Genomic DNA, 72,089 nt, shown 5'->3' with positions numbered 1-72,089 from the left:
ATTAAAGATGAACTTTTGGCTGCAGCTCCAATGTTAAAGTGTTTCACTCAGATAAGCAGTAAAAATAGGTTTTAGATTGACGGGACATAATTCTGCAAAACTTGAAATTTTAACTAAACAATGTCCAGTTCAAGCCCCTCACTCAATGTAAAACTCAAAAAAGTTGCATTTCCATTTTTTCTGGAGAGTGGAGTTGGCAATTGACTTGATGCAGAGGCACAGAATGAAACCTATTTAGAACAGATGTTAGTATTTTTTAAAAAGTCACGTGAAATGAGCAGATGTTCAGACTGTGCAGAGACTCACTGAGCAGTGCAGTACTCTGCAGAGAGAGCTCGGAGCTGCTTTGCTTTCACACACACGCTCATTGTGAAGCTGCAGTCCTGGTTGGAGATGATCTGAAGTGTTGTGTTAATTGCCGTGGATTATTAGAGGGTTCCCTCCTGACAATAACACATATCTGGATGACGGCTGACACTTTTAAAAGGTATGGTTTAGAGAAAAGGGGGGAGAAAGGGCGAGAATTCATGACGATCGTGAAGGATGTTGCTTTGGTGTTTGTTTGGCTGGAAGGAAATTAATCTCTTCATCTTTAAGAATCGAAATGGACTGACTGCAGATAAAGGTTTCATACCACTTAGAGTGTACTTAGATGTGTGTATGAGTGTGTTGGGGAAAGGAGAGGGTGAGGAGCGGGGACAAACGGAGGGGACTATCTAAAGAAAGGCTAAGAATTTATCAAACAACTACTTCGCAAAAAAAAAAATGCATGTCTGACTCTGCACTATTGCTGTCAGACATGGAATATGAATTCTCCTTTAATGGCTATTTTTTTTAAAAACTCTTTTACTACCGGGGTTAAAACTCATCCAGTCGTTTTTCCAATAATGCAATTTGATGATGATAAAATTATTATTATTATTATTATTATTATTATTATTGTTATTATTATTATTATTATTGTTGTTGTTGTTGTTATTATTAATATCATTATTATTATTATTATTATTATTATTATTATTAATTGATCTTTTTTTTAATACATTCACAACAATATTTGGATAAAATGTATACCTAATGCGAATTTGTATGTATATATATATATATATATATATATATATATATATATATATATATATATATATATATATATATATATATATATATATGTGTGTGTGTGTGTGTGTGTGTGTGTGTGTGTGTGTGTGTGTGTGTGTGTGTGTGTGTTCTCGGTGTGTAGTTTATTTTAATGCTGAATTTCCTAGCTTAAGGTTTGTGAGGGATGAGGCCACAGTTAGATGGAATACAGCATAAAACCAGAAACTGCATCATCATCTGATCTATAGCTCTGTCGACTCATGGCATTTTTAAGTACATGTTACAACCATTGATCTTTACAACTGCAGAAAAGAAACACTTGCATCTGTTTCCCTTTTTAAATTACAGGAGTCAAGTTATGGATAATACACAAAATATTTCCTTCCTCTATCAATCATTTCCTGAAGTGAATGGAATAGAAATTAATTTTGTTCAAGTAGAGGGCTTAATCTTTGTTTGTTATTTCAAATATTAAAAACTAAAAATTATGATAATGATTATAATATATCTAAAAAATAATGCTATATGTTTGGATCATTTAAATTCTTGTAAGGGTGGGAACTTTGGCTCTCTGTGAAATTTCAGTGAAATGTAAAACTACAGCAAATAGACCTAGAGACAGTTTTATTTCACTTTCTTTAGAAACAGAGGAGTGTATATGACATTAAGTTTATGAAAACCACATTGCTCAACAGAAATCTGAAACAAACAAAAAAAAAAAAAAAAACATGCAAACCTACAAGATAAACTATATCCCACTTAAACTCATATTTTGTTGAACGATGCTTTTAGGCAATCTTTGCAATTGAGTGTTTTCTGAAAGTCCTAATTAGACTTCTGCACCTGTTGACAAGTATTGTAGTCTAACACTATTCTGCAAAGTTGTCAGGACAGTTTAGCTTGTTTGTTTTTTATTATTCTTTTTCACTCCTTTGAATTCAAAAGCAATTTCTTAATTCATAAAACTATAATTTAATGAATTTTTACTATCACCTTTTTTAGTAATTTGATTGATTATGATTAAATATATAATTGCCCTCAAATTTATTCATTAATTGTTTTTTGTTTTTTTATTTATTTATTTGCCATGGATTGTAGTTGACATAGATGACATGATCCTATTTCCAAAGTTAACAACTTATCTCGCTTCCAAACATGACATTTTTTGAAGTGTCTACAAATTTTGATTTAACAACTATAAATAAATAAATAAAAAATATTCAATACTAAACAACATTCTGAACAAGCATACACTGTAGAGAGGAATATCAAAATCAAAAGTGGACTAATTTCTTTCGAGAAAGCAATAATTTGAAAGATACCAAACAAAGTTAATATTCACACAAACCTGAAAGACAAAACCTTGACATTCATGGAGATTAAATCTGCTTGGAGACTGTGTTGAACAACTCAGTGATTTCTGCAGTAAAGATGAATTTATAATAGGTCAGTGTTTCATCACACCAAGATGCATGTTGGTAATAAATAGTGATGCCACGATGCTGGCATGTGATCTGATTGTACCCATGAAGTCCAAATGGGACAGTCCAAGACTGTATACCTTGTATTTAACCTTAGTTGCATGTGATGAGTGCCACCCAGGCTGCAGACAAGACAAGGATCAGTATGCTTTAGGAATATACACAATGATGTCACAGACAAGAAAGGACTGGAAAATGGCTTGGCACTTTCAGGAATTGGCCAGATCCCCTTTGGCTCAGCAGAAATACTGGAATAATAAACAGGCAATCAGAAGGCAGTGTGAGCATACACAAAGGCATTGCAAAACGTCGCAGATAATAAAAGCAGGTTTTTCACTTGAGGGGGAGGATTATTTGTGCTCTTCATTTGTTCATAAATAGCGGGCCCCTTACAGGAAATATAAACATACAGATGAAGTGGAGGGTAGTCATAGTCCAACAGAGTGATTTCAGACATTCCTGTTTATGTTCAATCAAGATCGGGTGTAACTGTAGCTTTAGTTTGGGCATGAAATACAAAGGATAATTTCCTTGGAGAAGAATGGGAAAAAAAACTCATCACAGGATGTGTTTGATAGATTTTACTCATGTTGGAAACTGAGTCACATATCTTGTAAACTCAAAAAGATCAGTCCCCTAAATAAATATACAAAGCCACAATTCAATAAATTTCTATTGATCTTATAAAAATCTATAAAACTCTACTCTTATACCAGGAAACACTGCATGTTGTTGTTGCTGCAAAGTAAAAGCTTTTCACTCCCTCAGATTTGATTAATCTTTCCTTGCATGTGAAATAAGGCAGAGCACAATTTGTCCCACACTGAGGGCCTGAGTGAAAAATGCAGGCCTCGCAGATTGCCCTGGGGTTAACAGGGGCTCTAATGATGCAGCATCTCTGCCCCTGTCCCTAAGGGTGCTAATACTCCCTGGGTATTAATCCCATTTGCCTTCATTAACCTGTTGGCCCACTGGCCCCGGCAATCTTGAATGGCAGGACTCCACTGACATTCTGATAATTGATGCATTGTTACCTAGAGTTACAAAGATCTTTTTATTCCTCCAACACCACCTCACAAACTTTTTTTTCTTTTGGTGAGTTTTCAGCAGGAAGTGAAGACACTGTTTAAATTGTCAGTGCAAACTTTAATCCAGACTTTGCTTGCTGATTTCCAATAAAAATAAAAAGATGAAAATACTCTGAAACAGCTCCTCAAAGTTTATCTGTCACCAATCTGAATCGCAAAGAAAAAATAAAATGTGAAATTAAGGTTTGCAGAGGCTGTTTTCAAGTCATAAACATATACTGCTAGATAATTGACCATTCAAATGTTTCGATTTCTGCATCAGAGGAAGCCGGCCTTTACTTTCTTGATCTTAAATATCAGGCACTGTGCTGATCCTAAGCTCCAGGGGAAATATGACCCCAAATACAAAATTGCTTCGAGGCTGTGTAAAATGTAAATAAAAACAGAATCCAATGATTTTCAAATCTCACATGTCAATGTTTTATTCCTGGTAGAACATAGAAAAACATATCAAATGCTGACTTTCTGGCATCTTACTATTTGTTTGTCTTAAATTTGATGGCAAATCTAAAGAAAAAAAAGTTTGGCAGGTTGACAAACAGCTGAAAAAGTAAGTGAAAGACCCGGAGAAACATATTGCAGCTTCTTTGGCTATCAGGTTCATAACATGCATGGGTATAAAAAAAGACCTTAAAGATGCAGTCTCAGTAATCTGCAAAAGCATTGTGTCTATAAATTGCAGAGCGTTGCCAACACTTTAAGAAGCCAAATTCAGAACAGTCATTTTAAGTAACATTGAGAAGCCAAAATCTGTAATGATGTGCAATACATAACATAATCTAAACTTCAAGAATCTAAAGGCATCTCTGAAGGGATGTTAAATTAATAATAAAATAAATAAATAAAATAAAATAAAATTAATAAATAAAAGGCATGTTAAATTCAATACTGGAAGTCAGTGAAATTCTGGTCCTAAGCGAGCCGTGTATTAATACCAGAGAACGTTTCTACCATTGCATGGCCTCAGAAACTCTTCCAGAAATCATTCTCATCTTCAAATACAGAGCTAAGCTCGACGGACCAAAGCAACATATGCTCCGATTGAAATGCTGAGTGTATTTTAGCAAAACAATGTTTAAATGTGTTTTGTATGTACACTTTATTGTAGAAGAGTCCAGATTCTGGACTCTTTCCAGACCATTCTGAGGTCAAACAAGAATGGGACAGGATTCCTCTCCCAAGGGTGCAGAAACAGCTTTTCTTTGTTCCCAGTAAACATGACCCTGCGCCAGTTTTATCTGAGATGTATGGCTGGCATCAGAAAAAAGATTAGCAAGTATTTCCATGAAGTATTCAAACTTTATTTGTTTAGATATTTTTCACACAAATCACATACATTAAATTTTGATATTCTGGTACTCTGAATTACATAGGTTTTTGAATATTTCATGTCATTGCATTCTGTTTTAATTGCTATTTTATCCCAACATTTATTAAACTAGATTAACTACAACCTATTGTGGTAAAAGTGTCTCTTCCACCTTCTAATATATTTAAATGACCCCTAATAACAGGTGCACATGTATACTCCTTAGATCTAAGATACAAGATTTATGTTTACAACTGTGAAATAATTTTTTTTCTTTATTATGTGGGGTAAAGTCATTTTTTTCATCTGATTTATTGTTCTGCTTTTATTCTCATGTCTTGGTATGTTTTCTTATATTACAGGGGAAGTTTTGCTGCAGGATGCAGTCCCTCCAGTCCACTGATTGAGGACCTACCTGGTCAGGTGACCAAGAAAATGACATGCACAATGGTGAAAAAAACCACTGCATTTGTTACTGACAGAGCATGGTGTGTGCAGTATTTTGCAATATAAACTCGAATTCTCATCCATTGTCATGTTGTGTATCCACTGAGTAGTGTTGACTAAATATTTTAAAGTGTGTTTGAAAGTGATTGTAAGTGAACATCATACCACATATTTAACAAAAGCATGTGCACCTTTGTGATTGTAAAAATATCAAATAAGAAATAAAATGAAGATAATTTGACCCAATATAAGACAACATAAACTTTATCTTTTCTCTGCTATCTCCCTGTCATCAGGGTGCTGCCTTCATCCTCCTCAGTGAATGGCTGGCTGTGTGTGTGTGTGTGTGACCTCAGAGCTAAATCAAGTTCAAAGAAAAGCAGTAGTGTTTGGCATAGTTTTAAATTAGGGCAGAGGCAGAACCATTTGTTTGGTCAACCTCTTGCTCCCTCTTTGATTCGTAGCTATCCGTGACCCCAGGCTGAGCGACACCACTTAAGGCTCTTTATTTCACCACAATAGTAAGATTGATAAGATCTGCATAGTACCTTACTTTACTTAGTCTCTGTTCCCATTCATAACACAGTATTTCGTGCAATGTTTTACATGCATAAGTGGATATCAGAAAAACCCTTGGTCAGACAGGACAACCCCTGCCTGGTAAAATTATAGAAATAAATAAATGTAACAGCAACTATGGGTGACTGGATTCCTCCGAGTCTACAAAATTGAAGCTTTATTAGTCTATATTCAGAGGATACCTTGTGTCTGAATCAGACTTAAATAGTTGGCATATGATTCTTTTGAAGTATAGAGTAGAGGAACTAAAGCTCTAATTCCTAATGCAGTGGGCCAAGTTCTCGTTTGGAAAGAATTTGTTGTGAGTGACTGCATTTCACTCACTTTTCCATTTGAAAAACATGAACAAAACATGACAACCGCAGCATCTTTCTTGTAAAGGTCGGCGTTTGGTCTGGGCCATGTTCTGCTGTTTTTGCACCAAACAGTCTGGTACTGGAGAACATTATCCAAAGAAATACACGTGGTATGTTATGATGAAATCTTGTGATTTTCATCATCTGTTGCATTTGAATAATTTTAAATATAAGAATTTAGAGGAAAGTAAGTATTTGATATAGTGTTAGTTAAAAGGAACTACAAATTATTTTAAAACTGGGCTGAATTAACATAAACTAACATAGAAAGCTGGACTTCCAACTTGGAAACAAATATTTCAGTGAATGATCCAGAAAAGCAATTATAGATTATTGAATGGTTTAGGAAAAGAAACACTTGCCTAAGTATTATTTGTGTTGCAGCGTGTCAACTTTTCCCACACATGCACAACTTTTCTCTCTGGTATTCTTATTTTGCTGCATTTCCCTGACCTTTAACACTTGCCCCAGAGAGATGCAAATGCCCAAAGAACATAATGGCTCTTTTCCTGTGTAAAAACTATGCAGTAAAGGAGGATAATTAGAGTTGTCATGACAACAGGGTCCAGAGGCCGACGGAACCATGTTCGCTTGCAGAACTTCAAACGATATCAAAGCTCCACTGGCAGGAACAAAAGCTCTGGTTTGAATTAGGAACTGACTTCCACCATCTCTCCTCAAATTCGAGATATATATGGAACACCCCCTTCAAAAAATTTCAAAAATGGGCCAAGCTAGTACTGATCCAGACAAACCTAAAGATCTGGATTTCATTAAAGACAATTATCTTATCTGTTTCATCTCAACGCTGCCCCAAGGGTTGGCAGGCAGACCACTGGGTTCTTTGCAGTTTGAGAAAGCCTGCAGCCTGCCAGAGGCCTGTGGATCAGGTCATTAAAACACTCCTGCCCCTGCTGCTAGTGATAAAATATTTTCATGCTTTTGTAAATAGATTTTCTTCTTTCAACCCCACAGGACCGAAAAAACATAACTTTTCTTCTCTGAATATCCCAGGAAAAGGATGTTCTAAATATTGAGAGGAGTCAGCTAAAAATGGTTGGTTTTGCTCTCAGGTGGATGTGCTTGAGTATTTCTGTGCTTTTGTTTGATTTTTTCTGGCCAATGTGTAGCTTTAATTCATCATCAACATGAAGCCTGGATGTTGTACCATCCAGCCCACATGTTAATTCTTTGTGTGAAAACATGCAGCCACGTGTCTAAACAGCACTTAAAGTACAGTCACAGTCTCTTTCTGAAATGAAGCTACAGCCAGGAGAAAATTATGACAAACACTTGAAACAGAATACATAAAATGGGTCTACTTAAAGTAAAAAACACAATTCTGCTTGCAATCACTTCTCTATATCAATTTGCAGTTGCAAATGAGACTCTTCAAGAAAAGATATACAATTTAGTTTCCTGCTACCAAAGTGAAGACAAAGTATTAACAGATGTAATTACAGTGTTATATATCCATGTTATATCAGCACTGGCAGCACTATAAAGAAAGTCAGGCAAGGTATCTTTCAGACTCCAGGTACAACTTAATGACTTCATATTTGACCTGACAAAATCACCAAATGTCTAAACTCCACATTGACTTCAACACCAGTGACTGGTGACTTTATTTCAGCTTCAGACTGTGACGTACACCACGATCATGCAAGAATTATCAAAAGTTTCCCATAAACCAGCTAAATATAATCCCCAGATCCATAATTGCATTTAATCAGTATTTTAAAAAGCATTGATGGTTTGCTGAATCTTTTAAAACTATTAAGTCATATCAGGTAATTGTATTTGGTATTATGACTTGTTAAGACTCCGGGTTTGTCTTTAACTAGAGCTTGATTTGAGATTTAAGTGGAAATATTTGAAACTTGATTGTGACTTGTTGTCATCCCAAATCTTGAAATTTGACATTTTGAAAATTAACTTAGTAGTGGTTAATTACACTCACTAATATTTAAACATATTTTTAATTTTTATCCTGACACAGACAGGAGTAGCTTGTGATTCCCAGTCTGTGTTATAACTGTCCTGCACCTGCCATGTACCCCAACTACGGCCTTGCAACTCCAGTCCACCTTAAAACTGCAGCATATTGTACATTTGAATATAATCTACCTCTAAATGTAAAGCAAACACTTTAAATAAATGTCCTTTCAGGGAAACAGGATTATCATTCCACCTTGTTATACCTTAAACAAATACCTTAAATGATTTTTTAACTAAAATAAGTTGCCTGAATATTTTTTTTCTATGAACTGACAAGCTGTCAGTACAGCTAAAACTTTATTTGAAAATTTGTGTTACATTTGGGTACCCAAGGCAACAGAAACTGCATGATTTTAATTTATGCTGAAAGTGTCCAAAGACGCAAGGCACAACATGTCAATTTAATCACTAATACTTCAACTGAAACCACAATCTTTGTGAAAATGAAGCCTTGTGGTTTAACACAGGGTTATGTGCTGAACTCTGTCTTGGCAGAGAGCAGTGATTTCTTTGCATCACTGCTGTTTGCTTGTGCAATTTTATAGCAACAAGAAGACAACAAGAAATAAACTGAATCCAGCAAAGTCAAGAACCTGCTGCTAGTGAAAACATACAAATTGTATGAATTACTCTCCGTCACTGACATATCAGGTGCTATGAAGTGGATTTTTTCCAATTTTGGAAAGTACTCAATGTTTCCATAATGAATTCCCTGACAATAAAGGCACATCTCTTATCTTTTGTTAACTTTTAGCCAAAAACCAAATGAACACATGTACATTTCCATTAATTTCAAACTTTTCCTTAAAAGGACCACCACTAGCTTAATATGAGAGGCAATGGCACAGTTTATATAATTACACATATTTAACATAGAAAATAATTGCCCATTTAACAGTGGGATGCACTTTGTGGGGATAGAAAGGTGATGGTGGCAAAGAAGCAAAGAGGTTGTGAGGCCCTTTACAGGACCTGGAGCTGAAACTGAGAACCCTCCTCATCAGGGGTTAGGGATCACACGGGCTGAGACTTCCCTTCATCACAGCCATGCCGGGAAATGCAGTGGACAGCATAGGTCAGCTCAGCCAGCCATCAGTGTGCCGTTACCATGGCAAACATCCCAAAGGCTTAAAAAAAACACATGACAAGTACAATAATATAAGGTGTAATCATGAAGGTCAGTAGCCTCCAATACTTTACCTCCCTTCTCCAAAACTGAAATAAAAGACAGAGCACTTCAAGGGAAAATAACTCAGTAATGTAGTCATTTTTCCTCCATGCCTCCAGAAACGAGGAAGCCTTGAGGGGCATGCTCTAGAGACTCTCCATGAGAAGTCATTGAGAGATTCCAGTCCACTTCCATTGCAAGATATTTACTTTCCGGTTCTTTGTACTGGGTGCCCTGCTGATGGAATCTAGCATCCTCTTCAAGGGGAAATTTTATGACTTATTAACTGTCAACAGTTCATACCCTCCAAGGAGCCATTAAACTTTCTTCTGTGGTCACAGCAAAAATGCTAGTGTTTGATTTGGACTGGGAGGAAATTTGAATGTTGGTCCTCTTCTCCACCCAGCATGCAAGTGCAGAAAAATACATCAGCTTCAGAATCAACTCGCTGTGTCAAGATAAGGATAATAATGTTTTTCTTTAAGAAACTACAGAAAGTATGAAGGTGATTTATCATTGAATATAACCGTTTAATCACAACAGAAAGAATAACTGTATGGTGACAATAGTAACCTATAAATATTTGCAGCATTGCATCATCACCAAAACAAATATAACAAGGTCTGTTTTTCTATCACTGCTTTTTTGTTTTCTTCTTCTTCCTTTTCTTCTGTTTTACCTTCAGCTATATCATACCTCTATTTTTACTTGAGACTTGTCTTAGCAGTAAGACTAAATCATTTATCACTGGCCAAAAACAACTAGGATGAATAATTGAGTCCAGATGTAGTTGATTCAAGTGAGATACCAGGGTTCATTTCCTGTCTGTGCTCTGTGAGACAACCTATTACACCTCCCAGACAGCTGCCGGGTACACTGGCCCTGCCTGAATGTCAACACTCCTCAGGTGTCAGCAAAAGAATCACACAACACACAAGAATGCTAGTCTCTTTGGAAAGCGCAAACCTTTAACAGTGGTAAAACTGAGGGACTATATCTTGAAACAGTAATATCTGTCATTAATATATATATATATATATATACTACTCACAAAAAGTTAGGAATATTTGGCTTTCAGGTGAAATTTATGGAAAATGCAATATGTTCATGCTACAGTGATATAATATCATAAAAGTAAGACATTTAAGTAGAAGGATGCACTACTGATTTCCTCATCTCAAAAAATTCATTCAACACAAAAGGTAACAACAATGGTAGTTACACCACAACAAAAAATTCGAACGTCTCAATATCTGGTCATGTGCCCTTGAGCATCAATTACAGCTTGACAACGACGTCTCATGCTGTTCACAAGACAACTTATTGCCTGCTGAGGCATGGCATCCCACTCTTCTTGAAGGGCAGCCCTCGGGTCATTGAGGTTCTGGGGTGCAGGGTCTCGAGCCTCTACACGACGGCTCAGCTGATCCCACAGGTTTTCAATGGGATTCAGGTCTGGAGAGAGTGCAGGCCATTCCATTTGAGGTACACCAGTCTCCAACAGCCGTTCCCTGATGATGCGGCCTCGATGAGCAGGAGCATTGTCGTCCATGAAGATGAAATTAGGCCTGTGCTGTTCATGTAGGGGCACAATCACTGGATTAATGATGTTATTCAGGAAGTATGGGCTTGTCCCTGTACCATTCACAAAGTGTAGGGCAGTTCTGTACCAAGTGGACACCCCTGCCCACACTGTAACACCGCCACCACCAAAAGCTCGCCTGGTGACAACAGTGGCTGATGCATAGCGCTCTCCCTGACGTCTCCAACATCGTTGCCGGCCATCATTTCTGCTCAGTGTGAATCGACTTTCATCAGAGAACAGCACTGAGGCCCACTGGTTCCTCGTCCAGCATAAATGCTCCCTGGCCCATGCAAGACGATGATGCCTGTGCCTGGTGGTGTGGTCAGGTACCCGTGCAGGTCGTCTAGCACGCAGACCACGCTGATGTAAACGGTTTCGAATGGTCTGACGTGACACTTGGGTGCCTCTCACCTCTCTTAAACGTGCCTGGAGTTGAGTGGCATTCATCATCCGGTTTCTCAGGGCAGTGTTCACAATGTAGCGGTCATCAGCACGGGATGTGGCCAAAGGACGTCCACTTCTAGGCCTTTCTGTGACTCTTCCAGTCTCTCCATATCTCTGTTGCAACCTGCTGATGACACTCTGTGACACTCCAAGCTCAGTGGCCACTTCTGTCTGAGAACGTCCTATTTGAAGCATCGCAATGGCAAGGGACTGTTCCATTGTTAGGTGTCGTCTTGGTCTCATGATGTCAAAATGTGAACAGCATGATGAGGACAACTGTTTAAACACCAGCTCTAATTGAACCAGGACATTTATTGGTCAATTCAAGGATCACACATCTGCTGTGATTTTTGCCGTTAAGCTCCTTGTTAGAGAACAGCAACTTGTGCAAAATTTATTGAAACATTTAACAGTTGGACATGTGCATTTAAAAGCTTAGAGAAGATCACATTAAGTTCACCTGTACAGGTTTGAATGCATTTTAGGCTTGTTGTGAAATTTCACCCAAAAGCTGAATATCCCTAACTTTTTGTGAATAGTGTATATATATATATATAGCAAGTAGTGGAATTTATTCATCTGCAGGTTCTGCACTTTAGTTTACATGATGACATTTTAAACTGATTTTTCCATATTAAAGCAGAAATTGTAACGTGTCCATGATAGAGCTGAATGTTGTCAGAAAACACTATGACATGAGAAAATGCAAAGAAAGCAAAGGAACAGGTTGTTGTTGTTTTTTTATATTGATCTTGACATTGCAGAATGTCAATATTTTGCCGTAATAACTTCATTTTCTTTGTTGATATATTTCTCTATTTTTGTATTTTAGCCTGTAGCATTAAAATAAGCTGGAACAGTAAACTCTTTCATGCTTTATAATGAAAGATTTTACTAAAATAATAGATTGTCTTTGTTCTTCATAAAAGAACAAAGACAATCTATTATGGAAGACCCTGTGGCATGAAATGTTTTAAGTGCAATTGTTTGTCTGGTCGTCTGTTTGTCTGTTTGTCTGTCTGTTAGCAATATAACTAAGGAAGGTATGGATGGATTTTGATAAAAAAAAAATTTTCAGGAAGTCTCAGAAATGGAATAAGAAACTAAAGCAGCACTCAGAGAGTGCAAAACCTCAGCCAAGGGCCACAGTTCTCGCCATTTTGTCCAAATGGTGATCCGGATCACCATCAAAATTAAATGCGTTCTAATAACACACCTCAGAAACACATCAAAAGTCTGCACATTAACATAACAGATGTCCTTACCAGCTGCCTCTTCAAAAATCTAGCGAGCACCTGTTGCATACAGTCACACTTTTCATTTGCCCACTGCTCAAAAGAATAAAACTGTAACCACCAGAATATAAAAAAAAATCTTTGCACTGACTCCCATAAAAATAATATAACTTTTCTCTGTTTTAAGTGTTTTAAACTGAAAACTTGTATGAAATCTTCTTTCATCCGGTCCTTTTGGCTTGACTTAAATTGACCTCTGTGCACAGTTTCCACCCGATCAACATGTAAACTGTGTGCTGGACAAAGAGCAGGATCAGCTGGAGGGTCGTACAGGTCTCTGTAGTGTCACTGATTGATGGTTTTCCAGTGGCAAGACTCTCAGAGCCTTCAAAGTCCCAGAGTCCATATAGCTGTTGGCAGGTGTTGGGAATGTGAACAGGAACTTCTGGTAGATGGTTGCTCATCTACATCTGCCTCCTGGCCTTGTGTTCCTCCTTCAATATACTTCAGCATCAACCCTGCATTCATTTAGGGAAACAAGATTAACATGAATGTCCTCAACAATCATAAAACTTTAAAATGCTGCCAGATTTGGTGTGTATTTGTTCAATGTTTCCACTGAGTTAATGTTACCAATCTGTTCTTTCTTTTCACATTCCTAACAACTCCTGAAAATTTAATAAAAGTCTGTCCATAACTTCTGGAGTTATCTTGAACACTAACAGACAAACAGATAAACGTCGGGTAAAACACAACCTCCTTGGCGGATGTGACAAGTGATCAGATTTTGGGGCTGATCTTTTTTATAAAGATTCTTTACTCAAACTCAAAATAATGCCTACAGTCAATGGGAAAAAATGACAATGGCTTGGTGGAGGTCTGTGCTCTCTGAGTACCTTTAGTTACTTGAGAAATTCTCTTCACATTGTCCTAAAGATAAGGACTGCAGGCGGGCCAGTCACTAAGTATTTTTTAAGCTCTTCTTCCTTGGCCATGCTGTTGCATAATGTGCAAAGTGTGGTTTTGGCCTTGTCTCACTGGAAAATATAAGGATTGTCCCAGAAAAAATGTTAGTTTGAAGGCTGCATATGTCCCTGCAATATCTGAATGAACTTTTCTACATTAATGCTGTCATTGCCAAAAATATAAATGAGCTTTGCTAGATACAGCCACATACATCACACAACCTGGCTTTTGGACTTGTTGCTGATTAATACTTGGTGGTCCTTTTCTTCTTTGATGTGGAGCACACAGCTTCCATTTCTCCCATTAAACATCTTGAATACTGTCAGGTCTGACTTCTATATACTGTATTTTCCTCTGTTTGATGGTCAATCTCAGATGCCTTTCAAGCTCAAAACAGTTGACTTTCTTCCAGTCAAGGATGACATAAAGCTTATTTTTTCACTGTTAAGTGATATTTGGGAATACCACTCCATACTGCTTGACAAAGATTTACTATAGACTCCCCGCTTGCTCATGTGCCCTTTCAAATCCTTTGAAAAGGATGTCTGTGGATAAAAAAAACTTGATGTTTATTTTACTGGATTGTATTGGGAAAAAATCAATCTAGCAAGATGTAACTCTAACAACATTAAATCTGTAATGTTTAACAATGAAATCTTGAGTTTGTGACTGTACCAAGTTACTGTACTGAAGTTAAATACTTTGTTCAAATCATATGATACACGATATTCAAGTAAACCCATCCATCTTTCTTTGGTACAGAAGCACAGAAAAAAACAACATTGTTTAATTTACTCTGTTCTGCAGCCACCCTGTGGCACGAACCACTGTTTGAATCTGCTGAGTTCATGAGAGGAAAGCTGCCATTTACTGAATAACAACAGAGCAAGCAAAGTAAAGCAGCTTTTTGATGCTACAAATTCTCCAGTTTTTATGCTACAGAATCAAGAAATACAAGGGTTTTTGTTCAATTTACATATGACAGAAAAGGTCTTACTTAGGGTCACACTTCTCCCAGTTCCAATTTTTTACATTTTTGCAACTGTTGGTTTTATAATGAAGTTTCTCAAGTTCTCGTGTCTTGCCAGTGTAAAGTATCAAGTATAAGACACTTTTATTAAAGTTTATTTATTTGACATTTTACTATAGTTAAAAGGTTCATACTTGTGCATTTCATGTAATTAGTGGCAATGGTGAAATGTCGTTTATTTTGCATGATCTAATTATATTAGTAAACCTTCATGTATTAACTGCATGTACATTGGAAATTGTTTTATATTTATATGATACTTTTAGAAATTGAACTATTAAAAATAAAAGATTTCTGTGATGCTCTGTTTTGTTTTTATTTTCTTCTTTTATGTGGTTGTTTCTTCGACAGCTGTTGTTGCAAATATTTTCATGGTGAACTTTGTTTTAACACCAAATGATGTGAAATAAACTGAAAAATGTGACTGAGATCTTGTAAACAATAGTTATATTCTATCTATATACGCTGAAGTTAAAGGGGTTTATTTCTCTATCTGCGGTGCAATAATAATCATAAGAAGAAGAATACATTTTATTTGGGGGCGGCATTCTAGACACTGAAAGTCACCTTACAAGATAAAACAACAAGAGCAAATCAGAATAAGCTAATATTAGCTAAAGTACTTTATGATTTCAGTAGCTAAACAGTTTCTAAATTTGTGTCAACACACATTTTTGGGCAATGTGTAAGTTTTTTTAAGTGATAATCTTAATCCCATTCAGTTTTGGCATCTATATAAAATAAATTTTGACTGAATATGATATTATGTACCACAGAAGGAGACATGTAAGTCCTTGAATAAAATTCTTTGAAATACTTTGATAAGATATATTATAAAATTTTAAAAAATTGAATATTTTGATAAAAGTGTCTATGGACAATTATGGATATTTGATAAAGTTATTAATGTTAAATGTTACTTGTGTGGTACCACTGGAGGTAATCTAGAGCTACTAAATATCACACTGTATAGGGTCTTGATGGTCTGTCAGTGCAAACTGAGGTGATAAACAGTGGGGGTCAGAATTGGGACTCCGTGTGGTTGGTGAAGACACAAGATGGTCACCGTTGCTGCAGGAACAAGGAGGCCATCAGATGGTTGCCATTGGGATGGAAACCGGGAAACATGTGATTATTTGTCTATGTAGCCGCATGTGTAATTGTTTGCTAGCAGCAACAACACATGTGGTACAATAGAACAAAGAAATTGTGTTCTTGTCTTTGCAGAAAGGCAGCCTGCTTGCATAGTTGTTGGCACCTGCAAGAAGGTTGCTGGTTCAAGTCTCAGTTAGGGGGAGGTTAGATCAGGAGCCTTTCTTTGTGGAGTTTGCGTGTTCTCCCCATCCGTGGAGCCTCTCCACGTACTCCGACTCCACGACTCACCTTTCAGACATGTATGCTAGGTTAATTGCTGTGGTTAATTGATCACTTATCACATCAAAGTCGCTTTGATAAAAGTCTGCCAAATGACTGTATATTCAAGGTCAAATTGTTGTGTGTGTTGGAATTCCAAAAGATGCAATGTTAGACTAAAAAAATGTTAGTTTAGCATGCAAGAGCAATTTTAAAACATCATATAATTTGTCTATAATGATCAATTTGACAACCCAAACTCAAAAAAATCAATGAAAACCACATATTTATCTTCTAAGAATTTAGAGCTAAACTGTCAATGCTTAGCTATGTTACACTAAAGCTAGTGCAGACACAGATGCTAACTGCTAAAGCCTGAGTATGTGTCATTTGTAACAACAGTCCTTGGAAATAACTTATCCTTTAAGAAAGGGGGATCTGGAAAGAACTCCTTTGTCCAGCAGTTGTGTTTAGCTGCCTCTCAATAAGATTGACTGGGGTGTTTCTTGGAAGAAGGAGAGCTGGTCAATTCTCATTTGGGGAGGTTAGTAGTGAGGCTAAGCAAGTGGCTTTCTTGGAGGATTTTTGTTTTACCTTTGTCAAAGCTATTGTCAATTAGTTTAAAGCAACATGTTGTTAAACAATTTATTACTAGCCCTACTAAAGATATAGTTTTGCAGGTGTCTTTTTGCATTGCTGTCAAGAGTGTGATGTGCATTTTGGTGATTTGGCAAAAAGCTTAGGTGTGGGTTTGCAGTGATCACACTGTCGTTGTGTGAGTTGTGAATGGCTTCGATGGGTTAGATGCCTCTTCAGTTTTAATAGACTTTTGAATCCTTAATAAAGCTATCCTTCTTCTTTGAGCCTTGTGATTGTTTAAGAGCTCCAATAGTTAAGGCAAAAATTTCTGCCTGTGGCGAACCTGCGCAAAATGTAAACAATACATTTTTGCATTTTTATTTCCATTACACATTTATCAATTATGTGGGGTTTTGAAACACCATTTATCTCCTTGCAGTTTGATAACAGTAATACCTCTATTTTTGACTATGATTGTCAAACATCCTCTTATTGACTGACATATTTTGGGAGATGTAAAACATTGAAAAATAAAATACAATGAAAACAGTCTTACAAACACAAACTTGCCAGCAGTAGCAGTTTTCTTGTTTATGTTATTATAAAAAGATCTGGGAAGCCATAATTCTCGGTCTGCCTTAAAAGCATTCTCTTCCGGACCTTTGGGCCCATATGGTAATAATTAGGTTCTCTGGGTGTGTTGTGCAGGTGACTGACACTGTGTGACCACTCTTCAGCACCCATGCATGTGCTAATGAAGCAGAGTTTCCTGCTTATCTTTGCTCTTATGAATGATCTGTTCAGTTTTATTTTTAGTTGCCTCCCTGCAGAACCTGTACATTTTCTGAAAACCACCATTAATAATCGAGTGTGTCTGCTGAATGTTTTGGGCAGTTTCAACACAGATTTTCATCTACTCCTTTTTACTTTTCTTTCCTTTTTTTTCCCCCTTTTTGTCTGGAAACCTGGTAATGCTCAGCTGCAGAGTGAAATGAAGTTATGATTAGGTGGGACCAAATCTTCGGCCTTTCAAACTGAGCTATGTTATTTGTGTTGTCATTGAATCTGCATCGATCCGTTTCACCATGAAATGCATGCCAGTTTCAAAACAAATAAATACCAGCCAAGGAGGTTTTTATGGACAAAATCAATCTGTGGAAAGATGTCAGGGTTGTTTGGAAGAAAAGGTAAATAGTGAAGTTGAGTGGCCCACACAATTTAATGCTGTGTTTACACTGTGATTAGTCTTTGCAGAATGAGACTCCTGACAGAGGGTTCTGAGATGGTGTGGCATGATAAAATAAACTCTAAACAGTGCTGTTTCAAGACATCCTCCATGGACTATAAACCAAAGTAGCCTATACAGACCACAACCAACACTCTTTAATTTTCAAAATGGGTGGTCTAAATTTTTTCTCTTTCTTACCGTCTTATTCTGTCCCGCATCCTAAACACACTTCATTTCCCTCTTTTCTTTGCATTTGTGTTGTCTTCCTTCTCCATTTGTTTTTCTTTTTACCTCCCGGTGTTTGTTGCTTGACTTCCTGCCCCCTCCCATCAAGACTGAACTTAGCTGGAGCTTCAACTTCCAGCTCTCTGCAGGCCCCTCCAGACTCTGAGCTGGTGACAGTCTACATAGATGCAGAAGGGGGAACGGCTGAGGCTCATTCAAAACTGTGTCACTGTCCACCTGAGCAAACAGAGTTTTGGAGGAGATGAGGGAGAAAGGGGGAGTAGGTGGGGGGATGGCTGGTAGGGAGACCAGCAACCAATTGGCGAAGGAGGGCTGGCAGAGTGACAGCCAATGTACAATAACATTAGTCTTCTGCTCTGGCCCAAGCGAGTGCTCCTTCTGGACACATCTCTGCCTCTTCATATTATTTTTTTTTCTTCTCTTTTTTTTTTTTTTTTTTGCACGTGAAGCTCCATCCAATGGAAACACATTCCTGTCATGCCTCACTGCTGTTCCCTGTTTAGATTTCTCATTACAAACAGCATTACACGCATGGGCTGTTGCTGGCCTGGACACAAGCAAGGAAGAGGCCAGGGAACTTACAGTCTTCAATACAAAACGAAGGAGAGTGGTCTGTCCCATAGTTGCACAAAACCTCAAATCTCAGATATTACCTTCCTAAATCCATTCTTTTTTCTGGGGGAAAGAAAGACAAAGAAGAGTTATAAAAAAAAATGATATGACAGTAGAAGAAGTGGGGGGTTTTTTATGATTCTTTTTGTATTGACCTTGAGATATTCTGTGGTTGCTTTCTTTTTTAGAAAACTTCCAGGAAATCTAACAGAAACCATGAGAAATATGAAAAAAAAAAAAGAAAGAAAATTTCCTTTTGCATAAAACCATCATGAGAAGGAACAGTCCATTATTTGATTTTGGAACTTCCCTGTTATGTTGGTATATGACAAAACTCCAATTTCCATCTAGACGATTTATGATAATGAAGTCGAGCTGCCTCACAGGATACCAGAACTTTATGGAAAGCAGACCTCTTTCTTTCTCCCTGCACTCTCTCATCTTAATCCAAGTGCATCACCACTGGAATGGATCTGCCATGTCTGACCAGGCTGTCTGGGTATTGTTGACTGACACCTGACTAAGTCTATTAATGCAAGGCAGGGGTTACCCCACATACTACAAAACGTGCAAAAATTATGTTTAAAGAATAGTGTTTAGAAAAGAGAGTTTTCCCATCACAGACAATCAAATTACTGGCTAAATAAAGCATAAATTTCTGTGATACCCCTCCAACAGTGACTGTCCGTTTTTCATTAACACACAGTGCAAATCTTTTGTACCTTGGCATGTTATGACACTGATGTTCACACATATTCACAGACAATATTGTGATGGGTTTCTGTAAACCCATGAGATTAGGTTTGTGAAAAATAAGAACAGTGAGTTGGGTCTCTTGAAGATATAACATGGGAATTCTTTCATAACAGGCTCTTTTCTTTCATGTATACGTGGAATAATTTATAGACAAGACTATTTATGTTCTCATTTTATCTGAACTTTAGCACTGCAAGTTTTATTTCTGAAGCTGTTAATGATGTGCTGAGATGATGAACTACAGTTAAACATCTTTTTTTGTCATTAAGAGCATTTGTCAGTGCAACACACTTTTTTTTTTTCAGTATGTGACTACACACTCATTCTTTCTCTTCCATTGTAGGATAATGTGTTTTATGTTTTGAAAAAAAAAAACAAAAAAAACAGAAAATCTGAAAAAGAAAAAAGGTCTGTTGGAACCCATAAACATATTCCTGACCGAAGACCAAAAATTAATGGGTTTTTTTTTTCTTTGCTCTTGCTCCACCCATTGTTATGATGTTATGATACTCAACATACAATCAAACAAATGGTCCTCATAACAGCTTCTTCCTCTGAGGAAAGATCAAATGTGAATGCAAATTTCCATAGGCAAAGCAAGATTTTAACCAAAAAGCAACAGGTTTCTTGATTAGAAATAACGTGCTTTGTTCAAATGTGCAGATTAAAGACACATTACGTTATTTTCTGATCTTAAAACTCTGCATCCCAGACTTGTTCGATGACGCAGTGACATCCATCATATACATTTCTAGAGCCGCTACTTAGCACCGCCCTGAGGCTGAGCCTCGAAATATATAAACTTTTACATCCGGCATGTGAAGTGACATTGAGTTTTGCTTCATGGTATAATAAGGAACTGACTGTTTTAAACGTGCAACGTTGCTGATTCAGCAAAGAAATGCAAAAAGATTAAGAGAGATGAAGAAACAAAACAAGAGTCATTGTAAGATCATCTTTTGCTGGCTGGACAAAGCTAACAGGTCACGTAGGATGCAAGATAGATGCTAAATTAGCCGTCAATGGGACACGTGACGTGGTAAAAGTTCTTTACTGTGTCTTTAAGTAGCCCTGATATGACTTGTCTGCATGAGTTGATTACTGAAAGCCAGTAAGTTTAAACTTTTTCCCTCATATGTGGCCAGTCCCTAAAACATAACAAGCCACTTAACTTTAAGTCATTTTTTCGAGCAACAGATAACACATCCACAAGTCCAAGGGCTAAAGAGAAGAAAATTATGTTTCTTGTTTTGTTTTGTTTTGGTGTGTGTTTGTTTGTTCTTGCTCAAAGAATTTTATGAATGTTTATTTGTGATTTTGGAAAGAGAAGAAACAATCTAGTAAGCGATAGTTAGCATAATTGAAGATAAAAACTGGACATAAGTTTTTACACAAAGATAATATTTCTGTCTGAAGTTAACTAAATCAACTTAACACTATATTTGAACAGATTAGATAAAATACAATAAGTTTCAGTAAGTGTTGGCCCCTTGCATTTTCTGCAGGACACATTCTTCTCTCTAAACAAAGCTAACTGGTTAGGTATTAAACACTTTTCAGGCATGCAGACACGGTGCAGGTCGTTGAAACCAGAATGAACAAAGTCATATAAGCCCAAAGGGAAAAGTATATAGGTTACAACCTGCACCAGTCACAGCCAGGTACACTTTGCCACACAATACTTTAGTCAAGTCTTTTATTCAAGGTTTTGCCTTATTTCAAGAATCACTGACCGCAGATCTCTTGGGCCACTGTCCCTCAGGTTTTGGATGTTTCCCTGATGTAACACACCTGATTCAAATCTCATCTCCAACAGCTAGTGTTGCAGCAGGGAAGTACCTAAAACATGCAGGATACCAACCCATGAGATCCAGATTTGATGATCCCTAGCCAACATGCTTTCTATTGTCAGGTTTGTTTTGTATGATCATTTTGTTTGATTGTTGGTTAGTTTTTACATAAGCAAAGCAAGCAAGAAAACTTTTGTTATCCATCCATTTTCCAAACTGCTTTGTCCCATTAAGGGTTGAGGGGAAGCTGAAGCATATCCCAGCAATCATTGGGCAAGTGGCAGTGTACACCCTGGACATGTTGCCAATAACTTTTGTCCTTTCTTACTCTTGAGCAAATTATCATTTTCTGGATGCAAAACAGCAGAGCTAATTATTTTTCCCAGTAAAGTTACAGCAGTTTCAAAACTCATTCATTCATTTCATTCATTCATTATTATCCTAACCGCTTAGTCCGATGAAGGGTCGCGGCGAAGCTGGAGCCTATCCCAGCAATCGTTGGGCGAAAGGCAGGGTACACCCTGGACATCTTTGCTATCCATCACAGGGCCCTTTCAAAACTCTATCAAGTAATTTGTGTCCTGATGCAAGAATTGTGTGTGTGTGTGTGTGTGTGTGTGTGTGTGTGTGTGTGTGTGTGTGTGTGTGTGTGTGTTTACATGGATAAGACAACAGTACAAACATTTAGTAAAGATTTGGAAAGCAGTGATTAGGCTGCAGACTGCTGAAGAGTGTGGTGTTATACCATTTGCCCACAAAGCCGAAGATCATGTTCTGTTTGACTCATTGGCTACGTTTACATGGGAGTTTTAGTTACTCTTTAATTCCAAATAAAAGTTGATTCCACTAACCCTAACCCTTAACTGATGAAAAATGACCATGTAAATACTAAATTCCTAATGCAAAAGTCAGTTCGGAATTAAACTTAATTCTCAAGTTAAGTGGCTGGTTTATTCACATTTTAAGTTCAAACTGAATAAGTCCTCTGTCATGTAAACCTTTATTCCACCCCAAGTTAATTCCTATCATTCTGCGCATACTCGTTACCTTGTCCCGTCCCTGTGACATATTCCGCGCGTTGTTTTTCCTCTTGTCTTCGGTAGTATATATGATTTCTCCTTCTCAGTTGCTAAAAAAGGTGAAGTTGTATGCTCATATTGAGCTGGTACTTGAAAACTATAATCAAAACAATGGCAAAACTGGTATTTATTCTGTAGTTTTTCCAGTTATGACCAAGAAAACAAGAAGCACAAAGCAAATTTTTGTCCAATCGGCTGTCCAATCAGAACACTTCCCAACCCGCTGCTCTAAAGCGGAGTAAGTAGGGAAATGTTTCATGTAAATCTTCATTTGGAATTATTATTTCCATGTAAACTCAAAGAATACTTTTGTAACATGTAACATGTAACGATCCTCATTATCATCTGTACTCTTGCTTTAACTTTAAATACTGTGTTCAGTTGTGGTTTACAATTGCTTTAATTTGCTATTTGGAGTGAAACATTTACTGAAATGATTGGGACATCATTTTTAAAAAGTATTTAAGTAGTTTATGACCCTGTTACATAATAATATAACATTGCATCATTAGAGTCAAATTGGCCATATAATCTTCATAAACAGTATTGTTTGAAATTAATTTTGACAGCAGAGTGGTTTTTTATTATCACATAAATAATTTGTAAAATAAGTCTGACACACATGTTATGGCTGTTGCAGGCTCATAAAATAGATAGCTGTTATACTAAGGGCTCAAACTCTTGCCACTGTTGACCAGGTGATGAACCTGAGTGACAGAGAACATTCTTTTTGTGTTAAAAAAAAAAAAAAAAAAACGAGTTTCTTTATCTCACAACAAAATAATGCCATAAACTCGCCTTTCAAAACCTCGACATTCAAAAAGGCAGTGGAAATTTGTGGCCACTCCTTATAGTCCTGATGTAGAGTTGCATATTTTATTCAACTCTGAGCATTTAAAGGGGTGCTATTATGGTATTTCAAGTTTTCTGAGCTTTCTACAGTGTTACAGTGTTGAATCCTCATCAGACACGTGAACGGCACAGTTTTTTATCACCTAAACGCATGTTTGAGTTTGCCTAAATAAATAACTACTTCAGATTGATTTATATTACAAACCGACCTATGTCAATATCAGAGTAACATCCAATGTTTATTTCTACTTGCTAATAAAGTGGCACAGAAGGAAATTCCCCCAAAACATTGTGAGCTGTCCAACTTTGTGTCCAGAAGCCAGCTCTTAGACCAGGAATGAAGGAAAGTCAAGGCCACCTGTTTCTCACTCACTCCTGCTGTATTCTTGGCATAATGCAGGCTTGTTCATGGCAGATTAACACCAGGCCATATGAGGTGGCAGTGCCAGATGAACTTCAAAACATGAGAGGAAATGCCATTAAATTCAGTGTAGCACAATTTGCGGAATCTTATGCATTTAAATCACATGATCCCAACTTCTAGATGGTGATTTCCCACTTTGTCAAAAGAAATGCAATGTCACGATGCTTAGCGCCAGCGTGGGCACACAGATTCCCATCTGGTTGGGTAACACATTCTTACACTGCATTAGCGGCGTGTCATGTTCAGTCAACAGCATGCCTACACTGTGCTGTTCTGCTAAAACTGCGATGTAGCACCATGGATCTGTCACAGCACTGTTTGACAGTCTGGCCTTTACCCAAACCAGTCACAGAGCATGAAACTGTGTTGTTCATTACTTATTATGAATTACATAAAGTATACTCTGACTCTCCTGAGCACATTAGGACTCTGCAGACTTTTTAAACTTTTCAGAGTTCATATATCACCCAGAAACTTTAAGCCGTTCGTGATACTTAAGAATACCACAATGGTTTCACACAGCGAAGATAAACAACCTTTCTAAAACAGTGTTTCATTTGAATATAAGACCGCCTTCATATGATTTTTGTTTCAAGAACAGACCTAATAGGAATTCCATATATCTGCAATGTTTTTAGTCTTGAACCTAAAATAATCATGAGGTTATAAACCGTGTTGAATGAGAATGAAAAAGTAGCATGAATTTTTTAACTTGTTTTAAGCCAGATCTTGTGGATTCGTTGATAAATGAATGGAGCCTTTAAATGAGGTTTACCACAACTGACAAAAGAAGACGAACCTGAATCTGCTTAAGTTAAACTCTTTGCATTAGGCATCACTGAAGCACATTTAAACCATTGCCTATGTATATAGAAACTGCATAGACCATGCAATTTGTGCAATTTACCTACGCTAATGGCATGGCTGAGCTTTAGGACCCGAGTTTCTCTCTTTCTAATCTGCTACTCAGTTGCACCAACATGTGCCACAGTCCACTCACAGATGTTTTTCTCAGAGATTACCATGCGATATCATGTGCGGCATGAAGTACAATCCTCCTGTGAGCATGCAGAAGCCCCCTGGGACCTTTTCAGGGGCCCCTATATTATACTCAACGCATACAGTGATAATGAGAGAACCCTTTAACCTTCTCAAAAACATCCTCCTGGTGTGGTTTTTCTTTTGTCTGCTATGTAAGATTGACAATGTGTTCCACCCTACTCACAAATAACAAACACTTATTTGTTGAAAGATTTATTTGAACTGGTATTTTGAGGTTATATTTCAATGAAGATTAGATTTTTTTTTTTTTTTCTAAAACTGAGGTAATGTGGTGTTTCAGTCAAACCATTGGAACTGATTCTCTGTCTTTTCCTTATGATTGTATCCCAGTTTGAACAGTCATTGACATGCTGTATAGATTATAAGGAAATCCCAGTGGTTTACAGTCACAAGCCACAAATGGCGACATTTTAGAAGATCTGAGCTGGAATTTTAAAGGGTCTTTTGGCATGGGCTTGAAGGAAAAAACACAAGCCTTACGAGCCCTCGGGGTGTCATTTCGACTGGTGGTGCATTCAGACAACACTTACAAACACGTCTCGTTCCACTTGCTTGCAGATTGGCAGACCCGCTTTACTGGCTCTACTTTTGGACTGAACGAGGGAGGAAAGCACGTAAAAGTGGCTGGTCAGAGGAATCAAAGGAAAGAGGCGGCATTAGAGGAGAATTAGAGCCCCTCTGATGGGATTTTTCACTGCCTGGAAAGCCCAGGTTTGCCACTTCCCATTCCCTCAGTGGAGAGGCCACATCTCTGAGCCACTGTGCTTCCTCAGTATCACCTATCAGCTGGGTCAATCAGTGGCCAGGATAAAGCAGCTACTAAAACCGGATGGCCTTTGAACGCAGCAGGAGAAGAACTCCCCCAGGTCTCTTATCTCATTAAACTTGAAAAGGATATTAATCCTTGAAAGGCTAAGATAACAGTATGGATGACACTAGTCAAGGGGAATGACAGTAATACGGATGCTATCTGTGTTGGGTCATCAATGTTTTATCTCAGGAGACAAGAGAAGAAGAATTCTTTAGAAGGAACCTATTTTGTGGTTTGTTTGTTTTTTTTAACGTTTTATTACGTTTTTTTTATTTTGGATGTCATATTGTTTTACAACAAACTGAAAAAAAATTATGAGTGTACACTAATTAAAAAAATTCTTAATTGAACATGGCACGTTTAAGTCTATTCTTAAATGGCCACCAGATGACCCAGCCTTCATTCTTGACATTACCCATCTGGCATCAAATTTTTTTATCCTTTCTTTCTGTGGCACTTTCTTTCACACAAACTCATTAAACAGTCTTCCCATTTACTGCCAGTGCCTCACTCACTATCCCACACCTCAACCATAGTGAACAGCACATGGAAAGAAAAACACCACATCATATAGCTAGATGCCAGATTCATACAAACCTTGACAGGCACAAAAGAGAACTGGAAAATTTCCTATATGTGTTCTGTCATCCTCAACTTTGGTGGGCAAGACTTAGAAAAGTTCACCCGACAAATTACTTCCTCATTTACCTCAAATTACGAGGCAAACACATTTATATATGTCAAATTGTAGAATAAGCAAAACGATGACGATTTAAACCAAACAGATTTGTTAACAGCTACCATAATAAACTTGAATTGTTGTCAGAAGACCCAGAAAGCATGGGGAAAAGCAAGTGTTATTTTAATCTAGAGCCAACATGAACTGAAGCAGTCATCAGAGTAAAACTTAGAGGTGTTTTGAAATCGCATATTGATTTGCTATAAAAAAAAAAACGTGTAATTAACATGATTTAAAGATGATTTGATGATGGATTTTGTGCTGGTGTGGTTCCAGAAATGTAATCTAGGCCCAGATTGTTGCAGGATTTGACTTTAGGGTTTTTGAAAACAACTGACTGGAGAAACTACAAGTGCAGCAACCAAATCCATCAAAGTTTTCTTTTTTACTAAACTTTTTGTTCTAAATCTGATCGGAGCACTAAACTGGTATGAATTTACTGGGAAACATCAGTTGTTGATGGATCTGTCAATTGAATTTAAGGTTTCTACTGAAGCATTAAATTTTATTATCACGTGTGATTACATCTTTATTTTGCCTTTTTCTTCTTATTCCTATCTGGTGAAGATATAATTCTTACAACGGTTGTAGACAAAGCAAGTCATGCATCAAAGCTTGCATGCACCATAGAGCATGTGTTCGCCTTCAGCCTAAGTTTGTAATGAGGGGGAATTTTGCAGTATATCTCCAACTGTAGAAACTGTACTCACATCCTTGTCTGTCTGGCACTCACACTTTCAGTATTAGTAGTAATATATTTTAATCAGTTCCCCATTTAGCTAAGATATTAACAGATCAAAACTAGATATTATATTAGGAATGCATGTTTTTTTTCCTCTTCTTTCTTGTGCTTTTGATTATTTCAGTCTATCCTTAGCAATCCACGACAGTATGTTTAAGGGATCTCTTTGATTCAAGCACCAGTAAAAACATTTTGTCCGAAAGAAAAAAAAGATTCTGGATACCATTTTGATGGCCAGTCTGCAAAGCTATGGTGACAAATAACAGTGATTATAGTCAAGCTGTGATTATACCCTGGAGTTTACTGGTTTTGGGGATTTGGGGGTTTATCTACAGTTCACTGTAAGTGATAACGTTACTGTCACTGTACTAGTAAGCTGATTTCAATTGATTGATTTGCAAGGCTGAAATTCTCTCACCATATTATAGTAATGAAATCATAGCCATGACAACCAGAACATGAATCAAGTATGTAACAAACCATCTGGTGCATCGGGTCAACTGCCACTGTCTGTTCAGACAAATATAAACCCTGATGGTACAGTATGTTACTAATATCACAAGGGCATGATTCAGCGTATGATCATATAACCCTTGTCTTCTGTGCTTCTTACACCACTAGATACCCTGAGCTCTGTCCTTTCCTACTATCTTTTAATGTACCAACTCCTATTATTGTTTATTGCACTATGAAAGGAAAAGGTGGCCCCTTCTGCAAGCAATAGGCTGTTTCGTCCTCCATTTCTTCTGACTTTGGAGCATACTTAGTATTCATTTGGTGCTACATACAGTGACAGTATGTGTTAGTGACAGAAAGACATTTAGGTATAATTACAGAACATTTGGTGATTTTTCTCAATAAAGCAAAATTTATCACATACATACGTAAGAGATGAATCAGAGAACTCAGGGATGAATCATAAAATGTCAAAGATTTGGCATTTGCAAGTGATAGTGATTTATTCAGTATTTTTCAAGACCATGTTTCCAAGAGATTGGATGTTTATTTCAATACATGTTTTAGAGTCGCATCACTTCATGGGTCCAGGCATTAAAGGTGGAGTATGTAAGATTTTCAATATTTTCAAAATGAATTAACTAATAAAATAACTACAATCATAATTAGATTTTTTTGAACATGTAGGTTCCAGTCTATTAGTTTAATTAATGACAAATGACAAAAAGCAAGAAGGGTCTTTGTCATTAATTAAACTTGTTATTTAATAACACATGAAATATGGACAAACTGGAACGTACAAGTTTAAAAAAAAAAACTATCTCATTATGATTGTAGGTTTTTTTTTTTAGTTAATTTATTTTGAAAATATTGAAAATCTTACATACTCCACCTTTAAACTGACCTGCTTGCACTTCAGAACTGCAAATACTGAAAACATATTAACATTCATTAGACAACATGATCCCACTACCCTGAATTGGATTAAGTGGTTAGGAAAATGAATGAATTAATGAATGAATGAATAGACAACATGATACAAATGGCCAAACTTTTGTTGGATTCTAATTCAAAATGAGCATGTTCTGTAACTTTTTGAACAACTAATTGCAGTATCTGCACTGAATATGTTGTCTGTTGTACAACATTCAGATAACAATGTATTTTATGTGATTCCCTGAACTTCCGACTTCATACATTTGCTTTGATGTCTTCACACATACAAATGGTTTGATGCATCATAGAGAGTACACGTGGAGCAAATTATTGTGATTCCTGTCGTCTACTTATGGGGTCTACTTCATATAGTATGAATATAAAGAATCTCTGATATTTAAGTGTGTTCAGCAGCACTGTGCCTAAGGACCATTTTATCCTGACTGTGCTGAATTCTCTATCTTCCCATGACCATTATTTCATGATTTGGCTAACCTTTTGAGAGCAAGAATGTGTTTTCCTGCTGATTTTCAATTTATGACTCCACAAAGTCGTCATCCCACCATCTATCACACATTCCTGTATATGTGTTCACGCTGCATGAAAATGACCATTTTTATACCACTGCAGGCGAAAAAACCAAGTCTCACTTCGAACTGATTTTGTTCAGATTAAGTAAGTAGGCATTAAGTCTTACTTCCTTACACTTTTTAAAAAAAATGCTTGTTTATTTTTACAACTGGCTCCTTGGGAAGACAGTGAGGGGCAGCGCACATAAATTTAGGCTTCATTATTTTTCCTCCTTTTGTAACAGCTCATTTAAAATCACAAGGGCCTGAAGCCCAGGACAGATAGAACTTACTTACAAAAGTCAATGCAGGATTCAAGTAAAATGCTTCCTAATGTTAAGTAATTGTACACCTTTGTAAAAATGTTGTAGGAGTTATTTATCATGAGAGTTTCTTGAACAGTAAATATTCAGATATATCCTGAATGCATATCACAGACCCCTTTGTTCTTCAATGTTATTTTTTAATTCTAAGCATGGTACTTTGCAGAAAGTAATATTAAATGATGAGTGAATTTTTTTGGTCTCATCATTGCGTGTATAGCAACCCAATGCAGTCCCATGAACTAAGCTTACTATGAAATTGCTTAAGCTGAGTTTGAAAGTATTCATGCAAGTCATATATCAATCGCTCACAGCTCGCCTTATCTTGACTGTTCTAGTACTGCCACATGAAGCCCTGCCTGTTCACATCAAAGAAATGTTTTAAAAGTCCCTTAAGCTCCCATTAAAGGGTTACTTGTAAACCTCCTGATCTCCTGAAAATAAACAGCTGGGTTGTAGAAACTATTGTGGGAAAAGCAAGTTGGTCTAATGATTTCAGCCTCTCACTTGAACTATTTACTCAATTTGATCAAGAGGCAATTTTTGACTATTCAATAAAATCTTTAGTTTATCTCACATTTATCTGACCTTCAGTGAAGTGTTTTCATTTCTATATTTGCAAATTTAAGATGAGATAATATAATAAATGAAGATGCACAATGATCACAAGTAAATTTACTTTATTCTTTTTTTTTTTTTTTTTTTTAAAAAGGTTTATCACGCAAGGCAACAAAGAGAAGAAATGCAAACTGCTATGAACAGACCACAGAACCCCCTACCCCATCCCTCCCCACCCTCTTCCCACCCCAACTCGCTCCACCTCCACACTGGCAGCAAGGGGGTTCTCATTACAACCAAATCAAAGGAGCAAGAGAAACAAGACTCACATTGTTCTGATTGTGTTTACTTACACTAAAAACATTTAAACTAGTCAATCTGACTGTACAGTATGAGACAGACTATGTTGATTTTCACATGAATCCAAACACAGAACCTTACACTTTGTTTTCTTTTTGTTTGGTTGTTTTCTTTTTTCCTTTTTTTTTTTTTACATTTAATTGACGGTACAAATGAAATGAGAAGTTTACGACTATGCAATACATTTGATTGATCACTTTAAGACAGACTACACATGTCGCAATGGGCACTTTCTTGGGAAAAACGAGCTCACAAAATAAAGAAGAAAAAAATTAAGGTCCCAGCCAGGTTTTTTTTCTTTCTTTTTTTTTGTTTTTTATTAAAGTAACATCAAACCTGCATGTTGAGGTAAGCATGCCACTTGGGAATATGAAGGAAGCGATTCCCTTTTAAAAAAAAAAAAAAAAGGACTCCTTTAACCATATCCCCACTCACTTTGTAATTCTCTTTGACAGTAAATCAATTCTCAAGCCTGGCCCCTTGGACTCTTCCAACCCTAGGTCCTCCTCTCTCAGCATTCCTGCACACATGAATCACTCCAACTCCTGGCTTCTAGAAGGCATTTCCTGCCCGACCCTCTCTCTTTCTCTCTGTCTGACTCCTCTGCTGAAAGCTGGGCAGGAACTCCACTGAGCTTTGATTTGGACCCAGAGGGAGAGAGGGAGGGGAGCTCAACTTAACACTGGGTCCTGGCTCTAGGACTACTGGGAAGAAAGAGAGATAGAAAGAGATAGACATGGAGACTTGGGATGTGTGGGGAGATGCCTACACACCCAAGCAGGGATTTAATGCTTTATCCTTCAAATTGCAATATGAGCAACAGACCATATTCCAGTGGCAAGATCATTACTACCACAAAGTTTTGCCCTACAGGAGTGTCCTCTCATAGGATTAAAGTATACATTCTCTCTAAGACAGATGCTCAATATTTCAGCTCTGAGACCATTTAATATTGAACATCAGCACAGATTTGTGAGAACAGTAAAGTAGTAAATAGTTGTAATTTCTTTTACACACTACAAAGACTCATTGATAAGTCCAAATCATGAGGTGGATAGAGGAGCATTCAAATATTTCTTGGAACAAAACTGTAAATAGTGAGAACATAAGGAGGCTCTTCAAAACTGTACACCTGCTCAAGCTCCCTCTAGAAATCATCTTTGATGCTAAATCCACAGTATATGTACATAAAAGTTTTTCTCAGTTCAGCAGACTTGAGATGACCAAAGCAGCTCTTAAAAAGAATGGTCTAAATCGTCTTCATATTTACACAAGTGAAACATACATATTTTACAGAGATCACTAAACAAAGATCACAAACAGAGAGTCTTAAGGGTGTGGGATAAGTGAGGCTGCAGCTGAGTGAAAAGAGGTCATACATGGTGACAGGGAGAGCTGGCCTACTGTCCAATCACTGCAGTGCTTGCATGTGTCTAGATGTAGATGTGCATGTCTGTAACTGTTGCAAGTGGTTGAGCTCATCCTCTTCCCTTTTCAGATCATGGCTCTTATCACCAGCCTCCCTTTGACCTGGTGAAGATAGGTGCTCTGCTCTGATTCCAAACGCTGATTGTTCAAGGCCTCGTCCTCACTATCTGCAGGCTCCTCCTTGACCTTGATGACACCACAGTGTGCATCTGGGAGCTCACTGCTTGATCCGCTGCTGCTGCTGCTGCTGAGCATGTGCTTCCGAATGACTCCTCTGGGGGGCAGCCTGTCCTCCTGCATGCTTTCTGTCTCCTCTCTATGTTGCTGCTCCTCCTGCTCCTCCTCTGATTCCTGCAGGTGTGTGTTAGGCTGACGTAACTGCTCAATGGACTTGGATAACAGCTGCAAGACAAATTGACGCCATGTCAGTGGTGATATCCTCTAGTGTCTTTAACAGTTAAGTTTTACATAGAAAAAGAAAAAAAAACTATTTGAGGTTTTTATCACATTCCGATCATGCCAATATATCCAAATCGCATCTCAGGGATTTTACTTTTAAAGAAAAGGATACAGTCATAATTTGACCCAAGATAATGCAATGTGATGATATAATTTTGGTAATCAAAGACATCACATCTTATATGGCCTAACAATGACCTTGCAAATGAGTCATCTGCATTTATTAAAGTAACCATTACTGCAAAGAAATAAAGTAAAATATCACTGATGGCAAGTTTTCAAAAACATCCCAAGAGTTAAGCAAGTTAGACAATCTTTCCACTTTTTTATGTTCGTAACAAGCTTGAAGTAATGGTGATTGGGCAAGGGATGGAGATTATTGTTAGTCATTGCGTAATAAAATACAGATTACAATATACAAGCTTCTCCTATGGTGGAGTTTTTCCAAGAATGTTAAGATTATATTTCAGAATCCCTGGAGCTAAAAAGAGTATCAAGAAAGGATAGAATATTTTATTCAAGCAGAATAAGTCAACATCCTACTATAACAAAGATCCTAACCTTGATTTTTTTATATGCAGATTTTAACTACATTTAACTTTCTCAGTCTTTCTTTTAAGTCCCGGTCCTTTGTGTTGACAAGTTACACTTGGAAGCATCAGCTATGTCCTTTTTAGAGGACAGGTTGATTTACAGAGCCACATAAAATTCAGTGTTGACAAAGAAAACTCACCCGAGGTATATCTCAGCTTTGCTAAATCAGAGCTATTTGTGCCAGGATGTGATCAATTGCACACAAGACATCTATGAAACACGTGAAACAAGTGTCTTCCCCTGGTCAGCTGATAACAGCAACACTGCCATCTGTAGAACCTGGCCTCATATAAATATATGTTTGGCCTCTTTAGTCTTGCATTAGTAAACATTGTTCATATGTGTTTCTAAAATCCCTGAGCTCTTGCAAATTTCTATTAGTGCCTCTTACTGTTGAAGGCATTAAGAAAAAAAATTAAATGAACTTAAGTATATTTTTGAAAAAAACTACAACATAAAACAACACAGTAACAAAGTAAAACACAAGTAACTGCTCGAAAATTAATTAGGGCAAGTTTCAGAGCTCCCTCTCTATAAACACTGACGGCTCATCCCTGATTAGCGGCCATTTATAACCTACACTTAAAGAGGCTTTACTTGCAATCTCATTGGCCTGAGTGATCAGAGTCCAGCCTGTTGTTTTGTTTTTTGAGAAATTGTTAATAGAATTTTCAAATCAAGTCAGCTTCAAAACGTTTGTTTTATTAAATGTTTATATTTTAATGCTAAAGAGGAATTTGAAAGAAACTTGCTCAAGTTCTACCCGTGGAGCCTGTGGTGTTTTGTGTTCTTTATTACATCTGGGTAGGAGTTGCTTAATGGTCCCAAGGCTCTGTTAGAGTCTTGCATTGGGACACATCAGTGCGTGAGCTCATACAAGGCTGCCTTTCAGTGTGTCTGCCACCTCACACACGTCACTCACCAGAATAATGACACTCTGTGTTGAGCAAGGTCACTTCAGCCAACTTACAGAAACAAAAATATTGACACAGAGGAACAAAATGCATTCTGGCCCTCTTTTCATTTGAACTTGGATGAATTGAATTTCACAGAGTTAGCATGTGAACAGTATTGATGCCTTAAGCTATGATAACAGAATTAGTGCAGAGGAAAGATTTCTTCCCCCATTTGAACTCAGGCAGAAGTTCTTTGGTTTGCAGAAAATTACACCGGGATTTCAGGGAAGAACGGCCTGCAACCCAGATCTGTAAACATGAGCTGCCACAGATGCTTTTACAAAAAGCTAAAAATAGATCCGCATCTGTGTGCTTAAAATGATTAAATCAGACACCCTGCAGTAAAACAGCACCTCATGAGATCTTAAAAAGAATCCAAAATGTTTTGAAAGGCTATTTGAAAGAAAGAAAATGTCCCATATGAATGAGCTCTGATATTAATATTTATACCTTATTTATGTGGACCTGCTGTTGGTACTGTTTCTGCTTTTCCAGGAAGTGCTGGTGTTGCTGCTGGATGACGAGTTGGGCCAGTGTATTCTGAGGCAGCGGTGCTGACTGCGTTCTGTTCAAGGGTCTGTGTTTTGGTAGTTTAGGCCGACTGCTTGAAGGCCGATCCTTCATGGCCAGGGGTGACTGAGGAAGGGATGACAGTGATCCTTGACCTTGTCACAGAAAAGATAGAAATTTTCTTAAGACTGGCAAAACATGGTGCTCAATATAACACAACACATTAGAGTATAGTGGTCGTTGAAATTGGGTAAGTCTTACCAGAAGAGATCATCTTCTGCTGCCGCATTTGCTCCTTCTGGAGGAGATGTTGGAGGAGCGCCTGGTGGCTTGGGCTCACCTTCGACTCCAGGCCTGTCTGAAGGGGCACAGGGCCCAGCAGGTGCCCTGGCAACCCATGTTTAATCTCTGTTGACCTGTCTTTTAAACCCATTGCCGCCTGGAAGAAGAGACAGAGAGTGAAATAATACTATGATTTTCTGTCATGTACAGCAGTTTTAAATTTTAAAAAAGTTTAAAAATACTCTTATTTCTGATTTATAATCGTTCTTTTAGTTTCAAATTTGTTTAGAAGCTGACGAGCAGATTTGTGTGGAATGTGCCACAGAGCTAAAAATGATATATCATGTGGTATGTTATCAGGAGTTGCTCTTGAGCACACTTCGACTTTTTAAAAGCTGTGATAAATGAGGTAATAGGGGAGGATAAGGGCATGTCTGACACAAGACACTGCAGAACAATATTTATCTAAGGTCAATAAAATCATTTGGGGGGAAAGGTCAATGACCTGTGGTTACAAAGAGAATTCAGACCGCCGCTCCTGGTAGGTTTTGCAGCTTTCACACTAAGAGGAAAATCTTATATCCACCAAGTGATTACAGTGTTGTACACTTCATGTTCAAACATCTGCAAAACATGTACTCACACTAATTGGCGAGGATGCAGTTGAAAGCCCCAAGGAGATGTTGGGTAAAGACGGAGATGTGTACAAGCTCAGCATGGACACAGAGCCCTCAGGTCGAAATAATCTTGGCTGGGAAGGCCATCTCTACATCACATATACAGGACAGAACAAGAATGAAAGATTTAAAAAGATGTGGCAGAATTAAGGATCCCAGTTAACACAATTTGAAAAGGCAACACGTGTACATACTAGGGATTGCTAAACCTTAAATTGAACTAAATTTAACTTTAGTGGTTAAAAGAAATTTAGCCCTAAGATGGACTGGCGAGCTGTCCAGGGTGTACCCTGCCTGTCGCCCAAAGCCGGCTGGGATAGGCTCCAGCTTCCCCGCGACCCTGAATTGGAATAAGCGGTTCGGAGAATGAATGAATGCATGAATGAAAGAAATTTAGAAAATACAGCTGGAAATAGTTAAGATTTTTTTTATCACACCCTCTGAAAAATGCTATTGCAATGAAACTGCCTGGGTTTTAATCAAAATGCCAACTACTACCATGTTTTTTGGGAGTGCCCTGTCATTAGAGGCTATTGGAAAGGGTTACATAAAGCAATGCAAGGTGTTTTCAAGTACTTGATAAAACCTCAAAATTAAGATGATGTACTTCTTTTTATACCCCAGAACTGGTTAAAAAGACTGTTTGATGAACACTGAGTTGGTTGCAGCTAAAAATCAATAACCAGGAAATGGATTTTACCGGAAAGCCTGACACTGAATGAAAGAATGGCTGGACATCAGAATAGATATTTACTAAACAAAAAGCACAACAGCTTTGGTCATTTTTTTTAGTTAGAGGCTATTTAAGCCTGATTTTAAAATAGTTACATTTTTTTTTTTGGAGAAAAAGAGACTTTCTTACTGTACATTGTTTTAGTTTCTTTTAATTATTTATCTTTTGTTGAAATGGATGATATTTGTGGATGTTATATCGCAATAAAAACTAAAAATAATAAAAATGGAAGTTCACACAAGCTGTGGCATAAATATCAATGCATTTTGTTGATCAACAGCCCAGAAAGCTGGAAACAGAAAGGTATGCAATCTTGTGATGGCAACAAATGTTTCCTAAATTTTCACAGACTGGCACCAGTAAAAATTATTTTTAAAACTGTGGAAATATCTGAATACACAGCACCATCCTCTGTTCTCCAGTCCCAGGCAACCAAAAGCCTGTTTTTACTCCCAAGTCCCCACCCTCAGGCTACTCTCTCAAAGAACATCAGCACTGGGGCATACTTCCTGTACCCAGCAGAGCAGTGGACCAGCATGTGGTTTTGGAACAGCCATGTTTATCCTTCCAACCCCTACCAGTACTCAGTGACCTGTATGTGGATATCCGGCCCATATTTGACCCAAGGGACCCGTTCCTTCTGAAAAAGGATACCTAATGTAACCGTGCACAAACATGCCTTGCTTTTGCAACAGGCATGGGGTCCACTAGCAGCCCTGCAGTCAACCAATGGCTTTCAAGAGAGTCTCAGCTTGGGCTGATACAATAGCAATCCTGTGTGTTTATGTTGTTAGCATGTGGGTGTCTTTGGCTACCAGTGCCTGGGATATCAATTAAAATCCACAGTTCGTCTGTCTTCCTAAGCCCTAACCTTAACCCAGTGTCAGGACGTTTCTCCCCTTTCTATGTCACTTGAGGTCCCTGGGAGAGCAAACAGTGATGGTTAAGGAAAACACAGCTGCTCTGTTAAGATTGTTCAGAGATGTGTCATATCTGCCACATTCTATAATGTCCTGCCTTGTGAGCTCAGTCCAAAGGGAGTTCTGGTCAGTAAGTCAGCCATGAATCTATTGGGAAACGCCTTAGAACAACTCAGCACAGAAATGCAGCCAGGACAATGACAGAAATACTGGGACAAGCCAACAACAGCGTAGCAGCCAAGCTGCACACTAATTTTCTTTCTTAACCTCTTCATTACCACCTGGTCACCAGTGATCCATTAGTACACTTTACCACATCCAGTAGTAATGAAGATGTTAAAAACAGAAAAAAAATTAAACTGACTTTGCAGTACATCTGATGCACATAAAAAAATGTCTACTTTGACATTATAAACAGTAGAGTTTCAATGAAAGTAAGTATGTGGTAATCAGACATATTGATCAAGTGTTTCTTTTAATGTTCATAAGAAGTGATTTGCTGGAGAGAAAAAGGCAAAGAGCAACTAGAGGCAAGCAGAGGCATGACAGCACTCCTGTATATAGTTATAGTTTTGTTTTGTTTTGTTTTTTGTTTTTTAGGTGAAGATTGTTGTGCTTCTGATTTATATACATACCTCAGTTTTTGTGGTGGTTGGTAGAGAGGAGGGTCCATTTTCAGCCCCTAAGGCACTTGAGGCCCCTATGGGAGAGCTGGGGCCAGACCCAGGGGCACTGCTGATTGCTGCAGAGTCTATGAAATGTCAAGGAGTTAGAGTTTGCATGTTCACATTCAAAGCACAACACAAATGTAAAAGACCGCTGTGCCATTAAAACTTAATTTTGAATCGAGACCACAGCATTTGTGTTAACAGAATAAAATAAAGACAAAGCTATTTGACGCTTAATTACTTACACTACAATACAATTGACTACAATACAATGCTACAACAAATGTAAAAACATTAACATGTATACACTGGTGTATAAAATGCTGAAACTTTTCTGAGCATATGCTTCAAGTGTTACAATGTTGCATTGTGACATACCCATAAGCTCCAGAGCTCTCTTCTTGTAAGGGGTCATGATGTTTCCATCTCTTCTCTTCAGCATTGGACTACTTCTCCTTTCTGCCACCTTCTGCTTCAGTCTAGATCGTACTTTTAGGTTGGGTTCAGATGCTAAATAATAGGGAACGGAGAATTAGTGTCTTTGTTCACACTGTTCACGCAACACCTTCCATTCTACAGAGATAATATATGTAATCATATGAGTATGGCTAGTTTCAGATTGTCAAACAGTTCATACAGTCATACAGTAAATAACATTGTCAAAGAAAATAAAGATAAAAGGAAATATACAGATAAAAATTTAGTAAATCTGTTCAAAAGTGTACAATGCTGTTTTGCAATCACATTTTAAGTTTTATAGAAATTCCAAGCAGGTTTCAGATAAATAAGTCACAATTGGTCCCCATTTTTAACATCATCTGGACCAAATTACATTAAGCAATACATTGGCCCAAAGTGAAATAGCCCGCTACCTGCCGCCCTGGTGACCACAGTCTGATACAGTAGCAAAAGTTAAACTAACAGAAAAACATCGCAGATGTTTCAAGCTTTCCCTACAACTCCTCCCACTAATGCAAACCAGAGATACCAAAATACACGGTCTGAACACACGGCTTGGCCTGAAATGATCCAGGCTTACAAATACAGTTCCTCAGTGTTGACCCACCACAATGCTGATGTAATAACTTTCACATCAGACATATTGCTTTCAAAATTCCATCTGGTTTTAATGATGGATTTAGAGACCTTAAGCAAATATTGGCATCTTGTCTTACTTAAGATAACCTAATCATTTCTAAACCTCAAGCTAACTAGGATGATTTTGACTCATTTGAAAGTTGTCTGTCCATAAGTGCCTATCAAAAAACGGAAGTTTGGTTTAATTTAACCTCAGTTTTTTTTTCTTGTTTTTTTTTAGAGCAGGCCATGTAATCACATCAGACTTATGTGACCATTGTATTTCCTTGAGTGTCAGTGTAAGAACTAATAAAAAGTGTTGTAATTAGTTTGAAGATGATTCTGAGGTCAGTAGTTCAAAGAAAACAAATTGGAGAGATCAGGAAGCAATTGGAGATTTAATTAAGCACCTAATCCACTGGATTTAAATGTGGAAAAATATTACAGATATTCAACTTTTTTGTTCTAAAAAATTGTTACCTTTAACTGAAAAAACAATTAATTAAAATGCAAAACAACAATTAATTTTTTGAGCAAACTTCAAATAGAAAGGACTATGACATCTGGTAAATTATGCTAAGAATGTGTCTGATTCATATGTCAAGAAGACGTATAAAAACATCAGTTCATGAATGAACACATGAAATCAATTTTAAATGATGTCGCTATCAATCATATCAGTCATATGAATTCAATCGAAAGCAACTGTGCCCAGCTGATGAACTGTGTGCATGTTTAGTCACAGTGACTTTCCTGGTCATGTCTCGACTTTTTATCATTCCTCCACATGGAATCCCTCAGCAACTTTTACACACTCAAATAAACAAGCAGAACAGATAAGCAGGTCTTTTGAGTGAAAGCCTGAGCACAAAGCTGTATTGAAGTTATGTAAACTTGTTGTTACACAATAGCCAACTTGCTTAAATTATTTAGTTATGATCAATAATTAACCAGGCCTTTTGCAAAGTGTACATCATACTGCTAGACATTCAACTAGACACATGAAAGTGCAGCTATGACGTGGGAGCACTGCGGGAGGAAGAGAAGGAGCAGTGATAGGGGCACTGCTAAAAGAGTGGGCCAGATGCTGCTATTTCTGGCTTTTGTCAAAAACAGCAAAACCCTCTTCCCTAATACGTGGCATAGACCTCTAATCCTGTGGGTGTGAGGTACAATGAAAGAGAGTGAGGGAGGAAAAAAGGAGGCAGGAGAGATAAATGCAGAGAAAACACTGTTGGGAGTCCTATGAATTTGCTTCACGCCCTGCTGCCTTGATTGCTTTCTATTTTTACACACTGCTGCCACCAAGCTACGCATCCCAATTGGTCGCCACGGGAACGCCAGACAGCGGCACAGGAACAAACACTTTCTCACATGTCTCCATGGGAGAACAAAATCCCTGGTGCACAGTGCAACAGGAGGCAAAGTCTGAGGTAAAACATGCACACTGGACACCTGGGTCACTTCACTAAGTATCAGTTAACAAAAAGAAATTCTTGCAATATGCCACAGTCATAAATCAATCTCCTTATGGGTTGAGCTATTTGCACTTAATCAGACATGTACCTTTGCCGTCCCAATGAGCATGTGCATGTATTCATCCATTTGTCCTGAATCTGGACAGATGGTAGCATTAAAGCTGAGCTGTTATATATATATATATATATATATATATATATATATATATATATATATATATATGGATATATATATACATATCGGAACACTTGCAGTGCATTTACTGCCATTATTAAATAAATTTATTTAGTGTGTGTATGTATATCTATATATCTATATATATATATATATATATATATATACATATATATGTACATCTATATATATATATATATATATATATATATATATATATATATATATATATATATATTACATATTTATATTTATATATTTACATATATATATTTATATATGTACATATATATATATATATATATATATATATATATATATATATATATATATATATATATATATATATATATATATATATATATATATATACAGTTCTATTTCGCAGGATGTTTTTTTTTTTTTTTTTAATCTTTCCAGCACCTGCTGAATGCACACGTTTGGTAAATGGGTCAAGACCAGAGAGGGTGTTGCACTTCTTACTGCTAAGCCAGAACTATTCTTGCCCCAGACTATCGTGTACCTTCGGCCCAGTTTATTCTGGTCACAGGAATTGAAACAAAAAAGACATTTACCAAGTAAACACATTAATCACGTGAAATTCTTTAAACTACTTTTTTGGTGAGTAGACTCAACAGAATTACATCAAAGAAATTTAGTGTTTTTAGGGATTATGTATCTACTGTATTAATAGGAGTGCAAAGAAAAGAGATCAAATAACATTTTTACTGGTTATTTGCAGCACTTACTTTGATGAATTATGCATATTAAAGATTTCTATACAGAAGGCCAGGACTAAATTTCTGTATTTAAGGGTACGCATACAAGTACTTCAATAAAAAGCTATTTCATATTTCAAGTTTTAAAATCATTTACTGACCAGCAATGAGGAGCTTTTACATGTCATATATGTGATAGAAATCCCCATTTTCAGCTAAGATTGTGCTCAGCATTTTGGCTAAATGAAATAGTGTGGAATCTGACTGGTGTTCAAGTAACTTCTACTTTGTTTTGAGAGAGCTATCTTTGCTTAAACAAACAGTCCTGTCGAGGTTCATCCTGCCTGCGCTAGTTTTAAGTCAGCAACACCTGCCAATCAGTTATCTGTGACAGGCAGTGGCTCAGGGAACAAAACTACCTTTGTGCATCCCCCTCGCGTGCCAAACTCTCAGAGGACTTTAATGAAGATAGACAGGAAGTGGGGGAAGAAGGCCTGAACAGGAAATGACCACATATAGACTCCAGAATCCAAAGACTAAGAAACAGTTTTATCAGCGCATAAAAGTGAGTCACCAAAAGGTGCATATTATTTACCTTAAAAAAGGCATAACAACAGTATATCTTAAGTGGCAGACATACTGAAAAGCTTATTTTTCTTATAGTTGTTTAAACTTACTTTGTTGTAAGCTGTTGAATGCTGAACAAAGTAGTCTACAACTTATTACACTCTTTCCCTGTGTGTCCAAATGTGTTTCCAGCAGATGTAAGCAAAATTTTTGTGGAAATACTCCACTCTTTTCTGAATGTGGCAATGATCAAAGTAATTACAACAAATAGAATATCTTCTAAAGCTTTTATTTACATTTCTCATATTTGCTCCTGTTATTTTACAAGACTTCTGCTTGATCCTTAAATTGTGTATACACACAAAATGACTGATCTGTCATTCACTAACTCAACAAGTACAATATTGTTTTCTGATGTAATTAAAAGAGGCACAGAAGGAAAAAGAACATAATATAATTTGGTGACCTCATTACTGAATTATGAAGCTTTTACCTTGGCATGCTTTTATGTCTGTGCAAAAAAGAGAGGCTGGAACTGATATCATTTCTCCAAAATATTTCAAATAATGGCATGTTTTCAATTTGTAAAGTGAAAATATAATTTGACTGTGTTCTTGTCTGTATTCAGCTATTGTGTCTTAGAATAATCTAAATCTTTTCTAATGCCCCTTGTTTAGATAGTTTTGTGTTAAACAGTAGAGGAAGAAGCAGGAGGCAGGGGTCATAATGAGCCTAACGGATGTCATTAGCAGCTCATCAGCAACCCTCAAGAAATACTCCTTAAGTCCATCAACTACTTGTCTGACAAGGCTCAAAAAGACATTAATTGTATTAACAAATCATTTGAGTAAATACATTATTAATAATACAATGTATCTTGCTGTGTGTTTGTTACAAATAAACAAACCTGTCTTTCTCAAAGGGAAGTCATCCTTGCTCTCGATGGGTGATGGCAGGGTATACTGGCAGGTGGGGGATGTGTCGCCCAGAGGTGGAGAGCTTTGGTCCAATGATGTGTGGTGAGAAGACCTGATTAGGATTTAGAGGTCAGTAAAATGTCCCTAATGGATTGTTTTCTGTGTAATTTAACTACATTGCCAGTCCATTGTTTACATATTTTTTAATCAACTCTTTCAAAATAAAGCAAAAAAATCACTTACGTGTACCAGAGTTTGGGGTGGTGAATGAAAGAGTGATTAGCTCCATTGCTGATAGGATCCTTTGCTGATTTGCTCAACAGAAACTCTTGGAGTTTCTGCTTTACTTCTGTACTGGCCACCGCACCTGTGAGACCAAAAGACGGAAACAACAGGATTGGGGTTACCCTAAAATGCAGTTGCCTGGATCTTTGATCATTTTTACTTTCATGTTCTAAAAAAATGTTTTCCTCCAACAATTTTATAACAACACGTCACATGGTTCCCAACGAAACTGAAGCTTTTTCTTCATATTTCCTTTTAACTGAGTTCTTTCATTTCCTGAGCAGCCAAACTTATGTAAGAACATCTCCCCCTACTGGTCAAAGAGAATCACATTAGCTTTTGCATTAGTGATACCGCAGAGCACTTCTCTCTCTTCTGATGGTTACAGTTACAGAAAACAGTTTCAAATTACCTGACTTGACAAAGTTATAAATTCTCTCTATATTTAGTTATAAGGTAAAAACAGTCATGAAAGATTATATTTGGCACTATTTCCATCAAGCTATTCAAAGATAATTTTTCCTACGGCTTAAATGTCACCAGCCAACTTTATGTCATCAATTGCATGTTACTGTTAACTACCAAGCCCCCATTTCTTTATTTGTGATCTAAAGGTACAGCAACATCACTGTCATTAGCATGTTCCTTTTAATCCTCCAGTGCTGTTTGAGCTGACAATGAAAGGTCTTTACGCCAGCAACCACACATGAAATCTGTGCAGTTTTCATATCATAAATTCTAAATGATTATCCTAAATGATGAGGAAAAAAATAGCTACACTTTTATCCTTGCAGGTGTAACTCAAAAAGTGATCTACTTGAAATGACTATGAGTCATTTAAACAAAAAGAGCTGGGCTTACATGGCTGCTTATTACATAAAATGCATATATTCTTGTTTTCTTACAAGAACTTAAATTATTTGCTCAGTTTCTGATATATATGTTATAGAAACAATCATATTTGCATTTGACATCATCCTCTCACTGTTGTATAGCTCAAACTCAAACTGAGAAAATAATTGCCAAAATATCTGCTATACTTTGATGCAGCTTCATATTATCTCTGTCCCTAGATATGGCTGAGGTTAAGATCAATTCATGTTTATGTGTTTGATTCTTGTTTTGATGTCATCTGCATGCAGGTACTAGTTATTCAAACAGATCATCATAATTTAAATCAAGAATCTAGCATTTACCAATGCTGGCCTTTGTACCCAAACAACATATTTATTACAACAAAATGTTTTTACGGGTAAATTAAACATGACCACAAAGGCAACACTGACATAACTTGAACGTCCTTGTAATAATGACAATAACAGAAGATATGCATAGCCCAGAGGAAATACTCAACATTTTCTCCATCTTTGGGACATTCATCTATAAAAAACCTCTACTATTCAGAAGTAATATTCATTATTATGCCGAGGTCCCACTGTAGAAGCAATGCACTAAAGAATTATTGCAAAGGCTGAACAACATGCCTACTTTTGCCTATGGCTACTAACTTTATTGTTTTTATTTTATTTCAGCTCTTCACAGTAAGGAAATGGCGATGATGATGGTTTTGAGCTCTTACTCTCTCGGGAACGCTCCTTGCCCCTGAGGCTCAGGCTGGAGACATGCTGCTCTCGTCTATGCCTCTCCTGCTCTTTCTCCTGCTGGTTCTGTTGTTGCTGCTGTTCGAAACGACGCTCCTTCTCGGCAAGTTCCTGCTGCTGCTTCATGGCCTGGAGCTCCTGCTGAAGCTGAGAAACACAGAGCTTGCCTCAGCATGAAGAGAGCATACTGATAAACATAATTCTAAAGTTGTACTAGCTTACTAGAAACCCTGGCAGTTTTCATTTTACTGCAATGGACAAGTCTGCACTTTATTATGAAATCAAACTCATGCTGAGCTGGACTGCTTTGCTCAAAACTTAGTACTGCTGAGTTGTTTCTCTTTTGCTGTGCTTTGTAATGTTGGCCTGAGGTATACAGTTTTCTACTGTATCCACATTATGCCCTGCTGTGTTGTGCTCTGCTGTTTTGTGCCGTGCCACTGTGTATGGTGCTGTGCTGACCTCCATACAAGTGTTCAGTGCAATGCTAACCTTGAGATGCTCCTGGAGCTGAGCCTGGTGCTGACGGGTCAACTTCTCATGCTGCTTCTGGAACTCGCTGATCAGTAACTGCTTCTGGATTTGCTGCTGTTTCTGAATGAGGAGCAACTCTTGCTGCAGCTGCCTCTCCCATAGTCCTGGGTCTGAGCCTGCCCCCAGCATCCTCGGATCTGTACGCAGGTCCAAAGGAGATAATGGTTCCACAGCCAATGGCACGTCTGGCTTAATATCCACTGTGGCACAGCATAAAGAGAAGATGACACTTGTCAGTCCCTAGATCAGGGGTGTCCAGTCCTCAAGGGCCACAATCCTGCAGACTTTCCAGATATTACTGATGCAACACACCTGACTTAAATCAATGAGTCATCGTGCAGAATGTCATAGGCTGTTGGAGCCATTTAATTTGATTTAGATGTATTGAAGCTGGGACAAACTGAGAATGTGCAGGACAACCCTAGTTGCACCTTTTAAAATTCACCTAGTAACCCTGGTGATTCCTTTCTGTGTCATTTTTCTGGACAAACCATTTGGTGGGTTAAGGAGGATATTTAAAAAAAAAACACACATGGAATTTATGTAAGAGAAAAAGTTCAATAATAAGGAGCACATTTCCCAAGGAAGTCTGTAATTATAATAGCATCTCTAAACAAACAGCAACATATCCGTCATTGCTGAGCCTACTGGGAGCTTTGTAGACAGCACAAGATTCCGTGAACACTGAAATGGCCGTTTAAAGTATTTACATGAAATCTGTTTTCCCACTGTTTAATAAATAAATAAAGGGAGTCCTTTCTCCTTGTCTGTACCAGAACATCATGCAGATACCTTTTCCTCTCATTAATAATTCAAGGCAAAGTAGGCTGTGAACTTGCATGTGTTTGTAAATTCATGTACCTATGAGCTTACCATCCCTGTCCTTGGGTGCAGATGCTGCAAAGTGCACATTGGTAAGAACTGTCTCTATTATAAGTAATTGCATGATACAAAGTGAGAGGGCATCCCTTTGGTCTTTGATATCTATAAATAGTCTGTTACACAGAGAGAATCAATTGCCAGCTAAAAACATCGAAGACGGGTTACTTTATCTCTCTCGGTTCCTTAGAGTATTGTTAGTGAATGCTCATTTCATCATCCTATTTAATGTTTTATTTCATTTTAATTCACACTAATCTATCTACTCACCTTGAGTGACTCAGTAAGCACTTTTTTTTAAAAAGATTTTTCATTCTTTAATCATTATTCAATATGAACACAGATATTTAGGTGTATATTGATACAAGGATCAGATAAAATGTGACATCCTCCATACGAAGAAGCTTGTTACATATATGATTTAGTGTGGGATACACATTGTCCAGACTGCATAATGTCGCTTGTGTTGGGAGGCTAAACAAATATTTAAACCTACTTAAAATTCCACTGGCCAGAGGGAGATTTATCGAGTACATTCATTGCGTTAATCTTCTTGAGGGTCATATTTGAGAGAACAAATATCAGCAATGTTATCATGCCACCTGTTCTATGAAAGCTCGGGTACAAACTGACTTATTACACATTGTATGCTCATATTAATAATCATCTGATGCGCCTGTTATGCATACACTTATAAGCTACAGAAGGATAACAATAAATAGAAGTTTAGCTTGCCAAAAGAACTGCCTTCATTCCACAGCAGCTATAAACTGAGAGGCAGTGACTCCTCTTCAGTGAAGCAGCAGAGCTCAGTGGTGGCCATTTGTTTCGTTTTGTAGCCTGTTTTTCATTGCCACCATTCCATGTGTATACGACGGTGATGATTATAAATAGAAACATAAAAGCAAGTGGCGCAATCCTGGTCTGTGACAACCCCCACACCCTAGTATCCACCACCCTAACTTGCCGCTGCCATGGCAACGCTGGCAACGTAATTATGTCTCCCCATTCTGCAGATATCGAGTCTCACTGCATGTCATCTCCTGCCTACAGTGGCAATGTGACATGTTGACTATTATATCAGCCTTTCAGCTCTTATATAAGAAAGGAGTCCCCAGCACAGACATTATAAATCCCTTTAAAGACACAACCACACTCAGAAGATAAACCAGTGGATAGGTGATGAGTTGTTTTCAGAAAATTTCTAAAAACTAAAGACAACTAAGGGGGCTTTTGTTTTGTAATTTTCTGTTCTTTGTTCTAAAAACAGTTTCAATCAAATGACAGAGGGGGGCAGCAACACAGCAGGCGCAGAGAACAGGCACCTGTAGAACAAGCACTTCTCTCTTGACAGGGAATATTAATCTTAGCTTGTAAGTACTAGACAAAGGACCCTGTAGTACTGGGTGCTGTTCCAGAAGCTGCAGTGAACCTGTGAACCACTGAAAGACTGCAAATCAGACAGCCTTAGAGCTACTTTTGCCTAATGGATCCAAAAATAGCTTAAAAACACCTGCTGCCTAGTAGAAATCGCCACTGTGAGATCTAATTAATCTCTTTCATTCTGTATCCTCACTGAGACTGGTATTGGGGATCTCCACTTTGATCAGCATGTCAAGCTGAGCTTCCATCAGAAAATCTCAGACAGCGGTTTAACAGGATGGGGAGGGGGTAGAGGAAGACGGGTGTGCAAGCTTGAGCCACAATTGATAACCAAGACAGTATGAAATGGCTCTTGAGGAAACCACAACAGCCTCACGTGTCTGTTCTGTTCTTTTCTGCTCTCTGTCCACTCTGTTGACATGAATAACACTAAACTATATGACAACAATGAGGGGACATAAAAAATGGTAGGCAGACACTAAACTAGCACCACTAAAACCTCTACCTGTATTATGTATTGTATATTTAACACCTTTTTTTGAATGGTTCACAATTATCTATCTATGCTGACTTACATAAAGCAAAAAGGTCACAATGTGCCTCTAATCATCTACTCCTGTTGCCTCAAAATAATCATTATGAACATGAAACTCCCCATACTGAAACTTGGTGTTTTGTGTTTTATAAAAATACTCATTAACAGAGAACAATACGGAGCCACCAGTAACTACGACTAAATATAAATGCTTTTCTGAGCAGGGTCTTAATATAGACAATGTGCAAACGACTGTCACAGTTGTGAGGCCACTCGCTCAATTTAACATGGTCAAAAATAAAAGCACAGTGTCACATTTATGTAACTTTCAGGTCATTTTTTTAAATCATCACTCAAAAGAAGAGCCTGTTTCTTCTTGATCAATTGCCCTGGACTGCCGCTGATGAGATTAATGCCTGATTTAAAAAAAAAAAAAAACTTTATATCAGGTGGTGAGGTGGTTTCTAAGACGTGAAAAGTGCACAGTAGAGTCTGTCGGCAATGGTAAACAAGAGATTTATGAATGACAGGTCCAAAATTTGTTTTTAGCACAAGGGAGCAACAAGCACCCTGCCCCATGCCCAAATTCCTCCCTGTGGAGGGCCCGCCAAGGGGGATAGAGTGACTCATTGCCTGTGACCACACTCGCACTGCAGCATCGCACCACCAGTGTCCCTAAAGTGTTTCTTTCTAAAACCGATCTGCTTCTCATTAGACTTGGTGGTGGTTAGAGTGACAATCACAGCCTTAATTTGAGATGTTGGATGGCTGTCTTTTTTTGCCTCATGCCACATTAACAGGCTTCCCATCCCAGTCAGAGACACACATCACTAGTGACATTAGCCTACTACTGCACGTGAGGAGCCTGAAATATAGGCTATATCAAGATTTTATCAAAGTAATTCACTAATAAGTGTGGTTTTACATCTGTGAGAGCACCTGTTTTTAAAAATCATTCTGGGTTGACTGCACTTCTCTTTGGCGTTTTTTTTTTCTTTCTTTTTCAAAGCTTGAATTTCAAATCTGAAAGAAGACATTATGACTGTAAACATTACACTCTGAATGTAATAATGCAGGTATTCTTAAAATTTGTGGAACCTGGAGGCAGATTTAGATATCTCTGAAAATGGCTTAAAATTTACATTTTGTATGAAAATATAATTCAATACTGCTGGAACACAAATTATTGAAGTTGAAGTGTTCATAAACAAAACATAATAAACTTAGAAATATCAGAAATGTAATAATGAAAAGCTTGTTTTAAAAGTGTAAAGGTAAAAACATTAAACTAATATTGTTATTATTATTATTATTTGTAAAAAGAAACTTTAATAGCATAGATCAGTGTCAAATAGAAATTTGAAAATATAAAGAGAAAATACCACGCTATATATTGTCACATATCCTTGTTTTTCCCAGTTTTATATATATATTTGGATTTTTTTTCACAGAAGAACCAAATAGAACCACAGTTTGAAGTAATGAGCTCCAAGGAATCCTTTTTAATGTGTACAGCCACAAAAAAGAAAAACTTTAACTAATGTGAAACAGACTCTAAAACTCTATCTTAAGTGTATCTTTAATCACTTTTTTGCCTAATTTTTTGGTAAAAGCTAATGAAAACACTTTCTTAAACTTTAAACATTGTGAACATTTAGTTGAAACACCGGTGGTTGCTGATCTAAATTCCTGCCTGTATAAATAGAAACAGAGATACAGAAGATGTTTGAGGGCAAAAAATAAGCTGATGCTTGGGACTGCAATGTGGTGCTGGATCTCTCATTAAGTGCCTTGTTATTTTGAGCAGCTGGTATGTCTAAAGCAGGAAACAGGTCTTTATTTTTAAGACTCAGGCTCGTCCTTGCAGCTGAGCCAGAGCTGCGGTTTGCAGGCTATCTGCTAACAAAGAGAGCAGAGTTGAACCACCACGGGCCCTTTACTCAAGCCAAACTTCCTGACGTCTCCTGTCCTCTGCTCACCTCAAACCATTTTACAAATCAATAACACACAAAACAGCATGCACTAAACCAAGAAAGATACTGAGAATTCAGCTAAAGGCATGATAGGAAACTTTTAATATCTAAACTTATTTCTACAGTCTGTGCAATAGTGGCATTAGTTGATGTAGTCCAACAAATCCTTCACACCAAGAGGCAATTTGCGCAATTCTTAATTCCGCGCAAGTCTTAATTCCTATAATGGGTAGCTTTTCAGGCAATGCTGGCATATTCTTTGTGTTGCTTTCTATCATCTCTTTAGCAGTAAATAATCCAAATGCACATGGTGAGGCAACTTGAGTAGATACAGGACACAGATGAGAGGATTTGAAAAGCAGCATTGTTCTTGTCTGAAAGGTCCCTTTTGATATTTGCATGATATTTTGCACTCGGGGGAAACTCATTAGTCTTTCCCTGTTTGAGAGCCCACCTGAGGACTGCTTTTTTTGGAACTTTGATGGTGTGATACTAATCAAAATAAAATGTTAATAATGTCCTTTATTCTACTCATCCTCTTGATGAAAAAGCAGAGAAGTGCAGGAAATTAAAGGTTGAGGACTGTACTTTAGAAAATTAATTAATAACCTATTTAGCTGGGATAAGTGATATTTCACCATCTACAATCAAGGCTGGGGTTGCTATCCTTACATCACAAAAACATTCTCTAGAAATTTTAAACAGCAGATGAGTCATTATTCATTTTAGTCTTTAGGATATGAATATTTTCTAAAAGAACATTTACACATTATTCTGCAAACAAACAGAAATGTATCATGGTGTAGTATTTTCAGACAGATATGTTAGTCACTGTCATGTGATTTATTCTAAAGTGGAAAGAACAAATTAAGCAAGCAAATGACAGAATTTTCTATAAATATCTGTTCCAAACCGCTGTTATATCAAGAGCATGCCGAGATGGAATGATAACGCACAGACGCCTAATCTTAGCAGGCTAATGCCATAAGCTGAAAATAACTCACCTAAGAATAGCTGACCCACAGAATAAGCAAGGAGCCCGAATCTAGGCACTTGCTCTGTCTCTTGTTTGGTTCGCCGGCTTCAAGACAAGAGTAGAAAACCCTGCTCATGGAGCCTGATAGTAAAAAAAAAAAAACCTGCTCTATTGATAGACATGGATTTTTAACTTTTTTGATTTCTCAACATTTATCCATCCAACTATAGATGTTTTCAGATCCTCTTTTGCTTGTCTGAACTTTTTAATATATACATTTTTTTAATTATTATTTTTATTTTCTACAATCCAAAATGCTAAACTAATGAAAAAAATGCAAAAAGCAACAAATAGTGAACTTTATTCATCATTCCACTCCTCATACTGCTAGCAAAATGTCATAATGTATTTTTTGTAAACTGGGCATTTATAAGTCAAATATGCTTTCAAGAAACCTGCATGACAATGTTTTTATTGTGCTCAGTATTTAAACTCTTAAGTCAGTTTTAAAGATTTTTTTGTGTTATAGCAACACTCCAAAAAAATGAAGAAAACAAAAGTGTGACTCATCTTGAGTCAATACAGTGAATAGATGTTACTCATTCTGATGTCAGCCAGTTCTCTTCAGTTCAATTCTCAGATCAAAAATAGAACAGTCAGTGTCTGTGGTAAATGTTCAGACGAACCTTTCAAATGTCCCCTGTTTTTCTGTCACACTTCTTTTTCCTGAAAAGTCCATGCTGACATTAAAGCTTGCAAAAAAAAAAAAAACTGAATCCCTCCACTGTTCAGAGTGACTCATTTCAGGGAACTACAACATGGGAATAATGTTAACACTTTTTTTTATTTTAGGCGAGGGAGGCAAAGAGCACTTTTAAAGTGTAAAACATTTTCTATGTATACGCCATCATTTATAGCACAGGTTTTAACAGCCCCATAAAGCACTGCATGTAATTAGAAGAATAAATACCTTGATTCAAGAAGACGTGCCTGGTCCTACAGCGGTATTGTGCTGAGAAGCTTTGAGTTCTCTTTTCACACAGAAGAAGCGCAAAGAGTGTGTGTGAGTGAGAAACCGAGTGAATGTGTGCACAGAAGGCACAGAGGATGTAAGACAGGAGGGAAGTATGAAGATATAAAGGAGACAGAGGAGACACGGAGTTTGGAATGCAAAGACGGGCAAAATGGAAAAAAGAGAAAAAAAAAGATTCCTCAAGAGGAATAGAAAAACCGGGCTATGAAATCACCTGAATTGTTCACGTTGTGCATCTTGCTCTGGTTGGGGAGCTGCTGGTGTCCAACGTGCCCCTCTGTTGTTGAGAAACTTGACTCGCCCTCGTAAATCGTCTGCAGCATACTCCACTCAGCGCTCAGGTCTCATCGCAAGCCTTGTGTTTCCTGTCACCAAGAGCCACCTCTCAGCCACTCAGGGGAGAGACCACGACAACAGGCAACTCTCTCCCTTCCTCTGCCTCCTCCTCTGAGAGACTACTATGACTGTAGAGCAATAACACAAACTGCACACACACACTCTCTGCAGGGTTGCTACAGTACTCTCCCGGGTGCCTTGCTTCAGTCTGGTCCAAACACTGACACAGTGTTGGGAAAGATGGCAAGTCCAGCGTCTTGTCTGCGTCTCTCCCTGTTTTCTCCAGCCTATGCTTTTTGTTCTCCCCACAGCAAAGTGTTTGAGCAGAGAGAGGCTGAGAAAAATGTATAGCTGAGTTGCAAGGAAAGCTGTAGCCCTGTCTACAGAGCACCTCGCAGAGGCAGTAATGCAAACCAGGGAGGGAGCAAGCTTCATTTGCATGTGAATCAACAACTGCGTGGCCCACAGGTGACAGAAATAGAACAATGGCCAGCCCTGGCTAAAAATAGGTCAGGCGAGGCGCAGGGATTGGAGCAGCATTGATGCGTTTAAAAATACCACACCAAACACAGCTGTCTTCTTCAGCTCCTGCCAGAAGGCATGTCTCCTGACTCCCTCTCTGCAGATGGAGGCTTTATTCCTCCCCCTATCTATCTTTTATTTGCTGATTTTTTTAAAGCATTCTCTCCCATTCTCTCTATTTATGTCTTCATTTTGTTCTATCAGGTATATGGATGGAATGAACCCTTTTTTATCTTAACATATTTGAAAGAGACACATAAACTTGGCATGTTATGTCAGTAATGTTGTTTTTGTCACTTACATGATTAAGAAGAACAATTATTTAGCTGAAAATAAAGAAAATGTTCATATGAAGAAACACAACCAGTCAGTGGACTAATAGTATTTAGGGACAATCTACCTGTGTGACAAAAAAATAAAAGATATGTTAAGACAAGCGAGATGCTAAATGAGCAGTGTTCGTTTAAAATGCAGGATGTAACCTGACTGCATTAGATCAGTATATGCATGAGGTTCAGTGTGTATCCAGGGCAAGACTGCTTCTCAGGAAGCATGCTTTCAGCTCACCAAGGAAGCCAACAGTAAGATGGCATTACAGCATGATCGTAATTACATAAACCTCTCAAACTGTGTCAAGAACACCTCTTTAGGACATGAAATCCTAATCCCTTAGAATAGCTTTGATACTGTTTAATGCTGGATTTGAGAAACTGCAAACAAAACATTACAAGCCACACAAACACACAACTTGAAACCTGCATTTTTTCATTGCTCCAAATAGCCTTGTACCAGAGTTCTTTCAATTAATATCACAAGACCAAAGTCCACAGTTAATACAATCTGACTCCATCCCATAAAAGCCAAGTCAAATGTTCTATCTGACCACTGATGTGGGGCTGGGTTTGTGGCCAAGCAGCCTGTGCCTTTAAATTTTTCATCTTCCTTCATAATTTGACCTGTCCCCCTGCCAGGGGTGTGGAGCCAGCACAGCTATTTTTAGGTCCTGAGCTCTGACGACTGGGCTACAGAGACACAGAGAAGGAGTTTAACTGTGTTGTTTCAGCTGGACAAACATTTAACCCCTCAATCCTTTTATCACAGCACAACCAAGAAGCTGAGAAGGAAATGCAAAGTTTGCAGGCTCGCCCTTGATACAAAATAACTCTGAGGCCAATGTATATGTGTTTTGTCATTATAAAAAACAGTGACTTTGTAATATGTTTAGTCTGAACCGATCTGTTGATTATTACAAAAAATCTGAAAAGAATAACATGATTGCCTTCTTTTTTATCTCGGTTTACTCAATATGATAGAAAAGAATAACAAAAAAGAACAGAACATTGTTAAAAGCTAGTAAGAAATATATAATAATGTGATAGCAAATGTGTTGGTAGTACATCACAGTTAACCAGATTTGACAAACTCCTGATCTTCATGAATTACTTTCAAGTTGGATAGGTTGGTGTGAGTGGTAACAAGCCCTGGAGTTCATGGTAATGATGGCTAAAGACCCAGAGCTCCATCTGTCACAGTATCTGTCAGACCAGGAAAGCTTTGACCCTGTAGGCTGGCCTCATCATAGGCTGAAGCTAATTGGTCAAAAGAAGTTAGACTGTCACATAAATTACAATTACCATGACAAATGAGTCTCCATTTCTAATGGCACTGCAATGTAATTTTGCATTTCGACCAAAAGTCAAACTTATAATGTTGCAACTTTGTAATGTTGCTGTGGGTTTCCACTATTACATAATGAAATCTTTTTTTGCAAGGGGACTATTTTTTCTATCAAATTCTAATGCTTCATGTTTAGATTAGTTCTTTTTTAATGTATCTATTTATATTCACAGTGTAGATATGTCCTGACTTGGAAAATGTGCATATGGTACAAACATTTAAAAAAATATATACTGAACAGAATTTGCTTAAAGTGCTTAAAGTATCTTCTTGAAAAGCCTCAGTCATGCCCTACACTACATGTTCCTAAAAAACTGGACAGAAATTTCTCTTAGCTGCGATTAACCTACACTTTTTATTTATAACTAGCTTCCTGAGGCTGATGAGGGATTGTGGGATTGGAAATAGCTCTGCCCAATAAGCAAGGTCCAGTAAACCTGCAATGTGGCAAGCCCATTATAGCTCCTACTGCGTCACTGGCGGCCTTTGTCTACTTTAGTCCTATTAAAGCATTCAACGTCAGCGTCCCTGCTGGAGAGCCACTCTGCTCTCAAGGGCCAGGTCTTCATTGTCTGTCACCTCCCTCATTCTACATATAAATTCTGAAAATCTGATGAGCGAGTGTGTATGTGTATATGTTTGCCAACATGGAGTTGGAGAATATTAAAGATGAAAGAAATGCTACAACAGCAGATGGAAGCCTTGTCGAAAGTAAAACTAATACAACTCATTTTAAAGAACAAAACATTTCAGTGTACTCCGATTTTTCTGATGATTATTACTCTGATGATTATTATGTTGTTTTAAACCAAATCCAAAATTCTGAAAATTCAATTGAGATCCTGGATGTCCCACTATGGTGCTTCAGCTTCCTCCACACAATATTGAGAAACTGTGGTCATAACTGGAGATGTCTTTTCCTACCAAATGAGTCTATTCACATAACCACAAATACTATATGGGTTTGAAACAAACGCCCAAAGTTCTTCACTTAATCACCATGGCATTGCTGCCTTGTGACACATTGTGCATGATTAAACCCAGCAGGGAGGCAGACTGAAGGAGGAGGGGAACACAGCAGAACTTAAATGTTGCAACAGACATGAGAGGTGGACAAATATGACACTTTCTATCTAATTTGATCGGGCTAAAAAGGAGTTTCGTTCCTCTTAAAAGTGCATGGCCCATGTGTGGGAGGGAGTGAGTCAGCCATGTTTCATTGTTCCATGATCTCTGAACTTTGAAGTTGCTTGTCTCCCCTGCCTGCAATGTAGCAGTTTCCATCCTTCCACCTTGGGAGGAGTGTGGAGGATGTGCTCATCATCAGGGGCTCATATCTCCATTCATTCCCAAGAGAAAAAATGCATTCTAACATCAGCTTTTCAAGAGTTACCATGCACTTTAACAGCACCTCCTTGTCCCCTGAGCTATGTATCTCAGTTGACACCTCACAGCTCTGAGGATAGTCCTGGTACAGCAGGGAAATTACCTCTCCACACCAATTACCTCAGTACAAACTATCTTACTTACATCAGCCCCTGATGAGTCACTGCTGTACACTGTGGTGGACATTTTAGATTAATTTATAGCATAAAGCCATATTCAACATGTGGAAGGCAGCACACCAATTTTGCAACTAAACTCAGCCACTGTACCTACTAAAAGCTAAGTTTTTTCTTTTCAAACACCCCCTCTTCCTTTAACCTTGTGGTTAGGACTCGTAAAAGCACAAAGGCCCCACGACTGTTGATTTAATGGCAAAATCCAATTAGCTTGTATATCTGGGTGAGTTATGTGAGCATGTTTCCTTACCAATTATTTAGGTACTCTTGCTTTTATTGAGTTATTCTGTCTGGCATCCTGTGGAATTTCCTGTTGTTCTGTCAGAGTGATGTGGGTTGCACTAACCGGTTGGATCAAATAACATAAAAAGCATAAAAATACATTCCTGTTCAGACTGTAATCTTTAAACATTACTAGCAAAGCTATGCAATGCAACTTGCAAACATTTTTATCAGATATTTGAGAGAAAAACTTAAGTAGGCAAAAACACAATTTCAAAGCACCCACTTATTATGAACTAACCTTGAGATGAGTTTACTTTCTAACACCGAATTGGTCCTTGATGACATGTGTTCATCTGCTGGGCTTTCTAAAATTAGATGTGAAGCACAAAGGCAAACTGGAAACAAAGGGCAGCTCTCAGTATTTCTGCTAATCAATGTGCTAATTTCTGCTGGAAACCATCGATCCACTGTTTGCATGAAATTGACCATGTTGCTGTTGTACACTTTCACCCTAGATTCACTTGTGACAAGTTCTCTTTATGTTCAACTCTGTCCTTGTTCTGCAGCACATCCTCTCGATGTAACAACTCACAACATTCTGACATACTAATAATATTCTAACACCAAAACATTTAACATTGATTAGAGCCTTTTAAATTATCGTTTTTAATGTCAGCTGGTATTTTGGTCATTTTTTTTAGCCAATGAACAATAAACAGGGCTTTTCCCCCTGCAACCACCACAAGCAGATGTTCCTAGACCTCAATCACTGATTAGCCTAAAGTAAACAAATGAGGCATCTGTATCAAAAAACACAAGTACCCAGTAGATACATGTGACTTTGATGGAATCTTTCCAAGCTTAGTTGACCTTATAAAATCCCTCCGGGATTTAAAATAGAAAAACAAAAAAATAAAACACAAATAAAAAACAAAGCTTGTCTTTTCAGAAGTATCCTTCCAATCCATCCTTCTAGTCAAGCTAATTTATCTGTGGAAAATCATCGTATCATCCAGCCTTTTTGCTCTCAACTTAATGTAACGAAAGATTTACTTCTATGAAACATCTAAATTTTTTGTTTGTTTGTTTGTTTCATCAGGCTTGGTCTTTGGCAAAATATTAGCATTGCTATTTCAGATTTAGAAAAAGAATAAGCATGTTTTATCACATCACACATTTTTTCTTTAAAGGGCATATCTTGCTAAAGAGATGTGAATAAGTTACATTTACTTTTCAAATCTTGACTTGACAACATAACACAATAAAAACTAGTTGTTAAGTAACTGGTTATACTTTAAGCTTGTCTGGATTTTTCAATGGCATTTAAAGACAGGAAATAAACTTAATTCATAGATTTTAAAGGTCCACCTAAAAAAGTGTCACAGGAAATCAAGTTTACTATGGGAAGGGTGGGCTGATGCTTATTGTCTAAGCCACTTCCACCTACGCCATCATTGCTTTACTTGAACACAGAAGAGTAACCGTTCTCTCCTCCTGTGGAGCCTCAGAGGTCTCTGACACAACAATAACCCTGAAAAATAGTTCTTCCTTTCATTATTAAGGTAGTGTTATGCACACTGGGAAATGTCCCACAGTGCACCCGTCCCCACTGTTACAATGTTAATGTCTGGACTGCTTCATATGCATAAAAGCTGGAGGGACTCCAGATGTATTTTTAAATGCTTTACTGAGGTGACCTTGATTTTCTGTATCTTATTACAAACCCACACTCATATATGTTTTCCCCACCACACTGAAACAAATTAAGTGTGACTAGTATTTAATGCAGTTGGAAATATGGGCTTATGATATAGCCCCAGGAATACAGTCTGTCCCTTACCAAATCACAAAGGCTCCATTTCCTCACTGCATATGGTTCAGGGGTCATCTCAGTCATTTGGAAGAAAAGCAGTGATTGAGCTACAGTTGATTCAATGGCTGTTTTTTTCATTAATCTCATTCTGTTTTATATCCTTTACCTGTTTTTATATAGTTTATATATATCAAATCATTAAACAGACAATGTACATCATTATGCGTTGATGTGGTTTCTGTGATTAAATAGGCTGCAATATTGATAATATTATATATGTCCAAACTTAGTCCAAACTGTCATTTCTGAGTATCATCAGCTTGATTGTAACAGCAAGTATAGTAAATAAGACATTAGGACTTGTAATTGTACACTGTCCAAACAGGGTAAGAACCCTACTGGATCCTTCAGCAACAGTGCACCCTGCAGGTTGTTCAAAAACAGGAACAAGTAATGCAGAATAAAGAAAGATTTAAAAAAAACAAAAAAAAACAGTAACAGATCTTCCATATATAACTCCAAACTTTCCTTAAAAAACTGGTAAAAACAACAAGACAAATATTGTGATGTACAAAAAATGTGTTGTTTAAGGCACAGAGAAGTAAAAATATTGGCCCTGACAACACTACAGCATTACAAACCAAGATACTCAAAGTGCAAACAAATAGTCCTGTAAAAACAAAATAAAACATTGAAACACATACACCCTTATGTGCACAATATGAAGCAGAAATGTGATCATGTTGGTGTGACTGCAGCATTTCTGACTTCTGTCATTCATACCAAACCCAGGAACCAAACTTTTAAACTGAGTTGCCAATACCTCAGGGCCTAACAAGCTTTGTTTTTTTGTTTTTTTTATAAAAACATTTGGAAAGTACTGACATCCAAACAAAAAACTGTTGCAGCTATGTGACCTAGCTATGTGTTAAAACACAAAGATATGAGGATGATTCCTTCAGTAGTACAAAGGATAGAGATTCCCGCTAAGAGAAAAACAGATACGGTAAGTGAGACCATAAAAAAAGCTTCAAGCATCTGTTCTTTCCTTGGTGTATTTGACAACACATTCACTGATGTTATCATGTGCTTAATACATCTAAAGGATGTGAGTAAAGCTCCATTTTCTGGATGACTGTCAAATTTCCCTTCTAGCAGGAATAACATGTTGCTTGACAAAGTCTTTTAAAGAAATGTTTATTCATTTGAGAAACTGTGCTGAGATGATACTCAGCCCATACAAAAGAGAGAATTTGGAGTATACACTAAGGCTGTCTCCTCAATGCAGGGAACATTGACTGTTTTGGAAGCAAATGGACTGGTAACCCTTTCACACCTACCGGCCACTGAGATCTAATACGGGCTCTACTCTAGGATATACAGCAAGTGTGTCCAATCTCTATGTAATTCTTGGATCCGTTTGTTCTGCACATTTCACACCAAGTGGGAAAGGGCTGCGGCCATGACCTGCTGTTCTATAACTCACAGGATGGGTTAAGAGAAGAGGTGAGTACCATCAGATGAAAGGCAACAACAAAGAATTTAGCATGAAGTATAGCAGCAAAATCTGGGCCCCAGAGGATGATGTGATGGCAAGGAGTGACAACTAAAGGGCTTGTGAAGTCTAAGGTTTGTCTGTTTCTGCCATCAGAAAAGGTCCCAGCCTACAAAATTTAAGTGACAATCTGTCCATCAAACTCAGCATACCAAGAACTCTGAAGCATTTCTCATTTATCACTTTCACTTATGTCACCATGCTGATTTGTCAGACCTGGGTCAAGTAAAAATGTGTGTGTGAGTATGTGTGTGTGGGAGGGATGGGGGTGTGTGGGGGAGGGGGGTCCTTCCATAGCACCTGTCAGTAGGCATACTGACAAGACAGGCAAACATCTTTAAATAAATAAACACAAATACAAGACACAAACAAAACAAAACGAAACACTATAAAATAGCAACAAAACTACAATACGTGACTTGGTATAAGGAATAAAAATGTATGTGCCCAGAAAAAAGTAGCGCAGCGATGAAAATCAGATTAATCTGTCTTAAGTGAGTCTTAAATCTCCTCATTTTTCATCTACACAAGAGGCTTCTCAAAGACATAAATGATTCATGTCTTCAACTCCATTTGGACTGGAAGTGAAAACAAATGCAAGTCAGATTCCCCCGAGATCCCAGGGGTCTACAATGGGGTTGGATGAACAACAGTGAGAATACCAGGCTAAACCCACCAAGCTTTGTGTCTCAGCTGCAACAGGAGCCAGATCCCCCCCCCCCCCCCCCCCCCCCCCCCAGGCCACAACTCTCCTATTACTAACTATAGAAACAGAAAAATATTCTTTACTTGTACTACTACCAACCACATTATTCACCATCAGCCAAAAAACCTGCACCTTTTCACTGTGCATGAGAAATGGATGTTTGATAACACATGAGTTAGGATATATTGTGTTGTACAATAGACTGATGCAAATGTTTTCTGTGAATCCAATTCACTATGAAGATGAGAACCCATGAACTTAAAACAACTAAATAAATCAAAACAGAGACAACAAATACCAAGAATGTGAGTGTGGAAAAACATTAAAGTTAATGGATTTGTAGCACCTGGGCTGCACACAGTTTGCCTGCACAGTGTCATACATAGCAACACTTAAATTTGCCGAGGCAGCAGCCAAGAACAGCAAAATAAATAAAGGTGTGAACAAGACTCTCCATTTCATTTTCATGACAACATGCTGGAATAAAGCCCAGGACTACTATCCATATGATTCTATTTAAACTCAAAACAGATATGGCACACCCAGTTAATGCTAATCAAAAACAGAACTTAACGTATGATGGTTGTCACCTACATCATCAAGAAAAAGAACGCACTCTGAAGTGTGCTATTACACCTTCATGGTAAGTGATCTTTTATCATGACAAGTGAATCTGTGTCCCATGCCAGAACTGTTAACAAGGCTCACAACTCTTTGAAATACTTGAGGAATTTTCCCTGCACTATGACACCAAACTTCTTTCATTTATAATGACTCAGCTCTTCTCTCCAGTATGTTATCTATTCAGCAACAAAAAAAATGGTTTTTGAGCAGCTTCATAAACACAAAAATAAAAGGTCTTAACCAGGTGGAAACAATTGTTCTTCTTGTTATGGGAAATTTATATGTATGATTGTCAAATTAATCTTTGAGAAAAACCCTGATCATCAATGTTATATATATATATATATAAAATGTGATTACCAAACAATGAGCAACTGCTGAACAGAAACCAGCACTGTCCTCTGGGCATCAACAACACCCCTCCTCCCACAAAAACTCACTCACCCATATTTTCCAGTCTAAGAGAAATGTCAAGTCCAGACCTAGAAGTCATCTCTTTGAAGGGAACATAGCAGCCAAATATAGCCATGTAGTCTCTACGCCTCCTGACATACATCAAACTCTACAAGCTCTGCTAACAGTGGTTAAATTTGGAAGGCTGCCATGTAGTCACTTACTATTAAACATCATAACTACAGAAAGAAAATCATAACCAAGTGGCGGAGTGTACACTGTTGCCTGGTAACCTAATGCCATGTTGGGGATTCATCTTGTTATGGAACAGAAAACACTTACAGCCTGAGCCAATAATAGATTGTGGACACTATGAAAAATAGTTTAAGGGTGTCAACAAGCACAGCCAACATGAAGTTGATGCACATCAGAAAAATATATACTTAAGGCAGAAAATTTTAAGCACATTCTTTTTATATCTTTTTTGTTTGTTTTGTCTTTCTAAAGGCCAAACCACAGAAGAAATTATATAATTATTATTCATGTCTTAACAATAAATGATGGATATAATAAGAGCTGTTTTCCAAGCGTGAAATGCTGTGAAAGAAGAAGTTGATATGGACAGTAGGCACTAATTATAAGATCTTTCTGTAAGTTTTTTTGATAAAAAAGACATCCTATCATTCCCCTCACCTCAAATGAATAATAAAACATTATTATACTGTATATTTGTTAAGTAAAATTATGTATTTCATCAATTAACACATATTGGTTGTAAGATGAAAATGACTGATTAGTGCAAGATACATATGATTCCTTTGTTAATGCAAAGTTTAATGAATTAAAGAATTAAAAACAAATACCACCGTAAAATATAAGAAATACTTCTACTGAGAGACAGCTCCTACATCTCCTAATACAGTATAAATATAACATGTCTTCTTAGCCATGTACGAGATGTTTAAATATTCACAAAGGAACCTGTGTACACACACAGACTTACAAACTAGCACCTCCTCACCCAAATTGAAGATTGACTTAATCATTGTCAGTCTGGTCATACTTTCTGTCACCCAGACACTAAAATCACCACAGCATTCTTTTCCATAGTTAGAGCTGTAATTTCTGCTTTGTGTGACATAAGGGCTGCTTTCACAGAGCCGTGGTCAGTCAAACACAGCAACAAACACAGGAAATAAATCCACAGTGACAAAGCCTTATTCATCAATTTCATAACTTCAGCTGTGAAAAAAAGAGTAAAAAAAGAAAAAGACATTGTATTTTCTCCACTGTGACTGAAAGTCTCACTCCCACATCTTATGTCATTTTTCCTATTTGCATATCTTGTGTCTGGAAACTCAACCAGATACAAGCCTCTCAGATTCTGGCATTAGGGCATTTTAATAACTATTATAACAATCCATAATACCTACAGATTAAACACCAGATATATCATGCAACATGCTGCTTCTGTGAATAGTTCTTGCCAACTGAATAGATGAACATGGTAACTTATCGGGTCCAGTGAATAATTCACAGATTCCTGCCAAAATTTGCTCTATCGAAAACATTTTGTCTCATTAACACATTCCTTGGTACTATGAAATTATGTGTTAGGCTGAGTGTAAGGTGCTGTTAAAATGACTTTCTCTCTGTGACACAGCTCAGATGGTACCTGCCCCCTCAAGCCATCTGAGCAGTGTAGACATCTGTGAGCATTAACCTGCCAAGACTGAACCTAATGTAAAAATATCATAAATATTCTGAAATGGAAAGATGGCTGAAGGGTCATTTTGACAGGCTGTGAAAAGCTTTCAAGTCAAATATGAGCAGTGTTTTGTGTGTATGCGTGTGTGTGTTGGGTGTGTACGTGTATTGTGTGCAACTGTCTAAGTGAAAATGTTGTGTGTAGACTGCAGGCACTTTGATTTTTGGATTTTATTTGTCCTTTGCTCGGAGAAGATTGAAATGCTGTCACCACATGGCATCAGTGAAAAAGCACTGCCCACAGAAGCCATCAAACAAGAGTTTTTTGGAATGTCATGCCTTTGGTAAAAGTTTTCTTTTTTTTATTAGCATATGGCTTTTTTTGTAAAACAAAGCACCCAACAAATGTCATATTGTAAAAGTCATTACAAAACACTTATTTTTTAATCACCAAAAAATTCCTTACTTTCTCAGTTGTACAACAGCAGATCCAACTTTTCATCTCCCTCTTTCATCTGCTACAGTTCAGTTCATAATCTGAAAAAAAACAAAAAAAAACAACAGTAAATGTAGTTAAAATTAGTTCAGCAATCTACAAGCTCTATAAGCCAAGTCTTCACATTTGGATGTGAATTGTAACTGAATCCCATCTACCAAAAAGAGCTATTCTGTATTATATGTACAGACCAATTGTTTAAATCATTTCTTTTCTCAACAGCAATTTGATTTCAGGATTTTACATTAGACTTTATTGTGTCATTGATTAAAGTAATGATCAAAAAGTCCTTCCATCCCAGGATGTGAACAGCAGTATTGAGACTTGTGTAAACAAAGGGTAACTTTATAGTCTATAACCTATTTTCCCAAATAATAGTTGTAACTGTATTAGTAAACTACTGTTGCTGCAACCAGAATTTTTTCTCCCATCTCACTTATTTCAAAACTACATTAGAATATAAATCCGTTGAATCATTAGCAGTTTGTCATAAGGGTATGATGTAAGTCATTTAATTGTCCAGCATTTCAATAAGCGCACTTCAGCCGCCTGAGATGATCAAGAGGGACTATTTTTAGATAGAAACCCGCACTACAATATCCCACATCTTGGAGGTAATAACCCTCTATGATAATGAAGCCAGTCGCTACTTGAGCAAAACCTAAATGTTGTGGTTGCATATGAAATGTCATGACTTGAGGTAATTGAAGCAGCTCTGATCCACCTAAGCGGACTCACAATGAATTTGGAAACGACCACCTGTGACCGCAGTAGCAACATCAACGCGCAGGCAATTCAAGATTCAGCTTGTTTTCTAGCTAGCAAAATGTCTTCAGACCTATTTATTATTCTATAATAGGTGTGTTAATTAAATTATAGTTATTGTTTGCTTACTTCAATTTATAACATTTGTATAAGCTTACAATACATGTTCATATAAATCATGTCTAATATGTTAAACACTGAAATGCAATTGTTAGCTGTCTACCTTTACGGCAGAGTCGACCATTTATGCGAGATGTGATGGTTGCCTGTACTGCAAAGAGGACGGAGCTATAAATAGTCTACTTGGTCGACAGTTATAAAAGCCCGGGCAAGGTAGCGGCAGACTGTGAACACTGCCTCCTTCTCTGTCCTCGGATAATGTCTGTGACGAAAAGACGAGGGCAGCTCTGGCTGCAGACTTTCCTCAGCAGGTGCACAGGCACCTTCATCAATCATCTTCCTTTGATTGATGGGGGCAAAACGCTGCTGAACCAACTTTATCATATGGTAATAGGCTACATCGGGGCCTGTGAAAAGAATGACATAGAATATTATACATTGGAAAAACGCTTTTTTCCCCCCTATTTTTACATAACGTAACATTTCAAACATGAATGTTTTGACAGCTGAAAATGTCCTTGGTTATTTCCTTATTTCCTTGATGCTCCAACTTAAAAAAAAAAAAAAAAAAAAAAAAAAAAAAGATGTTGTCTTCGGGTCCACTGTTAAACCATTAAAATGGAAACAACGCCATCTGGCGGTAATGCTTATTTTCGTGAATTGCAAGGAGAAAGCACTAAAACTGTTCATTCCCTTACGATTGATAAATAAATAAGCTGCGTCTCATTGTATGACGGCGTGTGCAATATATAACACACGCCACTTGATACTTATCAGAAAAAGAAAAGTATGCTGTCTGTCAGCAGTGTGCACTTCCTAATTTAAACGCCTAAAAGGAACAACAGTAATATGAACCTCTAACTGTGTGTTCACTTTTTCTTCACTATTGGTTATAGAAGCATTTTCACTGGTGAAAATGTTGGTGAAGAAGGATATCTATTCACCTCAGCTGGAGTAATGCTTGACTGATTAGGGGATTAGCAGAGATTATATGCAGATTTACTATCATCGTAAATCTACAGCTGTCCATGGACTCACATTTTTATTTGTCACTTCAAAGCATTCTTTAGTACTTCTCCTTAGTTTACTGTTAGGTCGGGTGGACAAATGTCCACTCTTTAGGAAAACAGGAAAGCTCTGTTCATCAGTTTTCCTTGTTTTTCATGTTATTATTCAAGATACATGTTTAGATGTTTGAATATATCCACTTTGGGTTTGTTCTGTAAGAAGATACAGACACATTTGGCCTTTTATGCCATTTCTATTAAGCGTTATTCTCCAGACTTTTATGATGCATTGCATAATATTGTTATTTATGTGACCTGTGGCTCTGCATCAATACTCCAGGAAGATTGCTGGGAAACAGAAAAAAAAGCTGAAATTCTTGCCATTTTGCCACTGTCCTACTGCAGCTGGGACTGACCCAGTGTGTGACATCCAAGGATTCTCACCGTCCAGCTGTGTGCTATCTCTCATCCTGACATCTGAACAGACAGGGGAACAGCCAAACATCAGTGGATCTGAAACATGCTCCTTCATGCACGTCTGTGGGGCTGTCTCTTCCCTTAACTGGAATCCACAGCTGGCATAATTGGGACCATGTCATTTCTGAGCAAAGTGTTTACAACAGCAACCTTTGTATTGTGAGCTTTGTAATCCTAACAAATATAAAGTTGTGAAAAGCCATAAAAGACATTGACAAGCAGTATAATCAAACCTATTTACTCAAACATGCTAAATGTGTTGATTGACTCAGATATGACTTTCAACAGTCACTTCAAAACTGTCATTAAGACACCTTATTACCAACTCTAAAACATTGACAGCATTAAAATTTCAGTTAATGATTTTCTTGTGATTTTTGGCAGTTATTGCTAACTTTTACTGCTTATAAATGCTTACTTTGCACCACATATAATGCTTTTAATGTTTTATGTGAAGCACTTTTGAATTGTGTTGATCTAGAAATGTGCTATACGAATAAACTTGCCTTGCCTTGCTTAAAATGTACAATGAAACACATGCATGATTGAGTGGTTCTCATAAGAGATAATGTAGCCTAATTTTGTGCATCCTTTCTTACTTTCATTACCATTTCACAACTAAATGTATCTTCTTTGATTATGTCCTTGTGTACAGGTGTGCATTTCAATTAAAAAATTAAGCTGATCCTCAGTTATTATTTCCCAGGAAGCATGTTTATCCCAAGCACATACAACAATTACCATGCCTGTCTCTTTTTAAAATAAAAGTAATTTGGTATTTAAATTGTTTAAATACCATTTATCTTTCTTTTGCTCCTTTATTTACTTTCTCTCACTCTTGCACTTAAACAGCCCTGTAAACAGGAGCAGTGAAAACACAGGGTCGGAGTGCAGGCTTAGTGTAAAGGGAGTATGTGTGTCAGCATCTGTTTTTGTCATTTATGCTCTTTCTCCACCGTTTCCCAAACTCTTAATTTAATTTGTGGGAACTTTGCTCCTTTGCAGCTTACCCAATAAGAGAGCATTTCTATTGGGGTTACTTTGGAGAACTCAGCATCACATTCAGCATTACCTCCAATAAAGGTGACTAGTTTGTACTCAAAATTATCTGCATAGCTGCCGGAACATACTCTCTGTTCCCCCTGATTTTCATTTAGAGTACGTGAGACCATCCTACATAGTTGATTTATGCAATCATTGAAATCTCTGCTTCTTTACCTTACTGCTGTTTAATTGCGTTAGATAAATAAACTTCCAATTTCTTGCTTTTTGTTTATTATTGTTAGTAGTAGTATTAGTAGTTAGCCACTGCAATTAAGATTGAATAGCAGTAAGTCTTCATAGCTGTAACATTTATGTGTTCAAAAGGCACAAAGCTTTAATAATCAGTCATTCAGTAATAACTGTTACTCGGAGCTGAGCTATTTATTTGCATTATGTAATGCATGTATAATTTGTTCTTTTTTTTTTATCATTTACAGTTTTGATGAGCATATAAAGCTTATTGGTCACAATAAATAAATACAAAAGCCCCCATTGGTAATCTATACCAGTGTGTATTCCATTCCCACTGACATTTTGAATGCCTGAATTTAAGATATCTCTGGTTTCTAAATTCTATCAAAACAGACTTCTTCATTAATTAATTTATTTGTCCGAAACGATTAGTCCGATTAAGGGTCGCGGGAAAGCTTGAGCCTGTCCCAGCAATCATTGGTCGAGAGGTAGGGGACACGTACACCTTGAACAGGTCCCCAGTCCATCACATGGCAACTTGTTTTCATATGAATTGTGCATAAAATTGTGTATAATCATGTCTAGTTGATAAATAGCTATGACATTTATTATAAAGCATTTTAAGTCATTGCAGTTGATCATTTTAAGAAATTATTTTGAAGGCCCCCTTCACCCTAGTTTTACTGGCGTCAAGTGCGGGCAGGTTTAGGCCTTGGTTGTAGTTGAGATGTACGTCACTAGAGGGCAAAATATCATCTTATTTTAGCATATGGGACTTAAGACGCAAGTCGTTTTAAAACCGCAATTTATTATTATTATTATTATTATTATTATTATTATTATTATTATTATTATTATTATTATACGCTGTATGACTGTAACCTTTACAGTTTATTTTCTGGTCGACAATCGTTAAATAATACTTGCACTGACACCACTGGTGCTAAACTGAATCGTCTTTTTAATACCAAATGAATCATGGCTCAGTACAGGATCTTCGTACATGCGTACAAGTTCAGCAACTAGTTTATTGTAAACAAATGCGCTGCTAATGCGACTTAGCGGAGCCACGCTGTTTCTTATATTTGTTTCTATTGTCGCATTTTATGTACACTATATTACAAATTAATTTAGCATTCTACAAATTAAAAGAGTTCTAATACTTATTGCGACATGAGCCAATGCTTAGATTAGACAGAATATCTATCACAGGGCGATCTTAACAACAACCAATTAGTAACTGCCTTAGTGTTACGTAGCGCTTGCTCAGCCTATTGAATTGTCTCTTTTTGGGAGGTGAAATACGGTGGCGGCAATGTTATGGAGTTTCCGCTACTCCTCTGCTTTCATGCCATCAGCATAGGAAGCTAGCAAAAGAGCTAAGCTAGAGTTACGCTAGGCCTCCAGCAGACCATCGGGAGAGCTTATAAAGATCAGATATTGTAGTTTGGAAAGAGACAAGTATACATTTATGAATCTGCATGAGAGTAATTAAAATCTCAGAAATATGGTGGTTCTCAAAATTCGAGACCAGGTAAGTAATCTTGTGTCAAATGCTGGCATAAGTTTAAGCTAACGTGGGTTTGCTCACATTAGCTTAGCTTCCCCCATATCTGCATTCGCCTCTGCTGAATGTAATTCCTCTCTCTTCAGCTAGTATCTGAAACGGAAGCATTTCGTAGATGCATCCCCCATAGATAAAATCAGTTTGCTGCTGTTTATGTAAAATCCAGTGGGAACACAACCAGTGCAATCACATCTTAAATCTAGCAGTTAGCATCTTATTTACATAGAGATATCAGCGATTAAGTGAAAACTAGCCAATGATTTAGTGTCTTTCTCCAGCAATTAGCCATGGCCAACATGAAAGGCTATTAGTTACTCATTTGGGAGAGTGATGGATAGGATATTGTGATAAAACAACTATGAACTGAGCTTAAGGGTTCGTTTAAAAGAGAACAACAACCACTAAATCCCTGTAACGAACTGTGAAATGATTGCTATGAGAGCCACAGCTATCTGTTGACTTTAATGTTACAGTGACAGCAGGACGTTTGTAGCGTTTACATGATGGATAAACAAGCTATAGACATTTGTGATGGATTAAAAAAAAAAAAAAAGTAGATGACATTCAGGCATTGGAATTACATTTCATGTAACTTTTATACAGACTGAAATAAGTTGTTATCTCATCTGAATATTACCAGGAATTGTGATAAAATGTGCTTGGGACACTGGGAGTGGTATCTGTCAGAAGCTATCTACCAGTTTAGTCATCTTCATATTTATTTTTTTCAAAGTAGGTGAAGTGCTATAGATAAAATATGCCTTTTGGTCTGACGTTTGTTGTGTGTCTGCATATTTCAACAATGTTCTATGAGTCATTTTGTAAGTAGTTTACTCAAATGTCTTTTGATTTAGTTGATGATGTATTTGCGGGTTTATCAATGTGTAATTCTAATGAATGCGGTAACAGGCTATTTGATGGTGCTAGATGTGTCTTGTCTGATATATTTACCTCTTGACACCACCTCCTCAAAATGAGAATAGCTCTGTGTAGCAATTCTAAATGCTTGTTTTGCACATGCCTGCTATTCTTGTCACATATGTATGTGCATGTGTCTTTTATTGTCTGTGTGTTTGAATGATCGAGTGCCTGGGCTCCTGTGAGCCTGTAGAGTTGCCAGAGAGCTGTCTCCATGGTGATGGTATTAACTTGCCTGGCTTGTCTTTGGAGAGGAGGTGCACAGTGGAGCAGCCAGAGAGGAACATAGAAAATCTCCCACACTGCTCATGCAGGACTGGAGAAGTGAAAAAAAAAAATCATATCTGTCCTTCTTTTATCCTGTTGAGATAATACAGTATTTATTAGTGGAAGCAGCACAATTGCCCACTTGTTATCTTGAATTTGTCAGCAGTAACTTTACCCTTCAGTGTGCCCTGCAGACACTGATGAACATTATGAAAACTAAATGAGAGGATTGTCCTGTGTTTATAAGAAGCGACTGTCAATAACTTGCTTCCTCAATGGCAACGGTAGTCCTTGTTTATGTTTATTTATACTTATTGTCAATTTAAAATAGTTCATGTTTCTAAAAATCATAAAATGGCCATTATTAAACCTGATGGCAACAATGCCTCTGCAACCATGTAAACCTTTAATGCCTCCTAGGACCACAGTGTTGTAAAAAAAAAAAAAAAAAAAAAAGGCAATGATGCCTATATTTGTCTTTTGATTTTAAGTCCTAATGTTGAATCCAGTTGGCTCAGTTATTCTGCATTAGAACTGACATTTCTATCAAAACTAAGGAGCAAAGTGCTTGACTCCATGTTTATGTCTTCCAAAAACATAGAGCTACTATGCCACTGATGCATACTAGGAGGTAGTGAAGCAAGATTGGTCACTGTATAATCTAGTGTCTTTGGACTAACTTTGAAAGTTTGTCCAAGCTTTCAAAGTGAACGCATACAAACTGCTTAACTATAGTTAAACTAATCGATTTGTTGGCTATACAATACAATAAGTTAAGACTGTACAATGAAATAAGAAATATACTTGTGAAAGTGGTTGCATGTAAAGAAAAAAAAGACTGTTCAAATGTAAATGTTTAGTTATTTCTAAAGTAACAAACCTCATTTCATATTTATTGAACTTTAGCAAATAAGGTTGTGTTTCAGGCTATTTAAGGTCCATTAAGGATGATACAGGTTTTCCATGTACCAACATTGCAGTCAGTGATTCATAAAACCTGCCGTCACCTTTTGTAACAGGTCTGTCCTGCTTTTTGTGGTATGTTTAGCTTGGACACTAACATTCTTTAGAAATGAAAGCAAATGTTTCAGTCGAAGTAAAGACAAAGACAAATGCAGTGATTCAGGTTTTCTTACTGGAACTGTTGGTCCAGTCCTTGAACAATGCAGTGTCAGTCATTAAACCTTTAATATAGCTGTAGCTCAGGAGGAAGAGCAGTTGGCTTGCAACTGGAAAGTAGGGAGTTTGCTGAAATGTCCTTGGGCAAGACACTGAACCCTAAGTTGCCCCCCAATGTGCCTATCAGGCTATGATTGTGTATGTAAGTCACTTTGGATGAAAGTGTCTGCTAAATGACTGTAGAATATAATAAAATAATATGGTTTGAGTTTGCTTTTATTAAATCACCACCATTCTTGGTTATATTTTGATATTTTAGGGATTTAGCTCCTCACAAAAAAATCTGAAAATATAGCCTGCATGAACCCCTTCAAGAAGGCGGGGCAAATTGAACTACATTTTAAATAGCCAAGCCAGGATTGGAAAAAAGCACAAGTCAGACTTTGCAAAGACATTCATCAGTTGTCCTGTTCTTTGAATAATAATCTTTTATGTCTGTGACCATGTTGGAAACGAGGATTTTTTTTTTTTTTTTCAAAATAACCAGAGACCTTTCACGTTTTAAGTTTTATCTGGAGAGAAAGTGAAGATGAGCAACTGATCCCTTTTTTGGAATATATTGCTGGATGTGCATTTATTGAAGACTGAATTTTTTTTTTTTTTTTTTTTTTTTTTTTTTTTTGCTCCGTACTTAAAGATTTGTTGTTTTGATTACTGGCACACAGGGAACTTTTAGAAAATGACTTTCTGTATTTGTCACTATCAGATGAAATGTCTGACATCATTTAGTGAAATGTTATCATATGATCATCTTGTTAAAATATACATTCAAATATCTTTTACAACCTCTTCTCATGACTTTGTATTTCTGTAAAATGTCTCCATCCTTCATCACTTTGCTTCGGTTTATGCTGTTCTATAATGAAATTATTTGATCTGAGGAGCAAATGAGTCGTGCATGTATTGTGCTTCACGACGAGGATCTTGAAATCTTCTTTAGTTTTAAGGTCTGCCTGGTATCTCAGGTTTAATTTAAAGTGTTAGCTTGACACATGAGACAAAGAAGACAAAAGTAGTGTTTCATTGCACATAAAATGTTAAAATGGTAGTTTGTAAAAATGCAACATTTTGTTTGTTTATTTTTTAACACGGCTTTTCTCTTTTGCAGCCAGCTTTGCTGAAAGCTATTTTTAACGTCGACCCAGATGAAGTACGCTCACTCATTTTCAAAAAGGAGGATGTGAATGCCCAGGTAATCCCCACAACCATCAATCTCTGCATCTGTTTCCTCATATTGTCATAGTTTAATAACATCGCAGCAAAACTGAGTTGAAAATCTCTTATGTATTTATGTCCTTGAATGGTCTCACACAATACTT

General features: G+C 37.4%; 2 protein-coding genes across 3 annotated transcripts in view; one reads left to right on the top strand and one right to left on the bottom strand.

The window, feature by feature from the left end:
- Positions 1-30,161: 30,161 nt before the first annotated feature.
- Positions 30,162-52,124, bottom strand: hdac9b (histone deacetylase 9b). Of its 2 annotated transcripts, none has more exons than XM_079241302.1 (11): positions 51,833-52,124; positions 44,798-45,039; positions 44,284-44,452; positions 42,663-42,786; positions 42,410-42,531; positions 37,865-37,996; positions 37,454-37,569; positions 35,132-35,254; positions 34,468-34,645; positions 34,147-34,361; positions 30,162-32,089 (listed from the first exon to the last, which is right to left on the bottom strand). In XM_079241302.1, exons 1-11 carry the CDS (start codon positions 51,939-51,941, stop codon positions 31,754-31,756), a joined length of 1,866 nt encoding a protein of 621 aa, XP_079097428.1. In that variant the 5' UTR covers positions 51,942-52,124; the 3' UTR covers positions 30,162-31,753. The 2 variants fall into 2 exon arrangements, with proteins under 2 accessions (XP_079097428.1, XP_079097429.1); XM_079241303.1 differs by lacking the exon at positions 51,833-52,124 and adding an exon at positions 51,556-51,667.
- A 16,077-nt stretch (positions 52,125-68,201) lies between these two features.
- The window catches only part of ankrd28b (ankyrin repeat domain 28b), a 19,719-nt gene continuing 15,831 nt past the window's right edge, over positions 68,202-72,089 (top strand). Inside the window, exons 1-2 of the mRNA XM_079240278.1 lie at positions 68,202-68,373; positions 71,879-71,962. Of these exons, the coding sequence (XP_079096404.1) occupies positions 68,347-68,373; positions 71,879-71,962 (111 nt within the window). The 5' untranslated portion in view covers positions 68,202-68,346. The remainder of the gene's footprint in view (positions 68,374-71,878; positions 71,963-72,089) is intronic.

This window comes from Telmatherina bonti (assembly GCF_933228915.1).
Source record: "Telmatherina bonti genome assembly, chromosome: 5".
In the NCBI taxonomy this organism is placed as follows: Eukaryota; Metazoa; Chordata; class Actinopteri; order Atheriniformes; family Telmatherinidae; genus Telmatherina; species Telmatherina bonti.
Note: the sequence above shows the minus strand (reverse complement) of the source record. Positions and strands in the feature narration are given on the sequence as shown.

Bases quoted from the DNA above. Each gene is read 5' to 3' on its own strand.
- hdac9b (XM_079241302.1), bottom strand. From the start codon at position 51,941: ATGCTGCAGACGATTTACGAGGGCGAGTCAAGTTTCTCAACAACAGAG. The intron at 44,453-44,797 runs GTTAGCATTGCA...TGTGTTTCTCAG, and splicing joins AGCTCCAGGAGCATCTCAAG to CTTCAGCAGGAGCTCCAGGC. The intron at 42,532-42,662 runs GTAAGTGATTTT...AATCCTAATCAG, and splicing joins CACCCCAAACTCTGGTACAC to GTCTTCTCACCACACATCAT.